We start from the raw sequence: 61,524 nt of genomic DNA on the forward strand, positions 1-61,524 counted from the left end.
GCGGGAATCCCCTTCACAAGGCCAGTGAGGCGATAGCACCAGAAGGGCTTTGTGAGGGAACACGATGACGGGGAAGAACGGGAAGAGCCCAGAGCCTAAGGAAAAGCTCATGTCGAGGCAAAAACACCCGCCTGCGGGGCAAGGCTACACCCAGTCCCCAGCCTCCCGGGCTGCTGAGGCACCCGCTGACTCAAAGCAGGGCGCAGGTGTGCCGTGGCCTGGCTCCTTCTGGAGAGAAACCTCTGGGATCGCTGCTAGCGCACCGAGAAAGCAGCTGGTGTAGCAGCCCTTAGCGGGCACGAAGGCCTGCAGCAGAGCAAAGCCAGCTTTTATTTATTATTTATAAGCAGCACTGAGAGACGCCTGGGCTTTAAGGTCATAGCACCTTCCTCCAGCAAACCCTAACACTTGTGCTTTCAGAGAGCTCACAGACCACAGAAGCCCTCATACCTCCCAGCACGGCAAGAGCAGCAGCTGCGACTCCCATTATTCCTGGAAATATGAGGGGAAATGGCTCAGGCTTTCCAGCCTCGTCTCCCCTTCCCTCCTGCCCTCTGGCTACAAGAGCCACAGTCGGCACCCAGGGCGCTCAACAGGACACTTTGCAGGGGGCCGAGCTCAAAATGGCAGTCAGCAACGAGCAGGGCAGTGAGAAAGTCCAAGAGAAACTGCAAGGTAAAAACAAGCGCCTTGTGTTACACGAAATGACTCCATCGCGTGGTTAGATCCATCACCCCATACGCTGGGTCACGGCGGTGCCGCGCGAGCACGCTGCTATTATCTGTTTGCAATCACATCTCGCTCGGTCTTTCTGCTTAATGCACGAAGAGCAGGGCTAATCAGATTCACTCCTTCTCTCTGCTTAATGTCTTCAGGTCCCAAGCAGGCTCTGCGCTGCTTCAGGTGATGCTCAACTAACACTAGCCAGGAGCATGCAGTGCAAAAGAAGATGGAACTACCTATTAATTTTAGCCCTTCTTTCCACCTATTATGGCTGAAATTCCTTCTACACTTGAAGCTTCGCAAACAAGAGTCAGGAAATTCCCATTTCCCTCTCTACACCACACCCGGCTCATGCATGAACTCCCTCCTCCAAGCTGCTCCTCCAGTGATATCTGGGCAATTAATTACAGCACAGACCTAGCGGGCTTTCCTCTCACCCTCAGGGACAGCTTTTTTTAGGCATTTCCTGGCTGGGAACCACCACAGAAGGATGTCTTCTGCTGGCACCGTAACACCCTCTCTTTGCTATCTACCCGAAGTGGCCACCGCGTGCTCTCCTCCCTCTGTTCCCCCAACACTATTTGATTACTGCAGTCTTGCACGTGAGCTCTAAGACACCCTCAGCATTTCCAAAGTGAGGACACGGCGGCTTCAAACACGGCTGCTCCTCTCCTGCATTTTGCCACCATGTGCAAGGCAACTGGAGCATTGCTGGAGTCAGCTGCGGTGCCTTCACCTGCACCAGAGCGACCACCGCAACCACAGAGGCCCAAAACTGGACAGATATGATGAAAACTCAGCAGAAAGATGCAGGAGAAGGCTGGCGTGCAGAAACACCCGTGATCACGAGCCAGGCTGAGCAGCACCAGAGAGTCACCCATGACAAGTACAATGGAAAGATTTGCCAGAACAGCAACAAAAATCAGCAAGTATTTACAAGAGATGAGAAAGAGATGTAGGTGGAAGGCAAAAGTGTCAGGATACATATCTCTATCCAGAAGGTATAAAAAAAAAAAAAAAAAAAAAAAAAAAAAAAAAAAAAACACAGACTGCAGAGATGAAGGCACAAGCAGCCTCCACACCTGCACACAGCCCCCACCCGATACCCACTGCATCAGCCAGATCAATGGCAGCTCCTAAGACCCCAACTATCCAGCTCCTTTACCAGCATCTTCCCCGAGTCTGCACGCAAGGGGGTGGAAGAAAAACATCCCTCGCAATGAGGTTACTTACAGCGTTTTCTCTGCTGCCCCACTCCTCTAAATGTGGGGTGGGGTTTTTTTGTTTGTTCTTAATTGTGCAGCTGGCTTATGAGCGTGTCAGATTTATAAAAATATATCCTTGAAAACAAAGGCACTCTGTGCTCAGCATATCCAGTGGCACCATTATTTGATATCAATACACTGCTTCTTTCCTTTATTCATTCCATCCCTGGAACAAACCCACTGTAACAGCCACCCAGTGTATAATCTTCCCATGTAAAGCAACGCAACCCCACAATAATCCCTCTCTTCCCATAATGTCTTCAAATTCCAATGAGAAGAATTTTAGGCTTAAATGCTTAAAGAAAAAAAAAGAAAACTGCAGCAGGAAACAAGTCTCTAACAACTCTCAAGTTGGAGCGAATTCCCCCATCCCTCCCTATTTCTGTTAGGAAATGGCCGCACAAACATCTCCAACGTGTGCAACACACCAGTTGCAACCTGTCCCTCCTTCAGTCGGTCCATGCACACATGGGCACCCTGCACCCTGCTGCTTTTGGCAAACAACTCTTTAGTGGCATCATCTTCACCTCCACACTTTATAAAATTCAGTAGACGGACACGTATCTGCTCCTTTAGTCATAAAGCAATCACCAAAGGCCACGAGGCGCCTCCATCTCACCTCCCCAACGCGCGCCCTGACCTGCGCCGTGCCCCTGCTAAGTACACACATGGGCCACACGTGCCTCTTCCCTGCCATCAGTGAGGGATGAGGCAGAAACACCAAAAACAAAAGCAAAGCTGAGGCAGAAATACTGTTCGCATCATTCAGTGGAAGCAAAGTTCTCCTTGGCCCCTTCCCAAGGAGCTCTGCCTACTGCCCTACACATACACGTGCAGCCCAGCTGCATCCCCTGCTGCTACCAAAGCCCCGTGCTGAAGGAACCCCGCCGAGGTCACCCAAGCAGGCTGATGTCTGAGCTTCTGCTCACCCCTGGTTTCATCCCCAGAGCACGACGACACTGTTCTGAGCTGCCTCAGCAGCATCGCGCGAGGCTTTCCCAGTACCTTCTGGCGCCTGAAAATGATTAGAGCCTCTGGGGCAACCATGGTTGATGTTTGAAAGATGGAGGGGTGTTTTTCTGGCAGCGTGGTACCCATCTGCGGACCTGGCTCACCACAGACGTGCAGAAAGCTCTCCAGACATCACCCTGCCCTTGTCATTCATCCCAGACTTCAGGGACTGCCTGGTCCCACCAGCTCTGCCTGAGCAGCACCATCACCACACACGGCGATGCTCTTCCACAGCCCACGGCTGCCCTCTCCTAGGGGAGGGCTACAGCTACTGTTCTCTAAGCTCTTTCATATCCTTAGGCTCTGTCTGTTAGCAAATACCCTAACAGCAGCGGGCTCTTCTCCCGGAGAGGTGGTGAAACTCAACCTTTTCCTGTTCCCTTTGGAAAGCACAGCTTGGAAATGGGATCAGCATCTGGAAGCACACACGAGTTGATCCCAGAGAAAGAATGAGAGGAGCGAGGGGAAGGGAGGGAGCAGAAGGAAGATTGAGGGCGAGGTTTCACGTTACAGCTGAACCAGGCTAACAGTTTACCGCTGCCAAAAGAGGGGGGCCCCACTTCCACCTTTCTTTCATTCCCTACTTTTCACTTCTGGCAACACAAATCTCGCCCCTCCCTCACAGCAGCTCTGGTACTAGCCTGAACCTGGTGAGCAGGTTCAGCTCTTTTTTTTTTTTTTTTTCCTAAATATTTTCAGCCAAGTCAGGTTTCTGAAAGCTGCACAAACTAAACCCGTGCAGCACCAGAGCAGCACAAGGCAAGGCACGACCACCCCTCCTGGACAGAGCCAGCAGCCAGCCTGGTTCAGCCACAGCAACAAAACCCACCCTGCCCTGCACGAAGCTGTGGTGCCACCAGGCAACACCGGCCAGCACAACAGAAGCGGTCGAGTCACAAAGCCTGCAATAGATATGTTTGCTAATAACCCTAAAACATGAAGTTTTACCTGTTACTAGGCTCTACCTACCAGTAGCGTTCCTGAACTGGATGGCGAAGGCAGCCATGAAGGTAAAAGACTGACATTAAAACTGAGCAGACCCAAACCAGATAAAAATATGGGTGGTACTGCAGGATCTCCAATAATAGTTCTGCCTCTTTTTAAATTGGGCTCCTAATATCAAACAAGATGGCTGCCTTCATCACTATGCTCAGAAATGTCTGTTTCCATTACAAATTTAACAATTAGTTTCAGGGTGCTTGTGCTAAAGCATTTTTCTTTCCTTCTACATCAGATCAACAAAATAATGCAGTTCTCTTCGATTTAAAAAAAAATAAAATCAAGCTCATATTACTTCAGTCTTTCTTCCCTTCCACCTCCTCAGCTCAATTACTAAAAGCAATTTACAGACAATAAATGCAACTTCACAGCTGCTTGTATGAAGCATTCCCTTTATTTTGTAGATGAGGAGGATACAGTCTACACAGAAATTAATATCAGCGAGGTCTGCTTCAAAGCTGGGTAAGGAAGAGGAGCGGACAGACCCTTAAAGAACACAGATCATGCCTGCACGCCAGTAAAACCAGCAATGAAGGGTTAGGGATGTCACCAGTGGGATGTCAATTCCTTAACCTATCTGCTGAGATGCAGCAACAAATAAAAGCCTGCTTTGGGGTGCTGCCTTTTGGTTTTATTCAGTTTTTACTAGGTTCATGCACGATGGCCAGGAGCAGAGGATTTGCAGCTAGAAAACTCCGTGTGTATTGCTTTGCCAGCGGAAATACGCCAGCCAGGAGAGAGCCCAGCGCTTCGTCACGGCCTCACGGGCTTCCGCAGGACCTGGGCCTGCTGCTAAAATCGCCACCCGCAACTTGGAAAAAGCACTGGGAGTAGCACCGCCAAAGAGAGGAAAAAAAAAATAAAAAGCAGAGGCACTCTTGTGAGGCTAACTGCTCCTTCAGGTGTAATAACCACACACGGCCAGCTCGCCTCCCTCCACGGCTCCACGCACAAGCCAGCGGCGGCCTCAGTCACCTGCACAGGCCTCAGGGGTCTCAGCGCTGTGACAGAGCAGGGCCAGAGGCAAAAGCAGTGTTAATTTTGGCACTCCTTAATCACGTTTGCTAGCAAACCTAACACCGCCGGGTCAGTTAATCCACCCTCCTCCATCCACCCCAGCAGTCCTGTCTTGACACCTTCCCCTCTTCAGCCAACAGCTACGAGTTTCCATATCCCTGACTGACACGGGCTGGTTTTTGTACAACCACAGCCCTTGGAAAACTGATTTAGGATTAAATTCGTTTCTAGCCTGCATATGAATGCCAAGCATGCTTAAACCAATGGGGCACTGGGGGCTTCTCTACTTGACTAGCTTAAAACCAGAAGCCGTATCGTGCACGCATCAAAGAACAGATAGGTGTCAAGAAGGCCCAAAAACCAACTGAAATAAAGCCGACACAAGAGATTTGGAAGTGTAAGATCTCTCACACAGGGAGAGCTGGTAAATGTCAACCCATTTCTATCACGGCTGCCATTTCCTGCATTTTCACTGCAGCAAGTACAGAAGTTGGTGCCTATTCCACCCGGTCCCACAACGCCATCGCAGCCCAGCACTACCGTGGAAAGCGGCTGCAAAGATGCAGCCGCTGCAGGAGGCACCTGCCCCAGCAAGGACTCCACACGCAGACCTCACAGCCCGTGCGCCCCTTCCAGACACGGCCTGGAGTGCCCACACTACCCCAGCAAGCCCCAAGACCTCCCAGCAGCTGCAGAACAGGAGAGATGGCCTGCTGGAGTACAAACCTCCATGACCAGACCCCCATGTCCAGACCTCCACAACTGGACCTCCACCACCACCACCACCACCACCCCATCCCCTCAACCTCCAGCCAGGCCCCAGCACCCTTCCTTCTCCCAAACTCTTCCAAAGGGGATGGACCGGAGAAGATAGGATGGGCTCAGGCTGAGAATTTCATTTCTGAGCCCGGGAGATCTGCGGCAGAGAATGAGCCGCTGATATTTTTCTAATATAAGGAACATATAAGATGCCTAGAATTTGATAGCTGCTTTTTAATTAAATTGAAATAAGTAAATCACAGCCCGTTGCCATGGAGAATGAACAGACACAGCCTCTTGACTCCAGGGCAGGATCAAGCAGGAGAGGCAGACAAGGCTGTGAAATTAAAAACACCTATTTTAAAGCAAATGGTCTTGATAATTAGCAAAAAATGTGGCATAGGGAAATAATATAACCATATGGCAGGAAGTGGTTTTCAAGGTGAACTACAAAGCTGTTTTAAATAAATGAATAAACTGCTGGAGCTGCTGGGTCACTCGTAGAACCATACACGCAGGATTAGACGTCATTTAGAAAAATATACAAAAAAAAAAAAGTAATTAGCTCTTCTTTTCACTTTCCTGCCTATAGTCTACAACTGTGTTTGTTCTTATTTTTAAGGACTTGTTTCAAGCGATTAACGTTTGCACCTATTTGCAGCTACCAGCGAGCCGTCAAACTCGCGCATTTTCAAAAGCCTTGCAGCTCACCCTGAAGCGAGAACCAAGTTTGTAGGATATAAAACCTTTTATCTCTTCCTCGGTGTCATTACACAATCCCAGCCAGGTCATCCGACACTAATAACCGCTCCCGAAGCCGCGCGTCTCCGCTATGACTTCTGCGACAGAGAGCGATCCCGGGGGGGCCACGCACACCACGCACCGGACCCCGCGATGCCCCGCTGCAGAAGTGGAGCTCGGAGGGATGGGAAGGCTGAGCACAGCATCCCCCCTGCTCCTGCCCACTGCCAGCTCACCCTTCAAGGGCTTGAAGAGAGGGCTGGAGAGTTTGCGCCGCTCCTTTACCACCTCTGCAGGCAGGCTGTCTCCTGGCCATCGTCCCTGCCCTTTCAAGCCCCTTCTGGCCTGCCCAGATATGAAAGGCGCACAGCCAGAGGCTCCCTCATTACCTTTCTGAGCCCAGACAGAGCAAACCTGAGCGAGGCTGTCTTGCAGTTTCCAGCGAGCATATGGCCAAAGTGCATCAAATTCACAATAGCTTAAAAATACTTGAAATAAATTCTACCCGATGACTCAGTTTCAAAAATGTACTGTGCTTTTTTTTTTTTTTTTTTTTTTTTTTAAAGGGAAGGGACAGACAAACTAATCTTCACTTCAAACCTCTCGCCCCGTCTAGGGGAAAAACCAACCTTTCCTCCTTATTTTGTAAGGAGGCAAGCTGGCAGCCACAGCCATTAGTCTTCCACGGCAGCTAATGACCCACACGAAGCAAACTGTCAGGATCCCAGTCCAGGCCCTTGTGGCACAGCTGCTTACATTAAAAACAGTCATATTTTCAGTGCTAATCAGCAGAAGCTGAGCTGGCTATTGACAGATTCTCCCCTGGTCCATCCCTCCCCCCCGACCAAGAAACAGCCTGCAGAGGGAAGGGAGCCAGGATAGGTACTGTAGATAAAGAAGGGCTGGGGGAAAAAAACAAGCCTTCACAATCAGTATTCCCTGCTCACTGTTTTACCCCAAGTTTGGAGCATTTACTGCTATAACTGAAGTCACACTGGGTAAGATTTGTAGCTTCCATTACAAATAAACTCGAGGCCCAAGCCTGCACGAAGAAGTGCATAACCCTGCACATCGGGGCCACCCTGCAGAGTGCTGCTGAGGACCCCAGAGCCACCCCAAGCAAGTCCCAGAGCATGGGCAGCACAAAGGGGCCAGCTCTCAGTCCCCGAGTGCTGGACGCCCTGGCCCTGAACAGGGCAGCATCAGCAGGGCTTGGTCCTGCCCTCGGAGGCACTGGGCACGCAGGGGACAGCGGTGGCTTGCTCCTCCTCGCCCCTTAGCTTCGCTTGTTTTGAATTCTGATTTAAAGAGCGTTAGTTAGCACCAGCACGGCCAGCCCAGCGCCTTCCCCTGGAAGGGAGCCGCGGTTTCTCCCCGGTCCCCACAAGCCAAGATAAGCGCTGGAAGGAAGCCACCGTCCCAGGGGCACTCCCAGCTGGACGGAGCCGGGGCACGCGGCCGCCCCGCGCACGAGGAAGATGCTGGCCGAGCTCAGGCGTGGATTATTTCAGTATCACGGCAGCGAGGGTCACGGGCCGAGGAGGAAATGGAAAAAGGAGAACGACAACACCACCACCACCACCAACAAGCAGCCGGCCTCCGACGCCAGCTCCGGCCGCGCCACCGTCTCCGCTCCCAGCGGGGTCTCCGGCCCCGAGCCTTTGTCGCCGGAGGACGGCGTCACCCGCGTGTCACCCACGGGCACCGTCCACAACTTCCAGTCACGGTCCCGGCGGGCACGTCCGTCCCAGGGAAAAGGCAGCCGGTGCCGGGACGGTGCCTTAGCAGGACGTGGGATCACCCCAACGCTCATCCCAAAAGGTCAGGGTGGGCTGGGGGGCATGCGGGGAGGGGGCAGCGAGGCACGGGGCTGCACGGCGCTCGCCATAAAGCATCCACGGGTGGGGAAGGAAGCAAGCGGCGGAGCAAGGGGGCTGGGACACCCACGGAGCCCGTGGCTGAGGCACCCCACAGCGCGCGTAGGGCCCCCATAGATATGGGGGATATGGGGGGGGGGGAGGATGGTTTCGCGGCTGCCGTCCCCAAACCCACAACAAACCCAGGGAGGGGGGGGTGGAAGGGAAGGGAATAAAAAGTCACCTCCCGCGGGGGGAAGGGGGGAACCCGCCCCCGGCCCCAGACCCGTCCCCGCCGCCCCCGTCCCCGTCCCCGTCCCCCCGCTCACCTGGCGGGGCCGCCCCTCACCGTGCCATGGCGGCACGGCCCGGCCCGGCCCGGCCCGCGGGGCTCCCGGCTCCCGGCTCCCGGCTCTTTGTTGCGCGGCGGGGAGCGGGGCACGGATCCTCTCACGTCATGTGACCCGCCGGGGGTGTCGGGTTTTTTTTTTTTTTTTTCTTTCCCTTTTTTTTTTTTTTTTTAGCTTTATTTATTTATTATTTATTTCTCCCCTCCTTCCCTCCCTCCCTCCCCGCCCGCCCTTCGAGGTGGCTGCCGGCGGTGGAGGAGGAGCGGCGGGCGGGGAGGGTCCCGCGGCGGGGCCGCGGAGCGGAGCGGGGCTCGGGGGCGGGCTCCGGCGGCGGGGCAGGGCCGGGCCCGGCCCCGTGCCTCAGGGCCTGGCGCCGCTCCCCCGGCCGGGCCGGGTGGCAGAGCCCCGAGGGGGTTGCTCGCCCTTGTGCCGGCTCCTTTTTTTTGTGTGTGATTTTTTGAGGGGGAGGTTTGGGGGTCGGTGGGTTTGGGGTTTGGGGCTCCTCTGCGGCTCCCCGCGCCCCAAAAGGCCGGCGTGCCCAAAGCACAGCACGCTGCCAAGCACACGGGGAGCACGCGCTGTGTGTTCAGATAGACATAGCTCAGAAAAATGGGAACCCTTCATCGAGTACAGCCACAGACACAACGAGCAGCTTCCCCTCAGCTCCATCCCCGTGGCTGCAGTTACACCAAGGCCAGCTTTTTAGGCACCACAACACGGCACCCCATGAGCCAGAGCCTCCGCCAGAGCTCTCAGGCCCTAAAACCACCCCAGTAAAGCTGAGGGGCTCAGCGGCCCCCCAAAGCACACCAAGGAGCTGTGAGACTTGGCCAGCCCTGCCAAGACTCCTCCACCTGCTCCGAGGGGAGCGCTGGTTGCTCTGCCAGCAAGGTCACGCTTTGGCACAACGCCTACGTGCCTACTGCGATAAAGGCGCAACAGCAGCCAGAGCACTTTTAGAAAGTCCTTTTTTTCAGGGAATCAAATTTTATGTGGTGTTTGTCCAATGCGACCAGTGTTAAAAAGGTCTGGCAAAGTCTCTGACCACATCAGCTCGCTGCCAATTTGCTTTTCTGCTCTTAATTTTAGAGTCTACTGTAACATTCCCCCCTCCCGCGACCACATTTCCCTGATAGCGATAGTATTACATGTTAAAATCCACACATAAATTAATCTTTTAAATGGCGATCTCCATTTGAAAGATTTTTTCCCCACTGCCTCTCCTCCTAACCTTCAGCCTCTCCCTTTCCCAGCTCATTACAGGAAGCAAATCTGCAGATGAAAACATGAAATAGAACCAGATCCCGCCAGAGCATCAAACATGAAATACGCCAGCGCCGCTCCACAGACGGCATAATCAATGCCCTCCTTCCCACAGCAAAACCACCGAAATTCTTTGTTCCTGCGCATAGCCGTCCCAAATCTCTACAGCTCATCACTTCCTTCAGCAGATGAGATACCCCCCCCCAGAAACCATGTGAGTGAAAACGAGTAATTGCCAGCTTAGAATGAGTGCACACAGGCAGCCAATAAAGGACAGAAACACAAGCTCATCATTAGCAGAATGTTGTGTCGGAAAATAACAACCCTCGCCCCTCAATCCTTATCCCAAAGGAGACCTGCAAAATACTCCCAGAAGATAAATCTCATAATTTAAACTTGTCAGCCCCTGGATACTAAAACTCATGGGTTTAACAGAGGTGTTGCTTTCCTAGCCCACTGCAGCCTCCCTGCTGACCTCTCCCATTGTAACCCACACAAACAACCCTTTCTTTGCTAGTGGTCCAGCAGAGAACTAGCAGCTTGTCAGTCACTGCTGCTCACACCCTTTTGCACTCCATAGGTGCTCCTTTTTTTTTCTCAAGTGGTCAAATTGATTAATATAATTAGATTAAACTAAGAGCAATTGCATCTAGCCTGTAGTTAGCTTGAATTTTGCTGCTTTCTGTCAGGTCTGATAAAGAGACCCTGAGCCCAAAAGCTTGTTTGCTTTTTCCAGTTATATCAGTTGATCTAATAAAAGATATTACCTTTCTCCACAAACCTTGCTTCCCTAGGATCTTCAGACCGTCACAGCTACAACAACAACACTTTTACTGTCTTGCCTGCTCTGATTCTTCCAGATTCTCTTATCTATAAAATAGAATAAGATAAAACATATTCTGTATCGATTCTTATGCTGTTTTCACAACCATAATATTCAAGTACCTTCTAGGACTACATTAACTAATCAACTGTCACGTGTGGGGTTTGTTTTTCTTTGTCTCATTCTCTCTCCCCAGGAAGAAAATGATGCACAGAGCATTGTTTTGGTTTTGTGACTTCCTTTTCTTTCCCTCCTCTATTCTTGTTGCTCTGCATTTGTACCAGAGAAAATGAGGCTGATGGCAATTTCTGTGATAGACCTTATTTCCCAGGGAAGTTAATTTCAGAGTGTTGAGCCACCCGTAGAAAGATGTCTCCTGCACAAAGGAACATTATAATATGTCATTCCCAACCAGAGAAAAGCTAATCTGTATTCTTGACACTTGGGACAGAAACTTCCTAAGAAAAAAAAAAAAAAAAAAAACAGCTTTTCCCCTTCTCCAGAAAAAGAGTTTCAACCTGTGATCCGCAGTATGCGAGGTTCCGACAGATTGCTGCGAATTATTAACATACAGGCCAGCACGCTGCACAGCTATGAACAGGAATATCTGGAAACCACAAAGGGTAACATACCCTTTAATCGCACTGAAACACGCTGCCGTAGGACTGCTGGGAGGGAGGCGGTGGAAATAAATTATTTCATGCTAAAACAGAGAGAGCGTTTACTCCTGTGTAAGGAGTCACGCTGCCGCTCCTCAATGAGGAACCCTAAGCAATCCCACGTGTCTGAAAGGCAGTAGGTACAACATTCGAGCTACTGAAAGGTAGAAGCTGAGGTGAAGGGAGGAATCATCTGTGCTCAAGCACTGAAAGCAGAAATACCAGAAGACCTCAGGGAGACGGTAGACAGCAGATTTAATATGTTTTTGCAATGTGATACGGCAGCAAAAATCATGCAGTTAATTTAATTTGGGGTTGTAAAGGCAGAGACCTCTTCTCAGAGATATAGGCAATAGTCCCATTTTTTAATATAGTGGCGAGACCGCAGTTTGAAGACATGTTTAGTTCTGGACAGCTCAGTGCTAGCTAGATGTCAACAACTTGGAGGGAAATAAAAAAAAAAAAAAAAAAGAGGAACATAAAATGATAAGAAAGCTGGAAGGGATTACAGTGTGTGTAGGTTGGCCAAATAACAACTGTGAAGAGCATCATGGGATTTGTGTGCGAGAACTTCAAGGGTGCAGAAGCACCAGGGAGCGAGGAAGGCTGCTTATATCAATGTAAATGAAACGAAGCAAAGGAAGCATTAATCTGCAAGGCAGCCTCTCAGAGGAGCTCCCATCACCTGAGTCACAGAAGACAATCAAGAAACAGAGACTGCAGGGAGGGATTAGATGAGGACAGTATGCCCCTGGGATGTCCCATCTCTGCCCGTCTAGCTGCTCGCTGACTGGGACATCTGCAGAGCAATAGGTCCCAGCCCTGAGCATCGTGGAAACTTTCCCTTTCTACTCCATTGCCAGAGATAATTGAAGACCAAAATAACCACGCTAAATTCCAGCAGGTGACCATGGAAGGAGTGCTGTATTCACAGGAGTCCAGGGGGTGTTTTTTCCTTTGGAGTTTTTCCCTTTTAGCACTGGGATTTTCTGTAGATGTCACTGGCTCATCATCTGGTAAGGACAGCAGTGCCAGCACTCCTGTGTTTTAATATTGTCATCATGACCTTCTCTTGGATTACGTAGAGCTTTAAATTGTTGTCCTGGGCAGCACTCACCTCTTCCAAAAGTCTGTGTCACCCAGAGATGGCAGTTAATTGAAGTAAAAAAAATAAAAATCAGAGGCTTTATTATTCCTTAATTAGAGTAATGAGATCAAAGCAAGTCCTTTTTCTAACACTGTAGGAAAGCCAACTTGACCTTGCACCCATGCCACCTTTATATCACATTGTGGCATCACAGGAACCCGACAGCACAGTCCGTCGCTCCCAAGGAGGGCTGACACACCGCAATGCCATCCATCCCGAATGTACCATGCACACATTGCTGAAAAAAAAAAATAAGAAAAATAAAAGCCCAGACAATTTTATAAATATTCTGTAATGGGTTTGAATGTTTTCCCTTGCTGGGCCTGTATTTTTTAACAACACCCTTAGGGAGGTATGTGCAGCGGTAATTATCAGTCCAGCCGTACACAAAGCACACAATGGTATAGCCTTCCGTAACTGTTGACATTAAACAGCTTTTCTATACATAGAAATGTCACAATCCCCGTGAAGGAAACCTCTCTACTTATTACTGAAATGAGTAACACGGCCTAGCACACACAAGCATTCAGCAAATACAAGCTCGCTAATATTTGGGCTTGAGATAGCCTCGTAATGAGTTGCTGAAGCATACGCCGAAATGAATTCATCACCCCCCCAGTGTATCGCGGACCTCTGACTGTTTCACTTGCACTCTGCCTAATGGCCCGTCTTCCTCTGGACAACATATGCTACAAGCCTCTCTGTAATTTCATGCACTTACTTGCGGGGTTGGCTTTTGTGTTTTTGTTTTTAATCAAAAGAGGGAAGTGTTTTCTTCTTTAAGCGTAGCTTTTGTCGAGTGTTAGGACTGGCAGTGTCAGCTCTGGAAATTCAAGATTAATCAAGCAATTAAGAATTGATACCCAGTGACTTATCAGGAGAGTTGCTGCATTCATTTTAGCTCCGCGTGAACCCAAAATAGCTAACCTGGTTTTTATGGACAGCAAGATTATTTTAAATCTTCTGGGGAGGAGGAGAAGAGTTACAGCTCCTTTATTAAACCGATTTCTTCAAAACCCACACCTGCGTTCTGCGCATTACTCAGCAGAGCTGGCGAGCACAGAGAGCCATTCCCCAGAGCTGCCATACTCCAGACTCACACCCTGCCTTGACCTGAATGAGCCTGAAAGCGCGCAGAAATCCCAAGGGAGCCGAAGCCGAGCTGAACTTTTACTTTCTCTTCCCCACGTGCTAGCGCAGCGCAGCCCCGTGTGAATAAACAACCCAACCGGGCAGGAATTGCATCACATCGAGCCTGCGGTTTCCTTTGGAGTGTTGAAAAGAATGGCAAGCATTCCCATTCATCACCTAAGGACCGGGGCTGCTTCTCCTCACGCCTCCTGCTCCGGGAGCTCGGCGGTGGGGCGGTGAGGACAGCCCTGCCGTCCCTTCGCCCAAGCGCAGAGCAGCTCTGCGAGCAGCTGCAGCCATTTCTCTTCCTTCCCTAAGCCCTCTCGACAAGCTCAGGAGCTTCTTCAGCAGTCAACAAGACTTTATGGGGTGGACGTGCAGTAATTCATCACATTGCCTCCATAAACATTTATTTGGGGAATTACAGCGTAAGTAATTGGGCTTTCCATGGTGATTTGGCTGTTATGAGCTCCCCTTACTGCCAAAATGGTGGGTGGCTCCCCAAAGAGAGCAGCACCTCGTCCTGCCGCGTGGCGACCTCCACCAGGCAGGGGGGGCCTGATCAATACCTGCGTGAGAAACCACAAGTGAGAAGCAAAGTGCTGCAGAAACTTGTGGTAGAGGCTCAGAAGGAAACTTTTTATTTTTAATCTTTCCCCTATTTTGTAAAATTAAAGGGAGCTCAGCAGCTCCTGTTTACCCAGCTACTGGCTCCCACCTGGACGACCTGATGTAAGAATGTAGGAAGCTGAACCTTGCTCCCAGCTTTACCTCTGACCCTCTGCAATTTCGGAGAAGTCATTTAACCTCCTGAGTCTCCATTTCTTCGTGCATGAAGCTGAAATACCCTAGCAAGGACTCTTGAAATCATTGGTTTTAATGGCACAGGTCAGTATAAAGCGCTGCTGGCCGCGGTACAGGGCTAATCCCCTCACAGCTGCGGTGCAGGTATTTGGGGTACAATTATTACCCCTGGAAGCGCCGAAAATTGTAGGCAGACTGGTCTTCCAGATGGGACAGAACAGAGGCCCACACTGGTTACCAAGAGTCACGGCGTTTTGGAGGAGCCCATATGTTGGCTTTCCCCGTTCACCCCATTCCCATTGGGGTCAGTACGTTCTGGCTGCTTACAGCAGGGCAGCCCATCTGCCTGGCCCTACCAAATCTTCGCGTGGCCGAGCTACAAAACATGAGCCATGTACTTCAGAAGGAAAAGTGGAGCTCCAGGAGAGGTTCGTGGGCTGGTGGGGACAAAGCCTCCCCGCGGGCATGGGGCAGAGCAGGTGTGGGGTTACCCGTAGCAGCCATGCAGCCTGACCAGGCTCAGGAGCCTGCAGCATTTTCTTGACAAAGCAAAGAGAACCAGCATAAGTTGCGATGGATTTATTTTCATTATTTTATTTTTATTTTTTTCTTTTTCCCATGGGCACGCCTTACATTTTCCCAAACCCAGGATCAGACGTCCCTCCCAAAATGGTGAAAAAAGTGGTGGCAACGCGAAGCGGCCCCAACACCTGGCCAACGTTGTGTTTGGACATGTAGATACCCGGTGAAGTCGTTCCTCCAGACTTCATGGATGCAGAGGACGGGAAGGTCCTGTCCCCATGTCCCCACGGGTGCTGGTGGCACCTGGTCCGTGGCGCAGAGCTGCAGGGGTCTGGGGCACCCGCCGCAGAGGCAGGAGGCAGTCGTGGCGGGGGCTGTCCTGCGTGGCTGGAGGTGCCCGCCCTGGGGGGCTGTGGTCTGGGGGCTGCCAGGGGGACGTGGGCAGGCAGGGGACAGCAGAGGGAGCAGAGAGGACCTAGGGCACCATCTGGTGGCTTCACTCACCGCCTTCCCTAAATCCCCGACGCGCAGGGTCACGGTGTTGCGTGGCCAAGGGCTGAAGGTACACCAGGTCCTCCCAGGAGACCACCCAGCAGGACCAAGGGACCCCTGCCCTTGGCCCAGACTCGCACACCCTTTGGGCACTGCTGGGTGGGACTGCAGCCCAAACTAGAGCAGTAATAACCTTTTTTTTTTTGGGTGCTGTTCAGTGAAGTGCCTCCTTTTGTAAGGCTCAGCCCTAGCTAGGTCTTTAGACGCTATTGCCATAGAGATGATTAATGGCAGTGATACCCACGAGAAGGGAAAAGAAGACAATTAGGAGACAGAAGCAAGGAAGGAGAACACAGAGGACTACAGCGTGGTCATGCATTTCATTGTAGCTACCCACCACAATGAGCTCTTTCTTGTCTACAGATAAAAGGCAAAATATAGGCGATGTACTTCACGCTGCAGAGCAGAACCCATGCAAGTTCGTCCTCTACAGAAGAGGATGAAACCACCGACACACTCACACACGCTCAGTTTTTCGCCTCCTCAAAGGCAAAAAGGCAAAGGCTGGAAAACGGAGTGAAGGGATTGTTTTAGGGATGGAATGAGCTCAGTGCCACCAATGTCAGCTAAGGCAACAGGGCGAGACACGGCATCCACCCCTCAGGACTGCGGGCTCGCTCCCGGTGGGGAGGGCAAGGACCTGGCACAGCACCTCCTGTAGCGCAAGGCAGACGGTGCATTCCCACCTCGCACCCCCGTTTATTTTGATAACGTGTCTCCGCTTGCCTGAAATCCTGTCAATACAAGGGAGAATTTCTCCTAGCGTTCCCGGCGCCGGGGAATCACAGATGACAGCACCGTAACCCGACGGCGCGCTCTGCGCCATGCCGGGGGAAGCGAGCAGAGCTGCGGCCCTCGGGGACGCGGTTTTAAAGAGGAATCCGTTCTCAACGTTCAATTTCAGGCAAAATGTGGGGAATAAACACGACTCAGCCCTCGGCTCTGTCCTGTGTGGAGCTGGGGGAGCTGATCGTTAATTTTTCTTCCTATTATTTATTATATATATATTGCTCCACACTTAAAAACGAGCTCCTTTCCTCTTCCTAGTAACATTCATTTTCCACATCTCTTCTCAGGGACCATAGAGCCAGGTGAGACAAAAAGAGCATATGCCCGTTTTTTATTTTATTTCTCCTGAACAAATCTCAGCTATAAATAGCTACGCCAATGTTATATAAATTATATTTACTACTTTCTCCTCCTGGTGCCTGAAGGCATTTCCTCATACCTCCTTGGAAAACTCTTATCGCCTTGAAAAACACCCCTTCTCTCACAATCTTCTCCTTTACACCTTTCTCTCTCACAAACTCAGATGCTGCTGCTGCTGCCCACGGTGCACGATGCCAAAGAAGCGGCTCTAGCTTCTGGCTGCGTAGCTTCCAACCTTCCTCCTCCTCGTGCAGCAGCCTTTTAGCCTTGCAGGGCCAAACCAAAACCCCTTGAAATCAACACAGCAACTCCCCGTGACTTTGACGAGCGCTGGCGCACAGCCCAAATCCCCAGCCTTCCCGGTGCTTCTTGGAAATTTTAACGTTTTCACTTAATTGATCACAACCGCTTGCGATTCGTTCCGTACTTCAGCACTGACTGGTCTAGAACAGCCCCTATATAACAAGGACCATTTTTTCTTCTGTTTCATTTTAAACGGCTTCAGCTACTTAATATATGGAGCTGTTCATCCAGAAATGTAAGAAATGCTACTTAGAAAGGTAACAGAAAGACGAGACAAAACAATTCACTGCAAAGTGAGATCTCTGCCAGGAAATTTTTAGTACTAACCATTGTTTTTAGTATTTACCAAATTAAAAAAGCAAAACACAAAAACCAAGCAGCGTTACTTTGAAAGTTTTAACTCTTCGTCTGATCCACCACCTTCTTCTGAATATTTTATCGCTATACTGCAACATATTTATAATTCATCTCATCATTCTTCAAATTCGGTAAGGAAAGAAAATATTATACCTGTGCAATCCTTGTAATTTTTTGTCCATGAAGACAAATGTTTTCTCCTCGTTTACATTTCTGGTCACATTAGTAAATACTAAAATAGTTGAGTTCAGAAGTATTTATTTATAATTATTACGATCATTTAACAAATGGAAGACAGGTCTAATAAGGCATGCTGTCTATTCATTGCTCTTTCTGAAATGAATTCCTCAACACTGGGAAGAGAAAAAGCATTTTCCTGTGGTTAAAGTCCAAATTGCATGTTTGAAATCTCTTCTAATAAAAAGAGCAAAGCAATAAGCGGATTATCTCTTTAAACATAGTATAGGAAGGTTGGAGGCCCCGGAGACATTTTCCATAGCCTCTATCTCTGATGCATAGCAACATTATCTTCAACTAGAGAGGGTCCTATGACCCTGGAGCTCAGTTTTAATTTGATCTTCTTCTTTAAAGAGGTTTCTCTGATTCCTCTCAAGTTATGCTACGTATTGTTATTTTGGGTTGGTTTTGTTTGGTTGTTACTTTGTTGTTGTTTTTTTAATCTGAGATAAAACAGCCTCAGCTTTTTGATCCACTGGTTTGATCGTGTTTTATGGATATTTAACGTAACTTCTTCCCTATCAGAACTAGGATATCCATCAGCACAAATGGCAGGCAAGTCCCAGCTGACAGGAGAGAGAGGAGCTTGAATAGAAAATTCATCTCTAAGACCTCCCTCCTCACTCCAGTTGTTACAGTTTTCAGAACTGGGGAAACTGGGGAGCTTGGCTTGAACATCTCTGGAACACGGACCCAGATCTATTCAGCCCCAACAAAGCATTCTCCTGGGATTCCCAGCTCCTTGTTCCTTTTCCTTGTTCTGGAACAGGCACTGCTGCTGAGACACAGTGCCAGGCAGGGATATTTTCTCTGGCTTCCTTTTTTTTCCATCTTTATCTCTGTTCATGCATCCATTCCTCACCGTATACTGCTGATATTGCTGAAGGGAAAGCATTTATTCCAAGGCACTGATTTGAGTCGGCTGAGTTCGGTCACAGCAGGCATCTGTGACTACTTGATGGGATTAGCAGATTATGAGAAAGCATGTTTCACTGTGGGGTTCCCGAGAAAGGGAAAAATGGGCAGGTGGACGTTTGGATCTCAGTTAAACTATGCATGAAGGCCTGATGGCTGTGTCAGGGAAGCTGACACAGGATCAGATGGACTGCTGCAAGTCAGGATTGGAAGATCAAGCAGGGAGGGCTCTGGATCACGCTATCACTTACAGAGGATCAAGATTCAAATATTTCAACCAGGCCAGGTGAGAGAAACGTGCACCGATCCCATCTGCACCATGTCTAAGACATGTACGAGTGCTTGACAAAAACCAGCTTTTCTTTTTGCATCAAACAGCTTTGCTGCAAAATATCTTCACCGCATCAGTGCAGACTGAGCCCCAGTGGGAGTTGAACAGCTGTATTCTGTTGTTAATGAAGGGCAGTTTGGAGGGAGCCCGGGGTTCACAAGTCCCCCGTGGCTGTGCCCTGAAGTCACTGTGGGTCTTCGCAGAGAACTGAGGATGCAGAAAGTAGTTCTGTCGTGCAGGAAGATGTCTGGTCCACACAGAGTCAGTTTTTCCCCGTTAGATATTCTCATACAGCGTATCACAGGATTCTTCTAGAGTTTCTTGCTTCTCAGATGTCTGCAGAATGATGAAAAGGAGGAAAAAGAAATGGAGGAAAATTATTCAAAAGAAGATGAATTAATTCTTAATCAGCAGACACTGACGTTTGCTCTGTTGGAAATGGCTATAAGTGATCCACCGCAATGGAAGCCACTACACTGAGCAATGTTGCTCCGACAGAGACGAACGTGACTAATCCAGCCCAAGGGATAAAGATGCCTCCTTTGCTTGTCACTCTTCCCCCAGAAAGCTGTCAGACAGGGAGGGGAGGGAAAATTGGGCTCGGTAAAAAAAAATAAATCACTCTGGATTCTGTGAAGGAGGAATTCCCTGACCTCCTCAATCCTGTTTCTTCAGCAGTCGAGCCTATTCCTCACAGCCGCTCCCGGTGCAGACAAGGCGCTGACAGACTGATATTTGAAGCGCCGCGTGGCACGGGCCCGCTGTAAGCAAGGTTACGCAGCAAGCAGCTGAAGTGCCAGAGGGTGAAGGGAGCCCTACCTACGCTAGCTTTTTCTCTGCTGCCACCACCAAAGGGAAGCGTTTTCCGAGAGCTGAGCAGGGCACCTCCAGGCACGCACAGGCTCTGGAGGATTAACCCCTCGCCACCCGTGCTGGCTGGCAGTGCACCGACAGCTCGCAAACGCTCCCATTTCGGGTGCTCCCCGCAGTGGCTGCTGTTTCAGAAGCCCCTTTCTGCTCCCCCTGAGGTGGGATGCAGCAGTGGGGCCCTGCTTCCTCACACCTCCCTGCCTTCTGAGCAGCACAAGGACTGGGCTCACACTCAGTGCCCGTGAGAGCCCACCCCAGCACCTCTCTTTGCTTTCTTCTCCTCTGTTTCTCCCGCAGAGACCACAAGAGCCAGACCCGCTTGCACACAGCTGCTTCTTTGCCCTTGTTTTGTTGCTTTGTTCCTGCTCTGTTCCTCAGGGCTGCTGACCCCTAAAGCAGCAGCTGAGTGCTGTGGGCCACACACAGGTGATTCAGCACAGCCCAGACAACACCACGACAGGAAAAACAAACACAGACGCTGCATCTCCTCATCCAGACTGAATCATTTAGAAGGGGGCAGCTGATAAAGGCGTACAGAAGAATAAATAGGACAGGGAAGGGGGCTCAGGACTTGCTCTTCTTCCTACCCAACTAATTCAAAATGCAGCAAGAACACAAAAGCAGGGATGCTGTCTTTTCCAGTGCATCTTACACACCGGAGCATAAGGCTGCCTATATATCACAAACCATCCTTCCCCTCAGCAGTCAGCTGCAGCAATCAGGTACCTGCCCCTGCCTCTGCTACCGCTGCTGTGGAGCCGCAGCACTAAGTGCAGGATGCCAGGGGCTCCGGGAGCAGAACACTCTGCAGTTAGCTCTGATGTAGAAAAAGGCACTTGATTTTATTCCACCTTCTCCTAAAGCTGAGAGCTGTGAAAGTGCTTCAGACACTGAAAAATGCTGTCCTTCCCAAAAGGAAGCTGAAGCTGGCTCCATGCTGCACCCTGTGTAGTTAACCAGGGGAACTTTCCCCAGCGGGACATCCCTGGGAGAAGAAGGGGACATTTTTCAGGAACGTTTTCCAATGTTAGAAGAGTAAAGGTATTTTTTAAGTAGATAAGAGGTCTGGAAGGCAAATGAACAACGAAGATCTGAGGGCAGGAAGGAAACGTTCACTGGGGTGCCTGATGCAAGCGTTGTCCCTCTGGAACAGCTGGTGCTTGCCAAGGGCAGGGTGCAGGGCTGCGTGGGACTCTGATCCATGCCATATGGCCCCCCCAATTGATCTGTGCCTGCATATTCCCAGTTGTGGCTACTTTCATTACAGGTGGTTTGGTTCCTCGTCTCTAACTCATAACTCCCAGCCCAGCAAGAAGATCCAAGCCCAAAATAAAGCCACGCTGCCTTTTCCTGCCTCTCTTCACACCAACTTAGCTTCTGTTACCAGGAAATGGCTCTCAGGTGCCAGCGAGAGCAGAGGTGTGCCCAGGGTCTGCCCCCAGCACATGGACTCCTCTACCCTGGGGGACTTCTTAGCTGCTGAAACAACCTGGAAGGGACAATAGTGGGGGACAGCATCTGGCCGACTCTCCATGAACGTCCAACCCATTGACAGGGAGCACCAAACATCTCGGTACCTTCCAGGGAACAGCACAGAGCAAAGCATCTGCCTGCCAGAACCGGTAACGCGGCAGCAGCAGGGGCTGTGCCGGAAGAGGGAAAACAGCACACGTGCAGCACAGCTGGCGAGGGGATGCCACGTCCCCTTCTCCCCTTCCAGTGGGGCTGGGAGTGGGGAAATAGCAGACAGACTTAATGCCAGCTGGGGCTGTGGTGACTCTGGGGTTTCTCTTCCCATGTGCCCAGTGTGTAAGGGAACTCTCCAAGATTTTTTGCCCCAGCCCTTACCTTCCCCGGAGGCTTCCTTCTGGGTTCTGGGTTCTTTGTGTTGCTCTCGAGGACAGAATAGACCTCGACTTGCTGCGAATTCAGGCACTGCAAAGGGAAGAGAGGAGAGAGGAGGGTTAAAAAAATGCTTAGGTTTAAGCACATCTGATGGCCCACTGGGTTGTTCCCCAACTCGTGCCTGACGTTTCTGAGGAACCCCTGATGTCTCCAAAACTCCAAAGGTCCTGCCCTGAACTTGTGCAAAAAGAAAACCCATTTTCCCCTGAAATCTTTATGGTGCAGCTTTATCACGGTCCTATTTCAGGCTGATGGAGACAGCTTTTGATCTTACCTACCCCGTGCAAGGCAGTGAGAGAACAATGGCAATGCCCCTGCCTCCGTCCGCTCCAGACTGACACAGCAATGCAAAGCGAAGGCCCCTCTGCCTCCTGAGTGGGTACTGAGCACCACGTGGAGCACGGGGCACAGGCAGCACCCTGCATCGCCCAGGACTGTCTAGGTGCCTGACACCCCAAAAGCTCTTGCTTTTGGTCGTTCTGGGCACACAAGGGTGAGAGGGGAGGCTAGGCTGGGCTTCTGGGTCACAAGGGCTGTTGAAAACAGGAAACCTTACATCAGGCACCATTTCTATTTATTGTCTGGTTGCCGTTTTGGTTTGGTTTGGTTTTGGTTTGGTTTTGTTTTGATTTTTTTTCATTTTATTTCCAAGCCAGAACTCTCCTTCCTCCGTAGAGTGAGCAAAGCATAATAATAATAAAAAAAAATCAATACACTCGCAGGCCCACAGACACATCCACGGTCCCGCACGGCTACGCAGAGAAACACACACACATCCTACATGTGTCTGCACCCGTTGGTCCCGCAGGTAATCGTGTCACAAGAGATGCATGTCAGTTTGAGTGATGTTCCAGATCTGCCTGAAGGATCAAACATAACAATCAGGAGGACTTTTCCATGTGTGTTTCAGGGATGACAGCAGGTTGCCAAGGTGGCTGTTTCTCTGGCAACGGGAGGATGGGAGGAGCTCCCGCCGCAAGAGGGGCAGATGGTGGGAGCGCAGAGACTGCAGAGGGAGCGAGGCGCCTGCAGCACAGCGAGGGGACCAGCGAAGTGCAGGGGGGTTGAGTCTGGGGCTGGTGGTTGTCTGACCCCAGCCCCCGGTCATTTCATCGGGAGCTCAAAATGTTCAGCATCTTTTCGGGTGGTGGCCAGTGAGAGCGTGGTTTGAAGAGGACGAGGTGATAAAGGAGCAGAAAGGGACAGGCAGCCTTCCACTGCTCCAGTCCCAAACCCACTTGCAAGCCAGAAGCATCCTTTTGGTGCTTATCCCCCAGAAGAGACTCGCTCCCTCTGCAAGCCCTCTCCTCGTGAGGGCTGTTAACATTGCCCGTCCTTTGCTGGCCAGTTGGAAAGCCGCTGTCTCCCACTGCCATTTGCAAATCAACTCCTTCCACTTGGCCACTGACCACCTGCTGCTGGCAGCGCGGCGGCACGCGGGCCTCTCCTCCCTGCTGCCAGATGCCTTCCCGAAAAGCTCCTGTGCTCTGGAACCCGCCTGCGCTGCAGGAGCTCTGTTTGCTGCTGAAAAAAAAAAAAAAAAAAAAAAAAAAAAAGCCTGTTTGAAGTGTAAAACGGATGAAGCGAGGCCCTCGGATTGTTATTTCCAAGCTGCTCATTAACAAGGCAGCCGAGCGGGAAGATGGAGAAAAATACAGATTTTGGTCTGGCCAGCGCAATGAGCTGCTCCGGGGCTGCAGGAGGGCAAAGGGACCTCATAACACACAGCAGCGCAGCTCTCCCCTCTCCCCCACACACCCTGCAGGGTTTTTTACTGCCCTGAGCTGTTTTTCTCAGCTGACACCCAACCCCGAGGACCCCACGGTGACCCGTGGTGCCTGGAAGAGGCGGTGGGGAGGGCATTTGCTCCTGGTGATGTGCAGCAGAAGGGCTTTGTAGGAACTGTGCTAGGAGCCTTTCTGTGCCAGGGGAGAGCCCTGCTGCCAGGGAAGACAGCACAGAGCATTTAATGAGCTGCACCAGCCCGTTCGAAGCCCTTGTTTTGATGCCCAGTCCTGCCTCCTGCTGCTCCTGGATCCAGGCCTGCAGGAACACTGCAGCTCCCTGACTTTTTTTCTGGACTCTGATCTGCTTTCCCCCACGGATAGCACATCTGGCAGGTGCTGGCCTCCCGTCCCTTTACCTAATCCTCTTTATCTCACCGCTCAAAGTCTCTTCTCACCCATCCATCCCATTCCCTTGCCTTATCTTACCCCTGTGCCAACCACAGATTTCCGCCTTCCCCACAACCACAAAACCAGCACCAAATTTAACACCCAGTTTAACACCAAGGGGACCTCACAAAGCCTGGTCTCCACCCCGGGGTCTCCCCCTCTCTCCCCCATTCCCCTCTACGCCCCACCTTGCAGCTCCCACCTCCTCTCCCCATGCCATCTCTGCTGCCCCACGCCCCAGCGAGTCCCAGCAGCCGCTCCACGGGGCAGGCTTGACCCTATAACACGCACCAGACGATCTGAGGCTGCTTGCAGCTCTGCCAAAGGGGGCTGCGCCGCCTGCCCTGCACGCCGGGCTGGCCAGGAGCCCTGAGCAGCTGGCGGGCAGCTAACAGGCTGCGGGACAAGGCTGCATGGGCCAGGTCTGGAGGGCTCCTGCACGCACAGGAGCTCAGCCAGCTACCAGGACTGCCTGCGCCTAAGGCTGGCTCTGCTGGCTTGCTGTATGAGCGCTAGCGGGGCCTCCTGAACAGCACAACATGATGAAACATGTAATTAAGATGGAGCTAAGGATGCATGACGAGGCCGACTGAGCGAGAAATAGATTTGATTTTTTCTTTTTTTTTTTTTTTTGTCTCCTTGCAGAAATCATCCACTTCAGCAGGAAACTTCCCATTCGGATTTTTAAAAGCCTGAATTAAAAAGAAATTACTTGATACAAATGAACAGGTTTATAACCTGCAACATCCTTTACCCAAAGCACTGCTTTCTACCCAGAATAAACATATCACATGCAATACACAGGGCTTTCTTCTAAACCTCTATTCCAAAAACTGAAGAGCCACAAAATAGTGCCCCCCACCTGCGAGGTGAGAGTGAGAAGGGGGCAGGACTGCCTTTGTTTCCATATCTGCCCCCTATCAGATTTCCCTGCCTCCTTGGCAGGGCTTTGCTCCTCTCTGTAGTACATTCTCCAGAGCTCCACTTTGTTTAGCTTAAATGATTCATGCAGCAGAGCTTACAGGTTTTCCTTGGAGAGGCTTTTCCAGTCCTTACAGACCTCACAGTCAGAAAGGTTTCCTAATATTCAGGCAACATCCTCCTCTGCTCACTTTCATTTCATTCCTCCTCGTTTGTCCCACAGACCACGTGAAAAAAAAAAAAAATCATTCCCTTCTTAGCTGAGTGGTCCTCCCATGGGAGTAAGAGGAAAAAGAAGGAATACATTTTAAATGGAGCTGGATGGGCTGCAAATGTGATTAGGGATCACGGTTACTTGAGGTAGCCAAGGTCCGGGCTTGACATTTGAGGAGAGCCGCTCCAATCCTATTACCTCTGACACCGCTGCTACGGGGCGAAGGGAGAGGCAGTGCTTGGTGTTCTCCAGCCTGGGGAATGGCAAAAGGAGTCGAGTGGCTGGATGCTAAGCGATGAAAAGGGATTCTAAGTGATGAAAAGGGATTCTAAGTGCTGCCCACCACTGCTGGAGCGGGGCTGCTGGGCATGGCGCAAGGCGTTGCCACTGGGATCGGGATGGAGATGTGCAACAAGCACAGTCCCCAGAGGAGCAGAGCACAGAAGCAGGATCACCAGCACCGGGCCGACTGCTTGCTTCACATCACAATATTGATATTTTATCAGCTTGCCTGTGCCACGGCAGGTATGGAGGGTGATTCTGGTACTCACGTCATAAACAGGAGAAGGTGGTGGCGGGCTGGCTGAAGGGGGCCGAGTTTCTATCTTCTGCCTCAGTATATTTAGCTGGTTCCTCTTAGGACACAATGCCTGCTCAGGACAAGACACCAAATCACACATTTGGAGAGAAGACCAGCTCCCCCAAAATGAAATGAACACAGAGTCATGTCAAAGCCAGCTGCTCACACACCCCGAGTGTTTCCAAAGCAAAGAATGCTGACTCTACACACAACACAAGCCCTCCACTTTCCTCACCACAGGGTAAAAGGCAGAGATATTGAACAGCACACAACAGTACTGTAGGACAGGGAGAAAAGCATGGCCACATTCAAAGTGCGAGGGGGATTTTACAGAGGCACAATGCAGTGACTTTTGTCAGGATTTGGCTGGGAAGATGCTAATAGACAGAATCTAGAGAAAAGCACCAGGCAGACATTAATGATGACGCACAGTCAGTGAAACACTAACGTGCAAGTCCAGCACAGAGCTGAAGGAAGAAGGCCTCTTCCTCTGAAATGTTTCTTGCATCAGATGACTTCTCCTTGAACATGCTCCATTCATGCTCAGATAAGGGTTAGCCTGCTCAGCAAGCAAGAGAAGGAGGCAGAAAAGGCAGCAGGCTTTGCTAAGTATCTCTGTTCTAATTCGGAAAGAAGTGGGCTGATTATATTCACATCACATGAAAACGATGAACTGCTTTCCAGTCCATTAGTAACTAAGGAGGATGCTAAATAGCTTCTCTTAAAGATAAACATTTTTAAACCAGCAGGTCTGAGCAAGCTGTGGTGAGAAATATGGGCTGTGTTCTGCGGGAGGGCAACTCTAATGACTGCCTGATCTCCCCCGGCCCCCAGGAGAGCCCGTAGGTCTGAGACTTGCTGGCCCACCTCAGAACCTAGGGATGCCAAGCAGCAAGTCGTGGCTCCTTCCCCCTCCATCTGCCAAGGTAAGTCTCACGAGATTTGCAGGCCTGCCAGCTGCTGCCTCCCTGTTTCCCATCTCACGAGCTCTGACCGTGTGTGCTGAAGCCTGATGCTCCTTGGGGCCAGAGGTCTGCAGCAGCAGCACAGCCTCCACACGCAAAGCTCGCTGTTGTGGTGGCAGAGGGCAGCTGGTACGAGGAAATACGGCGGGATACACTGCCTATAAAGCATCAATCCCCAAACTCCGTTCTGAAAGACATCAGGACTACTTAAGCCAGCCTTGAGAAGACGGGAGGAGTGTAGAGGAGAGTGTTTTGAATGCCTGGAGGAGGCACTACAAGGAACAGCACATTTTGCTTGGTCTACAGAGATTCCAGTATCACAACTTCAAAGTTTTTTCCCCTGTCTCATTCAGACCTTTTGCCCCTGCTTTTGTCTCTTCTTCTCCTGCTCTGTATACCCTTTCTTCTCCACTTCTGGTTTCCCCTTTGCCCTCAGCTTTTCCTTACCCAACCAGTCCCAGCCTGTGCCTCTAGTCTTCTCACCCAAGTCCCTGTCAATCCAGTCTTAACACTCTCCTCATGCTCTAGGACTTCCTCACTCTGGCTCCCAGTCCATTTCCCTCCCAAGGCTCCTCTCTTCCATCCTCACAGGATTGCTGAAGGTGGAAGGTGCCTCTGGAGATTGTCTAGACTGATCCACAGCCAACTAGCCACATAGTCAACTAAAACAGGTTGCTCCTCAAATCCTTATCTCACTCTTTTTTTCCAGTCACTTGGGACCTCTACAAAGGCTTCCTTGGGATCCTCACCCTGTCCTTCCCCCCCAGCCCTGTCTCTTAATGTTTTATCTACCGAGCACATGCCCAAAGGTTTGGTTCCCATGCCCTCCACGCTGCAGACCGCTGTCTTCTAGGGTGCCCATGGCTCAGGAAAGCAGTTGCACAGTTTCCTCGCACTCAGGTCATGCCTTTGCAGGAGAGTAGCTCCCATTTTGAAAGAGGATTAGACATGGGGAAAGCCCTGCTCTTCCCCTGCCACCAGGGCTGCAAGAGACTTGCTTTGGTGCCCAGGCCTGTCAGACTGGCACCGTGTGGAAAGGCAGCCTCGCGTGGGCTCCTTTAGAAAACCGAGCTGATAAACTGACACGAGCCACAGCCGGCCACACACAAGCTGCAAATTTCCAGAGACCCATCACGAGGCTACCTCTGCTTGAATATTCTCAGGGCCAGCACGCTGCCGGTGTGACTTCTTGCCCTGTGTCAGACCCTTGCTCTAAAGCAGAGCACGCCAGAGTCAAAATGGTTATCAGAATGCCTTTAATGGACAAATCAATAGCTCGCTTTGTCTCTTCTGTAACCTTTTTTTCTCGGAATGACTGAACTTAAAAAAAAAGAAAATAAACCTGAGACAGACACCCAGCATGGAAAATTTCAGCATGGGGAGTTCCAATCCAGCCAAGTTAGAAGCAAGAGAAATAAATTCCTAGAATGGGTCACGTCAGGTATTGGTTTTTATTTGCTAATAACTTGCCTTTCTTTTCCACACGAGCAGAGCTGTTGCAGTGATGCTCAGTGCAGCCAGAAGAGCGGTAAAGGTAATGAGGATGTCCCACCCATAGGAGGTCTCGGTGTACCCTGTCTCTGTGGGAAAGAAGGCAAAAGATTCACAGTGTGAGTGGAAGCCACAATTCTGTTGTGTTTTTAACTCTGGCCAAAAACCCTAGGAGAGTTAAACTACAGAAGCAGTAAAGGTTATGCAGATGCACACATGCTTCAAAACACAGCCTGACTGAACAGAGAGCAGGGTGCAGCTGGAGAACCACGCAAAGGAGACGGGATACAAGCAGCTGCACTTCGTGGTGATTAGAGGGAGATGATAGAAATATGAGAGCCAAAAAGGGTGCTAGGTAGGCAGAGGCCGGCAAAGGTCTTTAGTGATAGGGGTAGGAAGGCAGATGGTGGAAAGCACGCAGGCTACACAAACTAGCAGGGTACTACAGGCACCCCTGAGCAGTGTAGCAAAGCTCTTTCATCACAGCTCTTCCCATTTACCCTAAGAAGTTTTCCATATCCAGCACTCAGCAATGCAAATCCTGCCACTCAGCAGCATGCACGGCCTTGTAGCGTTCCTCTTATCTTGGCCAGAAGCTCTCCCTCGTTTTCCAGGCTGTGCATCAATAGAATAACCGACCCCTTGTAGCCACACGGAAAAGGGGGAGGCATTACGGTGAGCCCTGTGTAAAGCACATTCAACCCTGATGGCTTTAAGCATTGGGCATCAAGTATTATTCCCACCTGACTTCATAGCTTGTTTGGGTAGAGGAAAAGAAAAGCAAAGATCATCTTTCCACAGCAAAGGCCAGCTGCTTTTTAACTGTTTGCCTTCCTTTCTGGATGTTCACTTACCTCTCACAAGGATATACACTCCATTTCCCATTTTCTGGATGTCACTCCACCGGACCTCACAATAGTAGGTGCCAGAAGAGTGGCTTGCAAGTGGCATGGTTTTGTGATTGTAGGATATGGTTATGGTGGTATTCTCTTTTCCAGGGGGGATTTGTACATTTTCTTCCCGATTATAGATGGGTGTCCTCTGACCCGATGAATTAAACCAGTAATAGAGGATTGAAAATTTGGTGTATTTCAGGGTGTAAAGGAAGGTGACTTCACAGGGGATGGACACTTCTTCCTTGAGCAGTGCAACTCGGATTAGAGGTTTCTGCTGTACGTTGACATCTCCCCCTGCAAGGGTGATAATTGTTAGCAGGCACCTAACATCACCATAAGTCAGGAGAAAATTGCTGCCCCAATCACGTGGTGAAAATAAACATATTTCGGGAAGCACGTCTGGAGCGAGCACTGTTGGCCCTTGTCAGAAACTGAGTGATGCAGAGCACATGCCCCGTGTGATCTGCCACAACTCTTAGGTCATTGCTGCGTGATTGGAGATAGCTTGTTGCAATCACAGACTTTCCCTTTTCCCTCGTGAGCGCCTTGGCACAATGCTGGCATACAGAAAGAGCAGAAATGAAGCAGGAAGTGTACTGATTTTGTGCTGGCGTGACACTGTTTACAGAGGATGACTGGAAAGCAGTTTTCTAAGGTAAACACTTGCTGGGCATCCTCTGTAACTCCTGAGTTACAACCCTCTGCTTGGACATGATCACAGTGCACCAGTGAAGGTGCTGTGTGCAAGCAGGTGTGTCAGTGGAATTGTGCATCTCTGAGACAAGAATAAGGAAGGAAATTGCATATTGTACGCTGGGCATGAGAAATAAGACACAGCTTAATCACTCCTAACTTCTGCTGCTGTAAACGGGCAGCAAAGCACAAGAGTGGATGCTAGATGCAGTAACTATCTGCAGAGGACTGCAGATCTTAAATCCCTATATGTGACAGTATTTCAGGTAGGGAGATGGGAGAACATGCCCTTCACGTGCTTCCTCCTTACTCGGGTCTGTTGAAAGCAACCTGTCACTGTAATTCTGTAGACAATCATGTCAGGTATTACGAGAGAGGATGAGTAAGCACAGACGGGAATCCACACCATAGTTCACTCCCCGTTTTGCAAAATAAAAGAAAAAAAAATGAGTAAGCCACAGGCTAGTAAGGAGCCTGGGGTACAGGACCTCCTGGCAGCACAGCCAAGTCTGGGTTTAACATCAGTCATTCTCTGGTGGCCGATACATTCGGTAGCTGATATCACACCACACAGAAACCACCTTAAGAGGAAGCCTGTGCAAAGTAGTGTTGCCTTTAAAAAAGGGAACTGGAAACTTGCATCAAATCTTGTTACAAAATGAAAGACTCGGGATTCTTTCCGGGACGTGAAAATAGAAGGGGAAAATACAGAGAGGGAAAGTAGAGGATGGGCAGGCTTTTTGTTCACGGGGTTGATGGGACTCTCTGGGGCTCGGCATCTATGAACAGGCTGGTCACCAGGCGTTAGTAAGGCAGTCCCAGAGCACAGCCAGGCTTGCTCTCCTGTCACCACGCAGTAACACCGCATCGCAACAGCAGCATCACCTCTGCGTGGTGGGGCTCGGCATCAGAGGAGGCAACTCTTGACTTAATGCTACTGAATGCAGGCCACTAAGGAGAACAGAGGGGTGCAGTAACAGAAGGAGGGCACAATCACTGTCCAGAACAGACTTCAGGGGAGTAACAGCACTTAAGAAAAATCCCCTACAGATGACACAGGCAGGCACAATACCCTAAGAGTAAAGAAGAGATTAGGTTACATCATTAGGAAGAGGTTCTTAGCTGTAAAAGCAAGTGAGATACAATACAGTCCTACGGGACACGGTCTTTGTGAGAGCTCAGCCCTGTGTGCACTAGATACAGCGTTATGGAAAGAAGGCAACAGAAAATCCCGCAGCCAACATGGGAGTGATAACCTGCACAGTCCCTTCTGTGCCTTATTTTCAAAAATAATTCATCAGCCTTATCCTCATCTGTACCCAGCAGAACACACATGAATGTCGTTTCTATACAAGACATTGCAAAGCATTGCCCTAACAAAACAGAGGAGAGATCCATCTTTTTGCAGCATCCCAGGAGCCATTAGCTTGAGAAGAACATGCCAGGGATAAAGCCCAACCATTTTATTTAGGTTATATAACCCTTCTCCCATGTTCCCCCTTTCTTAAGGATTCTCTCTCTGAGCTTCGAAATGCTTAAAAGACAGAAATAGCAGCAGTGTGCAAATTCCTAGAGGGGAGCTCTGGAAATTAGAAAAAGATAGCAGCTGGAAATGCTCTAATATGAACAAACGTTGAGAGTAAACAAAAGGAAAAAAATATATATTTTTTTTTTTACCTTCACAGAGAAGCGACCAAAGAAACAGGAAGATGACTTTTAGATTAGAGGCCATGGTAGGGTCAAAAGGCTGTAAGAAAGCAATCAGATATGAAGATCCAAAAGGCAAAAGAGATTGGATTTTGTCAGGTATTTCCACGCCTGAGGAGCTGTTTGATCCCCTCCCGTTTGTGCAGGGACAGGCAGGACAGACTCGCACTGCTTTTGGCAAGCTCTTTCCGGCAGATGCAGGCTCTTCTGCTTTTCTGTCAGACTCCTCCCTGCACTGTGGGTCATTTCTCTGTACTATTACAATGGTGTTACACCTATCAGCAAGTGTCCAAAGATTAAACCGTAAGCTCTTTAACGCAGAGAGTTTTGTCTTCCAATGACTGTAAAATATCACACCATTTAAAGCAAACTTGGTCACCTTCTGCAGTGACCGAAGCCCCAAGTTGGAACATAGAAGAAGTGTGCTTCAACTGATACCATTTGAGGTCACTTGAGGTAAATGTGGGCCAATTCAGTGAATGATTCAACTGATTCTGGAGCAATGGACAAGCTTAAAAATAGTACATTGGGATTTTTACCATAATTTTGCAAGGATTTGTTTATGCAGTTCTTTTGGAACAGCTGTTCCTGATTATCACACTGCACTGACCACCAATATTTCGGAATAAAGGCATCTTACTTCAAATTATCTTACTCTGGTCGTTCATTTACATGGAGGAACCGCTAAGAGTGCGACAGCGCATGGGTTCACGGCAGAGCAGCGCAATCAAACTAATTCTTCATGTGAACACCCAAGCATGAGATGACCCATTTTGCCTTCAGAAGGGAAAACAAGTACCTGCGGCAGCGGTCAGCAGAAAGAAACAGCCCTACTGCACTCCTTACAGCCCAGCACAGCCAACTTCGTGGCTAGGTTACTGTGGAGGAAGGCACTCGAATTGCAGAAGTGAGAACAACCAGGCAGTGAATTCATCCATAACAGCTGTGATGTTTCAGATTCACATGATGCTGGCTCCAAATCAGCTTCACAATGCAGGCAAGCCTTAAGAAATCTATTGTAGGGAAATCTGAGGAGAACCCTTTGAAGAAGAAAGCCCTCTCTTTGTGGGAGGATCCTACCACTTAAACTCATGAAGAGTCTTTGATTTCAGTGAAAGCTTGTTTGTAGCTAAGACATCTGCAATGCAACAGCTGAGCAGTGTCTGACTCAAAAAATCTTTGTGCCTGAGAGGTCTTCACTTCTCTCCAGACAGCTTCCTCCTTTCAGACAGCTTGAGAGACATTTGCACTGTCCACAAGAAAACGCTTTGCTGCAACTTCAAGGGTGCCTGCTCGCACTGCCTGCTGGACTGCGGAGACCGGTGGATAGCTGCGCAGTCTGTGCTGAGAAAGACCTGAGAAGGTAGATGAGATTGTAAATCGTGCATAGTCAAAATCACTCCGTTGAGTTTGTATCAGCAAGGTTTGCTCCAAAACTATCGTTAGTTTATAGCATTTTTCCTTCTGTTCAGCCTGGGACAGGTCCTCAGGAGGAAGGGGTCTTGACACAGGGGTGCAGTGCACAGCTGCGGCTGCTGCGTTCCCCTGAGCTCCGGTACCTTGCAGAGAGCCCCGACAGATGGGGAGAGGAGCAAGTGGCTTTGTGTGGCTCTGCAAGGCTGGCGCAGCAGCTGCACTCCTCCAGGGAAGGTTTAGCTCAGATTAGCCAAAACGAACTCCTCTCCCCAAGACATGCTGACGTGAGCTGCACGGGGCTGGTCTCAGCTGGAAATCGCTCCTCGCAGGTCTTAACGCTGAGCAGCAAGGACAATCAAGAGCGGTAACAAGACACTGGGGGCCCACTTGGTATTTCAGATATGTAGGCACAGATCAGGCAGCTGTGGCTCTGGGGGGCTGTGGGGTCACAGTGATGCTCGGCAGTGTTTCTCAGGCCTGAATTGCATCTCAAGATAGCTGGGGGAGGGAGGGAAAAGCTACCCTCCTGTGGAAGAACTCCTCTGAACGGTGAGGGCCTCCTCAGCTCTTATATCACGCTCATCCCCATGGTAGCACACAGCTTTGCAATTTCCAGCGTTGATGTATTTCTAGAGGACAGAACATGCTGCTCCTGTCAGTGATGTGTTTTAACTGTTATCAGCATTTATCTGCTTCAGGAATTCAGAGCGATAAGTGGATTAAGTGCGGTAGGTTTGTAGGGCTGCTAGGTCAACATCCTCCTTCCATCCTTTCCCTTCTCTTCCTATAAACAATCCTGTTGCCGCTCTAAATGCCAACACCTAGAAATATCTCTGTCTGGAATTTTAAGAAATATATAGTTCGAGCATTTCAAAAGAGATCACGTGTAAAACTCAGCTGTGGGATTAGAGGCACACCAGGCCAGAAATACAATCGCTGCTGGAATTTGCTATGGTAGAGCCTGCTGAAAAGAAATGGTTTTGAAACGACTACCCAGCAGCTATTAACAGGATGGCATTCTGTTCCTTAGAGCCTAAAGGCAGCCTGAATCTTTGAATGTTCAATTTTAATTCAGTTGGGTTTGGGGATTCTGGACTGCAGACATAAATGGGAGGAAGATGAGAAAAAGCAGGGGAGTTGTGTGTTTTTATGACCAGCCTGGAGCAGGGCTGTTACTGATCCCCCTGAAACTATAGCGCAAATGGGTCACTGTGTGACCTTCACCTGTACATTACAAAGTGTGCTACTGCATGTGAGCTGGTCCCTGCAGCATAAGTAGGGCACGGCTTGTCCAGCCCTAGCCCTGCCACAGCACATTGAGAAGCTGCACCTTTGGTGCAGCAAATGCTGATTACTTCCCGAGCCTAAATCCAGCATCGGGCCAGGTGCTAGCAACAGTTTCTGCCCGTGGCTGGAAAGCATCCATTAATTTCACTCAAGCACTGTTAAAAGCCCGTGACAGTGGCCAGCATTCCCAACTGCGAGGGAAAGCACATTGTTCTGGCGCTCAGAAACAACAAGTTTGGGCAAGTGCTGAACCTACCCGAATTGCCTGTTTGCAGCTGTGTCCAATGTACACCCACAAGCAGAGGCGCACACACACACGTGCCCACACATGCCCCCACAGCCAACTCCAGGGAAAGTATTTATTCAAACAAAAAGACTGCTGCTAGCCAAGGCAAAAGCAGCGCTGCAGAGACCACAACAAAGCCTCTTTATTGCTGAAGCGTTTAACACCACAACCATCCAAAAGAGAAACACCGCTTGGCGCAGAGAAGAGCTGCAGCAACTCAACAAGCCTGACTGCAGAGCCTGCCTGGGAGTGTTTCGGAGCACTCCCCGGCACAGCAGCTCTGGATTTGCTGCCTCGTCAGAGACCGGCTCAGTCCCCCATCACTGGAAACCCAGCCAGCGGCAACACACGCACACCTCCGAGGATTTGCAATCTCTTTGACTCCTCTAACCCCAGACTCTGTGGCTTACGGTTTCCCTCTGGCTGGCGGTGCGAGCGACAGGAGAGCCAGAACAAGCAGGGCCGTACCTCTGCCAGCATTTTAGCACTGTTCTGCGTCGAGTGCCTCTCAGTAGGGCTGGATGATGCTGAGGTAAAAGCTGCCAATGCCCTTGCTACGCTTCTACCCGTTGAACTGCTCCAGGGAAGAGAACAATCAGCAACTAGAAGGGAAACCAGAAAAAGAAAGGTGTTGACACTACCGTAGGGAAGGGAGGGGGGTGCTTTTATAATTCCCTTTCACCAACAAAATGAGTCTGCCTCAGAAATCACCCTGCTCCTGCTCTTTTATTTCTGTTGCTCAGCTGGAAAGCTTCCTGGGGACTAAATTATCATCACACGCCTGCTATGCTCCCAAGGGCTCACGCTCTGTGCCTGTGCCCCGACCTCGCAGCGTTCCCCTCCAGCTCCCCTTCGCAGCTTTCCTTTTAGAGCCTCGTCACAAGCGGGATTTCGCCTCCAAGGACTTCCTTGACTTCTTGGGCTGACATCTTCCAGGAAAAAAAAATAAAATAAATTAAATTAATAAAATACATTAGAAAATCCACCTGGCTCAGCCCCAGAGCCCACAGGGCAGTGGGAACACGGGGAGGAGGTGGCGGCCGAGGGGCGGCGGCCGCGCCCTCCCCCACAAGATGGCGCCGTCGCCCCGGCCGCGGGCAGCCCCGAGCCCTGCCCCGACCCCGGCCCGGCATGGCGGGGCCGAGCTCCCTCAGCTTCCCGACCCCTCACCACAGCTCCCCAGGGGGGTCTCTGGAAGCAGCGTTGCCCCCCAGCCCTGCCTCCACCCCTCGCAGGTGCCCCTCTGCCAGCCACGAGGCACCTTCCCCCTTTCATTTTGACCCGCTGGTGCACAGGGTATTGGTGGTTTTGTCTGTTTTTTAAATTATTAAAAAGCTCTGAAAAACTACTACTCCTGCAATAAGCAAGAATGACTTCTTGGGGCAGGTGAATCCTTGTCTCCCAGTTTTACACGCTCTGTCAGCAAGGCGGAACGCTTTGTCATCTGTTCATGTGAAACGTGGGTGCTGGGCTGAGCTGGTACAGGTCACTGAGAAGATGAAGTGTGTGAAAAGTGAATGCCATGCTGGTCCCATCCCATCCCATCCCATCCCATCCCATCCCATCCCATCCCATCCCTCTCACACTGTCACTGCCCCCATCGCAGGGAGACCTCCATGCTTCCTGCTCCAAGCCCCCCGCAGCCGGGCATCTCCTCGGTGCAGCAGCACTGCAACTGTAGCCCCTAGAAAACGAGCACAACTAGGATTCATTTAAGGCAAAATTAATGCTAATTAACTGTAATCAACAACTCGCAGAACAATGTTTACTCAGCAAGCTGCAGCTATTGCCATAGCGGTTCGCCCGTTAGGCGAAGGTAAGCAGAAGGCGGGATACAGGAAAGGAAAATAAACCTTACCACAGGCTCCAGCACAGCCCGCTGCTATGGTGCGAAGCCAGCCCTGATGCCTGCTGTCCTCCCTTCTCACCCTTCCTCCCTCACCGCAGCAGCCCGTGGAGAGGAGCAGGAGCCTGCGGTTCCCCGCATGCACCGCAGACCCAGCTCGCAGCCAGCCCCGGGCTCTGGCAGTGGAGCAAGACCAGAGGGACTGAGTCATTTTGGCAAGCCTCAAGGGGCAGCAGCCCCCCGTGAGGGTAGAGGTACAGGGAGCAAGGGTGGCCTCACCTCGGGACGCCCGGGCACAGTTTGCCACTCAGTCTCAGAAGCCCCTCCTACGCAGCCGGCGCAGTGGAAACTCTTGCCAGTGCTGGTGGGGAGTGAAGTTTTATTATGAATGAGACTTCTCAACCTGCAGAGGCCTCCTGACAGTGAGTGTGGGCCCCTGGCAGGGCGCTAGGCGAGAAAGCGGAGATGATGTGTACGTTGATTTTTCCTGGGAAAGCTTCTTACGTATTTTCCACCCGAAGCAAAGCACTACCAGCACTAAATGGTGATGCTGCACCTTTCTCCCTCAGCAGGTCGGGGCCTTGCAATGCCATTGCCCTGGCCTTGACAGAGGGAGGCTCAAATCAGTGCAAACTTCAGCAGCTGCGGGCTCACCCCACCAGCCCTGTGGGAGTAGGAGAGCGGGAACCCTGAGAGCAGGAGCCACGTGCACAGCCCTCCCACAGCCACTGTGGGATGTGTCACCAGCCCCGAGGGCCACAGATGAGCAGAGAGGCCAGGGGCAGGATGCTGGCATCTGCAGGCCATGCTGTGTTAAAAGAGGAGCCCTCTAATCGCCAGCAGCGTTGGGTGTTTGCATCAGTCCTTGAAAAGCTTGAGGGGATGGCTGCGCAAGCGCCCTGCCAAGAGAGTGGAGGGTGGGCAGGCAGGCAGGGCTGGCGGGGGGCCGGCTCCTGCAGCGGGCAGACGCAGGGAGGATTGTGTAGAACAAGGAGACGGGGCAGCCAGGCAGCCACAGGACCCGTGCCTGCCAGCCACCGCCTCGCCAGATGGCCTGCCGGGCGAGCCAGTTGGCTGTGCCAGGCCCGGCTGCCCAAGCCCTGGCAAGTCGCAGCTTCTGCTTGCCTTCAGGTGCCCCACGGCGTGCCCCGCAGCTGCACCACACTTCCAACTCGTTCTCGTCCAAGTCCCTGCATTCCCTCGCACCTTGCCTACATCATTCCCTCCCCAGTTCTTCCCCTCACTTCCTCCTGTTGCTTTGTTTGTTTTCTTTTAATGTCTTTCCTATTATTTTTTTTGCCTAGCTGAGACTCCTTGCTTGCCCACACAGCTGCTGGCAGCTTTCCAGCTGAGGGACCTGCAGCAAGCAACAGCAACCTCTGAGCCAGCAGGGCCCCCCTGCAGTGGGGCACGCATGCAGTCGCAGCCAGCATTAAATCAGCGCCACTCTCCTCGCGTGCACCAGGCCTCTGCCAATTCCTGGGAGGAAGGTTGGGAAGGGATTAAGTAGCTAAGTATCTTGCTGGCAAAAAAAAGATGGCTTTCTTTTCTATTAATTCCTCAGCTTTCCTTTTATCGTGAACTGTGGAGAATACGCAGGCTGATACAGCTGTTATAGCAAACTCTCCTAGGGTGGAAAAACATCTCTAAGCCACCAGGCCCTATTCTGGCGATCCAAACTAAATAAACCACCCTGGCAAGAGCGTTTGCTGAAAGAACCATCTCTTTGCTAGGATCTTTGTCAATATAGAATTGTTTTTCATTCTCTCTTCCTTCTCTCCCTCCCTCTGCCCCTTCAATTTCCCACCCAAAATCCACATCCCAAGCTGACAGGCCTACAGGACACAGGTCTGTTGTTTTGGCCTATTGCAAGAGGATCGTTACCAAGTTTTTTTAAACCCTTGTCAAAATTCCTGCATGCAGTTTAAGATGGTTGATGAGAATACAGCTTAAAAGTATGAAAAGATCATTGCTGACAAAGCTTTTCCCTCGTAGGCACAGCAAGCACAAAGGGGAGAGCCTGTGCATCCTACCAAGCGTCCAGCTGAGGAGGAAAGAACAGAGCAGGGGGACCAGGCAGAGCACGGAGCATGTCCCCAGTGGGCAGGGGGAGGCCTGGGAGGGATGTTCTGAGCCTCTCTGTGGGGCTGGAGGCTGGGTCAAACCCTTCTAGTGGAAGGAGTATCCCCTGCATGGCAAACCCTACCACGGCAGGTGTAGACCAGCAGTGATGAGGAATGGAAAATGTGAAAGCCCCGGAGTGCAAGAGGAAGCGTGTCCCATCCGTGTGGAGGAAAAACCTCAGCAAGAATATGTGCATGGAGTTGGGACTACATGGATACCATAGCAGGGTTCAGGCTCCCTCTCCTGTGGCTAAACACAGTTCCACTTGCTCTTACACATACATATGCATATACATGTATGCACACATTTTATGCACAGCCCAGCTACCAGCACTTGTGGCTTTGGTTTCCCCGAGCCACCCCCCTCAGACCCTGTGGCCCCAGCAGCCATGTGGAGACCCTTCCACCGCAACCGGGCCCACCACTTCTCCCACAGGCCCCCCTCCCTGCTCTGCTTGTGCTGGGGAGATCCTTCCCCACCCTGCCACTGCTTCCTTTATTATCTCTGCCCAGCTGTGGTTTATAAGTTGTTTAAATCTTTTCTAGGAACAGATAAGAGATCACAATTACCCAGAATCCAAAAACGCAGACAGCTTGAAATGTGGTTAGGCTCTGCCCTACTTTCATTGAGCTCAGAGCAAGGCTCTGCTGAGGTGTTTGGGGAGAGGAGGAGAAAAGAGAAAGACCCACCTCAGCAAACCGCCCCTTCCCTCCCTCCCTTCTGAAACAAACCTCCCCCGCCAAAAAAAAAAAAAAAAAAGAAAGAAAAAAAAGAAAACCTACTGCATCTCTTCAAATCACCCTGCCTCACCCTCACCCTGCCTGCTCCTCCTGGCTGGCCTGGGACCTCCAGGCAGCAGAGCAGAGCAGAGCAGAGAGCTTCTCGAGGACGTGGTGGCTGGGAAGGAGGCTCTTGTGCATCACCACAGCATTTGGCACAGGCGTGTGCATCTCTCCAAGCTGAGCTCAGCAAATGGACGGGTTTTGCCAATTCAGGGGCAGGACGAAGACGGCGGTGCAAGGAGTGCTGCAGGCTAAGTGAGATGTGTCACCGGAGGTTTTAGCAACCGCACGCTCACTGGCAGCTTTCCCTTGCTTAGCTGCTGTCGGGGTAGCCACAGAGGTGGAAGAGCGGCCTTGGACTTCCCTCGGGTGAGAAATCCCCTCCCTGGGAAGTCCAGACTCCATTACACAGCACAGCTCCACCACCTCGTCAGCCCCATCTGAGGGCAATTCTTTCAGGAACTTGCAATGACCCAGAAGGGATACTGCTGAAAAAATGATGGGGTCTTTTTCCTTCACCACCCTGTGGACCCAAGTACTTGCAGACAGACACCCCCAGCTGTCTGACCATGTCTGAAGTAGATAAAATCTTCTAGGTGATTCCACCTATATTACTCCAGCTTTGGAGCAGGACACAGACCAACAAACCTCTAGCAACCACTAATATTTTAAGGACATTTCTCCATCCTGCTTGGAAGCGTGTGTATCAAAGCAGCAGGGATTTTTGGTGGTGTTTCCACTGGTAGTAACAACAGTGAGACATTTCAGGGGAAGGGTCTGCTGTAGGCGAAGAGGGCATCGTCTGAAAGATGATGTAGTCCAAGATCATTATGGCATGTATTAATACCATTTACAAGGACTGACTCGATCAGCCTTGGAAAGAAGAATGAAAAAATGCCAGCAAACACATTACATTCTCCTGCAAGAAGTTGTTTCATCCTATTGAAAATCTTTGTTAGAAAGAATGATGAGAATGGTAATAATAAGGCACTATAATTATACCTGATCCTTCTATAATCTCTCTCTCCACAGAGTTCAGGAGCACTTTACTGCTATTATTGGATTTGAACAGCCCCATCTGGATAACATACGATTGATTTGTTTGCATGGCTTATTTTAGGTATTTCAGCACATACATTAGAGCTGCCTCCATATCTGGCCCATCCCCTGCACAGTCTCTGAGAGCAGCGAGCAGTCTTTGGTTCCTGCTTTCCACCTCCCCTTTCTGCCCTCCTGATGCCTTGGAGAGCTCTTTGCAGAAATCCAAGGATCAGGAGCCACCAGTCCTTCTCCACCCAACCCAAAACTGCAGAACAGGGGATATGACCTTTCCCGTGGTGTCCAAATGTGCGAGAAGCTACATCAAAGCCAAGAACTTTGTGGGCCCCTTGTAGAAAGCTCTTGGGTGAGAAGCTGGGCACTTGCTACTTCACTGGGCCAGGGCCAGGAGCAAACAGATGAAATTCTAAATAATTCAGTTCACGTTTAAAAATGTTATTATAAAAAATGAGGTTTTTAAAAACGAATAAAAGTGCAATACAAACAATATGGTTTACATAAACTGAACTGTTCTCAGCCTGAAATTTACAGCTTACAGTGCGGGGAATGTCCCTTGCAGATTGGGCTCCCATAAAACTTAATAAATACAAGTTGCCTCATTCTGTCATTGCTCTTAGTGCTTTTAAAGGGATTTTTTTTTTCCTCCCGTGAATTGGAGCAAGGACTTCTCCCTGATGGCCAACTAGAGGCAGGCTGGGTAGCAGCCCCTGCATCCCCTCCACCTCCCAGCCAGCCCCTGCCTGCCCAGACAGCTGGCATTGCCGCTGCCTGCCTGTTCTGTGGGCACATTTCCTTGAGCATCTTAAAAGGAACAGCTAGTCCTGCCTGAAGTCTTTTTCCCCAACTTCATTTTACCGTTTTGAAGTACTACATCCTCGCTTTCATTCTCTTAAGATTCTTCAGAGATGTCTTTGCCAATTTGTTTACTTCTGTTTTATTTTTAAAAGACAAACCCCCGGTGGCCATAAGCTCTCAAGTCACTTTTGAAAAAACATTGTCTTGTCTGTAAGTGCTTTGTTTGTGATCCTCTCCAGTCCTTTAGGCTATTGTTTACGAGCTGGAAGGCATCTACGCTCGGGCTAATCATGCTGAATGCCAGCAATTCCCCCAGCATGATTTGTTGCACAAGCCAGTGGGAGCGTGGTTTGTTGTGATTTAAGTTTATTATGGAAAACCCACGTTTGCTCACACCAGCCTTACAAAATGGGAGACCTCGTCCAAAACCTTCCGAGGGGAACAACAATCTGGCCGCTGATTTCGATGGCATCTGGGACTGGCTCAAAGGTCTAGAGCTCTGCAAGCAGGAGTGGCACCGTGGAAAAGCAGGTAGCCCAGGAGCCAGCCAAATCTTCCTTTAGAAGTTGTTGTTTGCTCGGGGTTGGATGCAGATCTAGGAGGCTGCCAGTGCTGTGTGATGTTTTCTTCTTCCTCACCACGTCTTTTTTCAAGCTCCTCTCTGACCCGAGTGGTGCCTGGGGCACAGCTCTGCTGGATGTCACCTGGGGCTGAGGCTGGCCTGCACCGATGCCCTCCCTATACATCACAGGAGAAACAGCTCCTTCTGTGTGTTTTGAGTCTCACACTTAAGTATCTGATCAGTTGCCCTGTTTTTTTTTTTGTTTGTTTGTTTGTTTTTGTTTGTTTTTTTATAAGAAAATGCACTCAGCCACCTCCTCCATGGCTCTTAGGCTTTGCAGACCTCTGGCACTCAGAGGTCTGCAAAACCTCAGTCATCTTTTTTGTTCTGGGATGAGAAGACCCAGCATATAGAGCCAGCCTGTCCAGGGGGAGTGTGTGGAAGTGCTCGGCTCCAGCTGCATCAAAAGGGCAGCTCTGCCACCCCGACTGAGATCACAGGGGAGCAGGGAGCGCGCGGAGACCCCGGCGGCTCTGCAGGGAGGCAGCAGGGGAGGCAGGGCGGCTGTGCCGCGTCTCCCTCTGACACCTGCTCTCTCTTTGAAGGCTGTCCTTCACAGCCAGGCACAGAGCTCCAACTGCTGCAGCTCCGTGCATACCAAACGCCTGAGGAATTGCTGCAAAGTGAGCTCAGCTGGACAAAACCGTCACGCTCCCCCAACCAAGGTAAAAATTAAGATTTTTAGCACATTGAAAGGACGATGATGCGAATACGTATTTTGGGAAGGACGTCAGGGCAGGAGCCCAAACCCAAGCCATCACTTGGGTGCGCAGGAGGTCTTGTTCTGAAGCTTGCCTACATAGGAGGAGCTCATTTCCAAATGGTGAGAGTGCCCAAACATCAATAAACTCTGTGATACGTGTTTGCACAAAACTTATGGCTTTGGGTGAATTTTGATGCACCGAGGCAGAGCCGTAATGCAATACAGACCCTCATGTCAGAGGTAATCAAGTGTTATTACAAGAGCTGCTGGCTGTGGGGCCCCTCCTGCGCGCACACATGGGTACATATGGAAGTTATTAACAAGTTTCAGCGGAGGATTTCGGGAAATTAACCCCTGCGACCCCGCTGCACTGCTGGAGGGCAGCTGGTCGGCAGCAGATGAAGAGCAGCTTCCTGCTGCATGCCTGCGGCGGGCCGGGACCCAAAGCCAGCCCCCAGCAGCCTGGTAAGAGGCAGCCTCTCGCAGAAGGACCAAACATTTCAACTTTGGATGTGAGGACGAGCGGTTGAAAAAAACCATCTGCGAGGCTGTATAAATTTCCTCGACAAACTGAAATGAGTCAGCTGGAGAAATGTGTAACATAACGTATAAAAATGCAAACAATTTTCTTCTATTCCCCCAACGGTGCTGGAGAGCTTGTGAGGAAGTTTGTAATTTCTTTACAAGTCCCTTCAGGAGCCACCAAGCAAAGCGTTTGGATGCTGGCCACAAGGAGCTGCTCCTGCACGGAGGGACCCGCTCCGGGGCAGGGTGGCTGCAGGGAACATCTCCCACCCACTGACACTGTTTGCAGTCACCCCTTGGAATTAACCTCTTCTGATTTTACTTCGCACATCTCTGTCTCAAAAGTTTCAGGAAAAAGGCTTCTCTCCCAAGATCCAAGCAGAAAATGGAGGAGGTCTCTGTAAAGACAGCCACATCCAAATGCACTTCTCCCATTCTTGTTCTTCCCAAATTGGTTTGTTTTCTTGCTCCGGTTCTGATCTGAGAAGTGCCCTCTCCTCCGGAACAATGAGGATAGGCACCATAATGTGCTTTAAACTTTTACAATATAACAATACTTGGCAGTCATTCACTGCTTTCTCATCCTCAGATCTCAAATCAATTTGCTACAGCCCTGCATGGAATTGACTTACTTGTAAGTCAGAGACGAGTACTTGCTGTGCAATTACAAAAATAAAATAAAATAAAATAAAATTAACAAAATACAGTGGATTTTATTAAAATCCAAACTATTTCCTCCTCCCTTGGTGTGATTTTCCTCAGGCACAGCCCCGGCCACAGACACAGCTCTTGCGCAGCCCTCAGCCGTGCAGCCCAAGATGCTCATTTCAGGCCAAATGAGAACGGTTCATCGCCAGGTCAGCGCAATCCAGCTCGAAAGCTCTTCCCTCGGCGAGCTATAACCACTGCCATAAAACAGAAGCATTCCTGTACTCGGTTATAAACGTGAAAGAAACGAGCCCGCTCCTTCCCTGCCACCCCTGGTTTCTAAAGGGAAGGCAGGAAGGCAGCCGGAGAAGAAAGGGGCGATGAGGTGGGCAGGAGACACGGTCCCAGCCCCACTCCTCCTAGTGAGGGAGGGCAGCACGCAGAGCTGACCCCACCTGGGCTTCCCCCGAGGACCAAGGCAGGTGCCCAAAGGCACCTGAGGTACCACAGGGTGGGCACAGGAGCTACAATGTACTCATCCATAGCGGAACCTTGGGTTGAGCAACAGGATGGTGCCCAAGGCCCAGCCAAACATATGGCAGGGAGCAGCACCAAGAGCATACATGTGGCCCCCAAATGGACCCCAGGAGGTCTCCATCCATGGCATGGCCAGCTCTGAGGTGACACCACGCTGCTCAAGGCTTCACCCAGTTGGGTCTTGAAAACTTCCAAGTGTGGAGACTGCACAACCTCTCTGAGCAACCAGCTGGACCCCCCAGGGGTCTCCTCCTATCCAGTCTGGACTTGTTCCCACCACCCCCCATTTCCCACCACGCTGTGGTGAGCTTGGCTCCTTGCTGACCTCCTTGTAGGCACAGGCAGGTTGCTGTTAGGTCCCCCCGAAGGCATCTCCTCTCCAGGTTCAACAAGCCCAGCTCGCACAGCCTCTCCTCATGGAACAATGCTCCAATCCCTGGAGCACCCTGGGGTTGTACCCCTGATCTCACCCCATTTTTTTGGTTGCATCACAGAGCCCCCAAACTGGATGCAATATTCTAAATGGGGCCTAAAGAGTAGCCAGTACAGGGAGATGATCACTCCCCTCACCTACTGGCCATGCTCCTGTTGGAACAGCCCAGGCTGCTGCTTGCCTTTGCTGCCAGGCACCCTGTAGGCTCAGCCTGCTGCCTGGGTTGCAGTGCTCAGACAGGGCTGCTCCAGGAGGTGGACACAGCGGTGACCCTGGGCAAGGGGGTTTATCCGAGCAGGGCTCCAGGTGGGTCAAACCCCAGCCCCCGGCTGCTGCTGCCTGGAGCAGCACAGGGCACCCTTGCCCTGGTGCAGGGCACTGCAGCCCAATCTGCTCTCAAACAGACCCAGCAATGATAACAGGCTACACACAGTGGTTCCTCAGACAAGATATCTGAAGCTAAGAGAGCAAATTCAGAGCCCCAGCTCTCCACATTTGGCTTTTTCACTCCGTGCAGGTCTGAAGGGGAAAGCCAGCATGAGCTGAGCAGCCTGCGTGTACAATGCACTGCTGGCTGCTCTCTGATCTGACTCAGGTGTCACATTTTATAGTATCCAGGCACACCAACCTCCTTTCACAAAGCTGGTTTTAGTCACTTATTTTGAGGACATCATACCCACCTGCACCCTTGAAAAGAACCACAACACTGATTTTTCTTAGGCCTATTTAAGCCCTTTTCTATCCCTCTCATTTGTAGCCACCCTCATCAGTCACAGCTCATCAATGCTGTGCTTCCTTCAAACACTCAGTAGAATTTTTAAATAATACAAATAATACTTCTGAAAGCCTTATCTCCGTCTATTCAGGAAGTGAGTTATGTTTATAAAATTCTTTATTTATTGCACTGTAAGGTGAACTAAGTTTATTGTTCCCACCTAAGACCATTCATTTATGTACTGCTTTTGGTCTTGGTAAGAAACTCACTCGTTCAGTTTGTTTGATTACCATGTATCTCTGCACTAAACTACCCGTGTCTCCAATGCTGCAAGGGAATGAAAATACTGTTATGTATTCATTAGCTTTTAAAAAGAAGTACAAAAACATGTTTATTAACATTTAAAAAGTTGTATAAAAATTCTTTGCCATTTTTTTTTGAGACAAAACCAAAACATCTTTGTACAGTCCATAGATGGCAGCAGCATACTATCAGATGAGCGTAAGGAAGGGCACAGGATTGATCTGTTCTCACCCTCGCAGAGCAGCCCAGGCTCTCTGGACTGGGACCGCCTCCGCTGGAACGCACTGCCCGTAGTATAAACCCATCTGCACTCCCAAAAACCTGTTCAAATAAAGCGAGGCAAAAGGCAGAGAAGCTGCACGTACTGTAAAGAGCTGCAGCAGTTCTCCCCAGGTGCAAGTGCTGACATCTGTTTGTGCGGCGAGGAGCAGGGCGCGCTCCTGCCCTTGTGGCTCTCCGGGCAGCACGGGGCCATGCCCAGGCTGCAGCGCTGTGGGACCAGTCCCAGCCATATCGCTGCACGAGGGCACATGCTTAGCACAGACTAGCTCAGGCACTTTGGGGCAGCGGGGCTGACCTGGGGGGACAGGCAGCTTGCCCCACTCTCAAGCTTATAAGGCACGACTGGAGCAAAGAGCAGGACCCGGGGGGTGGAAACCGCTGCTCTCCTGCTCTGGCTTTACCCCAGCCATTGCAGGGAAGGCCACATGTGCTGTGCACCTTCGAGGACACAGCTCTTATGGCCAATGGCTTGGGGCACCTGCCCTCCCCTGCCTCTCCGAGCAGCTACCCCGGCCCCGCTGGCACGGCCAGGCGGCAGGCGCGTCCCTTCGCCTCCCACACGCCCGCCATCATCTCCCAGCCCCGGCTGTGGAGGGACTGGAGCCAACACTTTGCTCTGACCCCCGTCTCCTGCCCGGGGGTGACGCCACCACCTCCTGCAGGCACGTCCCTGTGGTGTCCCCCGTGGCAGCAGCGCCAGCAGGCAGGCGCCGGCGGCACAGTTCTCGAAGCGTGGGCACCGCTCGGCGGCTCCGGCACAGGGGCTCCGAGAAGACCAGGGGGGTTCCCCCCATCTCATCAAAGTGCAAGGGGTTGTTGCGGGTCCCCGCCACCACCAGCTCCAGCAGCCGGACCACGCAGTCCGAAAACCAGTTCTTCAGGCGGAAATAGCCCTCCTGGAAAGAGATGCGGAGGCTGACGGGCCCCGTGGGCATCCGCACGCTCAGGCTGAACAAGCAGTTGCCCTGCGAGCTGTCCCGCACCAAGTAGGTGCCGACGGGCTCCCGCTGGAGCTTGGCGTGGGCCTCCCCCACGGACAGGGGGCCCCAGTAGAAGTCGCTGGCCTGGAGGATGTTGAGGGACCGCTCCAGGACCTCCCACTCGCAGCTGCGAAACATCCGGAAGCGATCGGGCAAGCCGGGCGGCGCGGGGCTGGGGAGGACGCTCCGATGCTGCCTTTGCGGACGAGAAACAGTGGCGTGCGTGTTGTGCAGATCATCTGGCCTCCCTCTGATCATCTCTCAAAGAGCCCATGGATCCTGGGAAGACGCTGCCGTTACCATCCTTACTCCTTCGTGTCCAGCCTGCGGGAGAGAAGCAGAGTGAGGCGAACCCTCCACACCCTCTCGCTGGGCAAGTGGAGACAGGGACTTCACGGGGAGGAAAGACAGCAGCGAGAGCACCAAGGAGCACCGCAGGGAGCCACGGTGTGCCACTAACCTGCAGCTGGAGGGACAACCAAGGAAATAAGAGCAGGAGGAGCTCCAGCAGGATCCCCAGCCAGAGCAAGGCCCCACCTTGCTGCACTGGGTTTATAGGATTCACAGCTAGGGGCTCCCCGGTACATCCTTTAACAGGTTGGCTCAAATCTAGCAGATCTCGGAGATTTCCCTCTGCTGGATGTTTAGGGGCTTTTCAGAGTGGCAAGAGGAAATGAGACCCCAAATGACAATGGAATAAATTCCCGAGGCAGGAGGGTATCTTTCACTTTGGCACTCAGAGAGAAGTGGGAAGGTGTCTTTCCTGCCTGCCCAACGCCTCCTCTGACAGAAGGACAGACAGACCACAGGACCCAGACACAGCAGCAGATGGGAACGAGCCCTTCCCACCAAACCCCAGGAACTTCTCCCTTGTCCCAGGACACTCCCATCCAGCATGCCAGGAAGAAGCAAAGCCCTCGGATCAAGCGCCCTGCACGAAATGCTTCGCCATCAGCTTCGGGGCTGCCACGAGTGAGACCACTTACGCTGACACCAGGCCCTGCTGATTTCCGAGGAACGATTCTGCTCGGGGCCTTCCAGCCCGTGACTTCTGCCTGTGCCGGAGGGACATCTCCCAGAGCCCGCAGATGCCGCTGCCCTCTCGCAGCCACCACCCTCTGCTCCTGTGCTGCCTTCAGCCAAGTGCCCTCCCTCCCTCGCTGTCACGGCCCTGCTCGTCTCCCACTCCATCTGCACCTCGTGTTGTCACCAGGCTGTCTGGCTTTAGAAAAGCAGATCCCTGCTCCCACTGTTGCCATCAGCCATCCATCCAAGTCATTTCAATTATTAAAAAAATATATGTGTGTGTGTGTGTGTGCGCATATAAATATATATATATATATATATATATGCATAAACATAAAAACCACAGCCCCGAGCCAGAGGCTCATTCTGTGTGAGAAGCTGAGCTGTTACATACCACTTCCCCAGGCCTGACAAGTCAGTAGCTCACCGCCAAGCCCTGCCCTCAGCCCCCTGACACACTCCATTAACCCAGGCACACTCGCTGACAGCGCTGCCGTGCCGGGAGCAGGACCGATGCCGACACGCAGCCTGCGGCCCTGTCTCCTGAGCCCCCTGCCACAGACCCAGGGGAGCACCAAGGGAAAGATCGCGAGGGAAAGCTCTGGGCTAGGCTCAGCTCCCCTTATCTCACACCTTTCAGCCGCTATTTAAAAGCCTTGTGCCATCCGGATGGGGTGCCTTCTCCTCACGCTGTTCTGGCACGGTATTTTTGGAGAGGAGGCACCTCCCCTCACATCTCTTGCAATACTCGGCGGTGGTATCAATGATGTCACCGTCAGGACAGGGAGCCATAAACACCGGGAAGCCTCTCTGGTGGCACATACACACAGTTTCTGGTCCTGTGAGGTGCAGGCCACGACATCCCTGGCGCTGCTCTGAATGCTGCCCTTTAGCGACGTGTCGCTGTGGGAGGGAAATTCCACTCTGAGGAAGGTGGGAGGGGTAGGAAGGAGTTAATCAAGCTGGGTTTTTTCTTTTCCATTAAAAAAAAAAAAAAAAGCAGCGGTTGAAAGCTGCTCAGACGGTTCAGCAAGTCAGGATAAATCTTGGGGGAAGCTGATTTAGTGAGCTGCACACAAGTAAACACAGGCGACACGTGCAGCGTTCAGGGCAATCTATCACCAGCGAAAACTCAACACCACAAGAAGCTGCAGCAACTTGGTCCCTTTCCTTTTCCTCCCCCTGGGTAAGGAAGCTGTAGAGCCCTTCAACATTAGTTATTACAGGGGAAAAAAGGTCATACTCCCACTAAGGGCCTTCAGGGCTTCAGCTACAGCTGCGATGGGACCCGGGAGACTCGCTCCCACCAGCAACCACTCCTCCTGAACTGCGAGCTCTCTTGGGTCCAACCTAAAGTTTTGCCAATCTCCTGGGCCTAGGTTGGAAACCAAATCCAAACAGGAAAACAGAAGCAAGCAGCTGTCTTGCATTTCCAGGCTAGCTTTAAAAACAACAAATAAATAGATAATTTGTTTAAGGCTGCAGATGCTGTTTGACAAAACAAAACAACAAAAAAAACACCCAACAACAACAACTGTTTGTCCCAGTTTTCAACCTTGAGTCACTCTCCCAAGTCCTTTAAGAAAAATCCACTGCTACTAGAAGTCTGGCTGACTAAGAACCGAGACTGTGTCATCGTTTCGAATTCAAAGTAAATGCAAAAATAGCACCCTCACAGCTTGCTCACTTGGTCTGAGATCTACATGTGGGTCAGGTCCTCAGCGTGAATTTGTTTAGCTTCAGTGACCCATTTCCAACAGATGGCTGGGTGGCCGGCAGCGTGGCATTAGATAGCCCTCTGGCAGTACTTCCTGGTGTCACCTTAAAGGTTCACTTCTAATGGGTTAACGTGCACGGTGTGTATGTGGCCTCCCAGGTGAAGGAGGCTAGGTGGACTCTTTGGAGTAGAGATAAGCCAACCCTGGGGCATAATGAAACACACGTGCATAATTAGTTCTGCTTCTGATTTGCCAAGCCCAGATTTGCTTTTTCCCCCCGCTGCTAAAAAGCCCCCAAAAAAACCCCACACCCAAACATTACAGCCTCCCTACCGCAAGAACAGCGCTTACAGCCAACACAACATCCCCCAAAAGCCGGCGTCCCGCTGATTGAAAGCCCGGCTAAGTTTCCCCAGACCTTCTGCTTTAATGCAAGCTCAAGAGCTTTTCAAAACAAGTGCTCTTGACACGGAGCACCGCGATCTCCTCCGCGCTCCCTACCCAGGCGAGGCAGCGGGTGTCGTGCAGGGAGAGAGCGCCCTGGGGCTGGGTACAGCTGGCACGCTCAGCAGCGGCTTCACACACGTTAGGATCCGTGCTGGCACTCTGCCTTCAGGGCGCTCGAAGGGCTTACCTCTCTCAATTTGCCATCCATAGGGGTGAGCAGCTGGAGGTCAGGCCTGGAAGCGGTCCAACGTCGGGAGCGCCGACGCAGCGCTTCGCTGCTTTTGCGGAGCTTTCCTCCAGCGCGGATCCATCCTTCGGGAAGAAAGAGATGTCCAAAGTGGTGACTGAGCCCGTTAGCTGGCCGTAACGTGGGTCTGAAACGTGACAAATCTGGAGGCGATTGGTCTGCCTCAGCCTCCTCAGCCCGTGAGGCTGTGGAAGCCTGCACTCAGATAGCAAGGGATCGCTGTTGTTATTGCTGCTCCCAAAGCCATGACCTGAATAGCTTCCACACAGCTCACAGATGCCCTAAGGACAAATGCAAAGACCTTAACGTTGCCATCATCTGCAGGAAGCAGGAACCATAAAAACCAGATGTTAAGGGATGGTGGCAACAGGAATACGCTTCAGGATTTGGAACAGCAAACTCAGGCTTGCGCTCAGCACAAGGCACAACATTTAGACTGCCTTATCTGAAAGCATGCACGTGGCCGTTTGCTGGGGAGTTATCTGAACAGCAACCAGCCCAATCTGGCTCCTGCTCTTCTGCTCGGCTTCCCCAGCAATCCAGGCTTTTTCTTCTCACCCCGTGGATAGAAACCCAAACCTGCTGACCTGGTGGAGCAGCAGCGCACCCCTTGTGCAACCACCTGCCTGGCAGCGGATCTGTCAGCAAGTGGCAAAAACAAACCCAGCCTTCTGCATGCCTTTCAGAGGCAGTCCCTTCAAGGCCCCACTTTTACCCAAGCTCCATCAGTTAACATCACTTCTCCGCATCGCCCCAGCCAAGCCCAGGCTGGGCACGCACCCCACGAGCACGCTGACTCGCAGCTAGCAGAACTGCAGCTCTGCCCCGTGACTACATTACCCTCTCTGTCTGGCCTCGGCACCTCCCTGTTATCAATCCTGCAGCCTGCAGGCAGCGGGGATAATTCAGAAAAGCTTTCACAGGGACACCCAGCGGGTCCTCGCAGCAGCATCCCTGCTTCGGGCAGCAGAGCCCAAGCAGAGACCTCCTGCTTGCAGGCCCCCACCCCATCTATTGACGGAGGGGAAGGGGCAGGTGGGAGAAGCACGGGGACAAGCACATGCCCACGAGCACAGAGGACCAGCACGGAGGACCACATTTCAGCGAGGAACGTGGCACAGCCCCGTGAATAGGGCTGGCGTTGATCACAGGCAGCTCCTCCAGCACACAGCGGGCTGAGGAGACGCCGCAGATCCCGCTGTCTTTTCTGCCACGGCTATAAATAGAGCTTGGTGTGAGGCTGATACCACGTCTGGCGCGAGGGAATATGTGGAAAAAAACAAACGTGACACACGCGTGCACGTACCAAACCCAAACCGTGTTTCCCTACATGACCAGCATTGAACAAGGATGCAATATAAAAAAAAAAAAAAAACAACCCTGTCAGCTTGCTGTCCTGCACGAGGCAGCAGCACACGCTGTGACATTTCCTGTTTCCACGCAGAAGAGGTGTAGGGGAGAGCTCTGCATGCGGGTTTTGGGAACCGGCTTCGAGAGCTCTTGCGAAAGGACCGTCCTTATCAACCCCCCTTCTTAATTCTGGTGCTGGAGAGCACACTTCAGAACCCACAAGTAATTCCACCTTCTCATGGCTCTCACCTTTAGTTGCTGCATTTCTTACTGCACTTTTCTGTGACGTGCTTTCTGCTTTAACGTGATCATTTTGCTGATACAGGCTACAAGGTTTTTTTTTTACCCAGAAGAAAACCCACAGGATAGTTTGATGTGCTCCCAGTATTCTTCAAAGCAAGGAAGTCTGCGAGCACGTTTGGTTTCCACATAACATGCTTCAAAAAATATGAAGGTGGCAGTTTATAGGGAAAGCTTATTGCTTCTGTTAGCCTGACCAAAAAAGCTGGAAGAGAAAACCTGCTTCAGGGTCCTTTCCTCTCACCTTTGAGCCACTCTGCAAATCCAGAACAACTACTTCCAAATGAAACAGCCCTTTCCACGCAGGCCTGGCGCTGCATGAAGCTGCAATCCTGCCATTTCGGAGCAACAGCACGACTTCCCTGAGCTGTAAGGCTGCTGCTGTGTAGCAAGTAACACAACCACCCCTACCAGCTGGCTTACATGGGACTACCGACTTCAGGTTCAGGAGCCTGAGGCATTTTTCCCCCCTGAAACTTGCAGAAAAGAGTTTAAAAATATAAATTGTTAGAAACAGGAAATCGTTACGGGTTACTGCCTAGCTTCATCGCTGCTGCTCAGGCTCTCCTGCTGAGGCTGAAGGACAGGGAGCTGTCGCTGCTCACCTCTGGTCAGCCCGGCAGTGCTGTTTGGTGCCCGGGTGGCAAAATGAGGAGATGGGGAGCAGCCGGGAGAGGAGAGATGAGGAGGGGGAGCAGGGAGAGCAGGAGGCACGAGGGCTCTGGAAGAGCACTGAAGGTGACAGGGACAGTGAAAGAGGGGCTGGGAGGGAGGCCAGGAGTCCAGCATCCACCAGTGGCAGCTCCTCTCTCCGTACCTGGGTCAATGGCATGGGTTTGCATCCCCCATTCTGACCTTCCTCGGCTGAATGGACTGGTTTGGGTTGTTCCAGTGCCCTGCCTGAACACGTACATCCAAAAACACAGCAGCTGTTGGTGGTTCCCACAATGACCGCAGCCCCATCGCATTCAGCAGGAAAGGAATTCATGGAAGAGGCTAACTCCAGGAAATGAGCAGCATCTGCAGGGAAAACTGGCTCGGTATCATGGATTTGAGAGAAAAGTCGTAGGTGCTTAACCTGTACACACCAGGACACACAGGTACAGCGAAGGGATGCTCCCTTTGCCTTAAAACCTCCTGGCTCTAGCTGATGTGACAGACCAGGAATCAGTGATTATGCTTTCAGAAGAAGGGGCGAGGGTCACGGAGCACAAACACACCACAACACCAAGTTTTATAATGGGGAATTTCCAATACACAAAATAAAGAAATGAGTCCTGAGAGTCAAACGTGGAAAAAAAAGAAAAATACTTCAGTCATTTGAGAGGTTATTTAGGAAGGCTTAAAGTGTCAGAGCGTGCTGACCTGCAGGGGCAACAGGGGCTGCCTGGCTGTGAGGACAGCCTGGGGAGGACACCTCAGAGAGGTAGAAGCCTCACAAGGGCCATTGCCATGGGCCAGACACCATCCAAAAACCCAGTGAAGCCTCGGTGCCTGCCCAAACCTCCCTACAACCTCCACAGTCCTTCAGAAGGCGAGAAGCTAACCCTGGCAGAGCCGACATAAAGGAACATACGTTACTGATGGTGGGGAGTGAATTTACGTTGGGATGGCTGTCATGAAAGTGGGACAGCAGGTAGACAAGAAAAACAAAAGGAAAACCCAGAAAACAAATGGCATTTTCAGTTGATCAAAACCTGAAAGCCTCTGGGGGAATCGCTCATCTCACTGGGGTACTGGCACGTGGGGATGAGGACACTGCAGAGAAGCTAAGCAAGCAAGCAGATGCCTTTTTTTGTTGTTTTCCTTGCACAGATTGCTGAGGAGATTCTCCAGCATTTAATACTATTTAACCTGTACAGGTGGAGGGTGGTAATTAGAAGAGATGGGTAACACTAAAATTAAAGGGCAGAAAAATTAAAATTAAAGGGATGCAGTGTGCTGTACGCAGGGCTTTGGCAGGAGCTCGAGCATCCCCAGGACTCGCAAGTGAATAAACTGGGTCTGTATTTCCAGGAGCAACGCATTAACTGGGGCAGCTCACAAAAAACAGCACCTAGTGCTCACTGAGGGAAGCTCCAGCTCAGCATGCAGAGGCAGAAATTAGTAAATAAGAAGTAGACACAAGCATGAGGCTGAAAAACAGGCAGGTGGGAATGCGACAGCAATGCCACCACCTGAGATGGCACAATCAGCTCCAGTCACCTTAAATAAAAACAGGTAGAGCTGAAACAAAAGGAATGGGCCTAAGGATGGGTGATGAGAAGTCACGGGCAAGTTTTCAGATGGAGACCGGAGAAATGTGATGCTGAGTTTAGGGAGCGGGTAGGTACAGAGGGTGCAAAAGGAACACGCCATACAACCAGGCCGCTCTTTTTGTGCTCTTTCATAAAACTAAAAGAGAGGAAGTTCAAAGGTAACCGAGATTGAAAAGTAAGTAATTTTAAAACTCATAAAAGGGAAAAACTCCAATCACACACACATTAAAATGCTGCTGGGGAAAGTGAGAGAGCTGATCTGAGGACTCTCATTTCTCTTCTTTCTCAAACTTCTCTGCCTTGCCTCTGTAAAGCACCCACCACTCCAGGCTTCAGCAGAGGAATCCAGCAGCAAAGGGCTTTATTTTTTTCAGCATCACCTTTTTAAGCCCCCCCTTCACTGATCAGACTTGACGTAAAAATCAGGGGAGCCCAGCAAAAGGCGCAAACTTCCCTTAGTCATGCAAAACTGAAGTGAAAAGGGTTTATAAAGTCACTGCAAGGACTTAATCGTGGGGCTGCTGCAGTTTGTGAACTGCAGGATCACAGCGACTGTAAGCCAAGTCAGCATCTGAAGTCAAAATTTTTCTTCAGTGTTTGCAGGGGGTGGGGATGGGGGAGACAAAACCTCCCTGCTCAGACAAAAGCGGCTGAAGGCTGCCAGCTTAGCACAACTTCGCCAGCAACCGCTCCGAGGGAGCCAACGTGAAGCTGGAGCAGCCTGCGTGCAGGCTTGGGATCGGCAGGGGCTGGCCGTCTCCCTCATACTTCACATGTGTTAGCGAACAAGCAGCAGCACAGAAAGTGCACGGGGAGCAGGAAGGGAGAAGGCCGAGAGAATGTGCATTATCAAAATACCTTGAGAGCAGTTCTTGGAAATGTGCAGTCTGCAAGCTTGTATCAGACATTCATTTCCTGTGAAGTGCACACAGGCCTTTTCATTTCTCCACTGAAGAGGACGAAACTAAGGGGGCAGCTCAAAAGGCTCCAAAGACAACACAGAGACCAGTATTTAGCAGTTTTACTAAAACTGAATTGATATTGATATACTATTAAATAAGTACTGCACACAGATTCCCAGAGGTTAAAAAAAATAAAATAAAAAAAAGGACTTTCTAACACCTCTCACTTCTAAATCTTACCTTGAAATCTTGCACTTGGTCGGGGGGGAAATTAATTTTACTCGAGTCATTTTGACCACTCACTAGCGCAAAGCCACCAAATCCTGTTGCACCACACACCGCTGAACTTTTTTTTTTTTAAAGGGTGTGAGACCAGTTTCAGCAAAACGCTCAGCTAATGAATACCTCGATGAGGCAGCAGGCTGTAGGGCATGCACAGATGATGCAAAACAGAGGGCTGAGCACTAGTGAAGGGCACTGGCAGGAAAGAAGAGGGTAAAGTTGATACCGTGACTGTCTTCAGCTTCTGCCTCTACTTACAAGTAGTCAGGGGTGTAATTAGCCAAACATTTAGTTGTCTTCTTTTAAACAAATCTATGATGCCTCCTAACAGCATAGGCACTTAATATCTTGCCCTACACAAAGACACCACCCCAGGATGGCAGCCTCAGCTCTCGCAGCACCCACACGTTCATTTAAGATACACCTCTCCCGGCTCACGAGCACAACCAGATAATGGCCCGGGAACACACAGCCTCCCCAGAGCTTTTATTAACGTGACCACAGTGTCAGCCTGACCCAAACGACGTCCTGTTTGAGCACCAGCACTAGCTATTTCTCGCCAACCAGAGGAAGGTAGGAACAGGGTAGGAGAAGCCAGGAAAGCAAAACCCACATGTGGCAGGGCCAGGGAGAAGGAAGGAATGAAATCCCAGCAGGGACGGAAAAAAAGAGAAACCAGGGAAGAAACCCAGCTCGAAAGGCACATTCTCCCCCTTTTTTTCCTCAGCAGTGCAACCACAGCATCGGTGACAGCAGCGAGGAATTGGCACCACACAGCTCCAGCTCTGCCCTTGCGCAAACCGGCCACCAACTTCAGAGACATTCCAGCTGGATTAGGGACAGAGGCACCAGCCGACGTCTGAAGCTGTCATCTGGAAACCCAACTTGGCCCTCTCCGAACAGGGGCAGGGACACAAACCCAGCAGCTCCTCTGCACCTGTTTTTTGGGACCCCAACAGTGTTTACCTGTGGCCGCCGGTGCAACCTGGAAGGAGAGCCTCGTGCTGCCTCTCGCCACAACCACCACACAGCAGCGAGCGAGCCAGGGTGTGCAACAGACAACAAGCAGCGCAGAAATAACAAAGGCCCAGCTCCAAGTCTGGCTGGGGAGAAGATGGGAACCAGTGTGGGAGGCTGGCATCCGAGTAATCCCACGGATTTGCGCCCAAGAGCTTTCTGCTCCAGAGGGGACAAGACCCCGTCCTTCAGCATCTGAGCTGCGAGTCAGACCCAGCAGAACCCCTCAGGAACACAGAAACAAAGCTTGGCTTCATCTGCAGCAACCGGTCACATCTCGTCCTAACTTGATTCAACCAAGACCAACATTATGTGATAATAGAGCCTCAGTCCCACAAACTTCTGTGCATGTGCATAATTTTAAGCACATGACTATAACCCCACTGCGACTCAATGGGCTATTTGACGTCCGCAGCATCTGAACTGCAGTCCCGATTGTTTGGAGAAGGAAGGCAGAGCCTCCGGAGGGCCCAGCCATTAGAGGACGATACGCTGGGAAACTGCAGCTATTTCTGATCCCACCCCATTTAACAGAATTAAGCATGGCCAACATGTGACCGCAGTTTTCATTTACACTCTCTGAGTGCTGCAAAGAGCAAACTCTGCCGTCTGGACCACGTACTTCTAAATAGCAGCTCGCTACCCTAAACTTTCCTCTTTACCCCAAACTTTCCAAAACAATGGTCAAGCCACATCCCCATCCTTCTCATGTACGTTTAAGGAGGGGGGGGCAGGAACTCAGGGATGTTAAACTCATCTTTCTGTTACCCCCCGGGCTCATTCAGATCTCGTTTCCATGCTTCTACAGAGCAGGACAGCACGCACGCTTGCACTAAACTCAATTAAAACTAAAGCGAGGAGGGAAATAAATAAATAAACCTCAGAGCTCGCTTTTTCCAGCGAAGATGAAGCACTCCTCCGGGGCTGCACGGAGGAGGAGAAGCGGCACCGGGACGCAGCTCCTCACCGCCCCGTGCCGAGAGCCGACAGGGGCGGCAGGCTCGAGCCGAGCCCAGCCACATGGCTCCCTGTGGGGCTGCCGCCGGCACCCCAAACCCGGAGCGGGGCAGCCCCAGCCCAGCTCAGCCCTTTTCTCCCGCAGCCAGACCCCCAGCTCCTGCCCTCCCGAGGCGTACCAAAACCCAAATAAAGCGTGAAACCCCCCAAAAACACTCACACGCGCTCCCCGACGAGCCGGCTCGGAGGCAGCGGAGCCCGATTTGCCCTCGGCTCCTCCTGAGCTCCGCTCGGGGCTGCCGGAGGGGCCGCGGGTGCGAGCGAGCGCTCAGTGCCGGGGCGACAGCGGCGCTGCCCGGCCCGGCCCCGGCCCCTGCCCCTGCCCCCGCTCCCCCGCCCCGAAGCGAAACCGAGGCGGCCTCGCTCCCCGCCGCGCCGCGCATCCCTCCCCCGGCCCCCCCTCGCCTCCCCGGCCCCCGAGATGGGCGAGGGGCCGCTGTCCGCCCTCTTACCGGGGCTTGCCGGGGCTGGCCCGGGCCGGCGGCAGCCCGCCGGGCCCTCCTCGGCCGCGGGGAGCGGCGCGGAGGGGAAGGGGAGGAAACCCCCCAAGTGCTGCTTTTCCGAGGAAGGAGCCACGGGGGAGGGGAAGGGGAGGGGTTTCTCCCTCCTCCACCACCACCGCCACCCCGGCTTTCCACGGCGTGGCTTTTGCGAGGGGGAAAAAAAAAAAAAAAAAAAAAAAAGTACAGAAGAAGAAAAAAAAAAAAGTTAAGTTAAAAAAAAAAAAAAAAGTTGGCCAGGTTGGGAGAAAGAAGGGGAAGGAAAAAGCAACGACAAAAAAAAATAAAATAAAATAAAACACCTCCGAAAGCCCCTCGGCTCCGCAGCATCCCTCGGGGAGCGCGCAGCGGGCGGGGGCTCCTTGTCCCCGGGGAGCTCGGGGTGGCCCCGGCCGTGCCCCGGGCTGGGCCGGCAGCGCTGGAGCCCTCCGAGGGCAGGGGGCAGCTGGGGCTGGGCAGGAATGCACGGCCCGGGGAGCCGAAGGAAAATCGTGGAAATGGGGGAAAAAAACGGGGGAACGAGCAAAAGTTTTCGGAGGTGGGATATAAATAGCCGGCGGCGTGGTGCGTGCCGTAAGCGTATCGCTGCTCGAAAAGAACGGGGGAGAAGAATTGAGAAGAATTTATTGGAGTTCTGTACAAAACACACCATCGTTAAAGGCCTAGCCTGCAATTAGGCAATGGCTTGATTGCACCATCAGGGCTCTAATTCACCTCCACCAGATCCCCCCGAGACCGCTGCAGGCGTCCCCTGGTGCGTGCATGCTAGGTGGATTGCCCTGTTGAAAAAGCCACACACAAAAGCAGAACACGGACATGCTCTGGCTGCTTTGCACCAGTCTAGTGATGCAAAGCAGCTGTAACTCTGGGTGAAGCAGCTGACTACAAGAGCTTTACAGCTGCTTCACATTGCTGGGGAGCACGAAACAGTCAGAGACACACTGAATCCGACCTGCAGCCTTGCCAGAAGTTCCACCAAGTATTGAGACATCACTCCTTGTTTTTCCTTTCAACCAGGCATGAAGATGCTGCAGACCACAGAAGAATTTCTGAGCTTCCCCGAGAGTCTGGGCAAAGTGGTAATTCTTTTTTAGGGAGGCTTCAGTGGGAGGAGGATCTGCCACTGGAGCGCTAAATCACGGCAGGGACGAAGTGCTCTTCTGTTCCATTTTTGGTTTATGAGGAAGCTTGTCACACTTTTCTTTGTATTTTTGGATGGCAGCTTCAAAAATATCCTGTGGTTTGCTTTAGAGTTGCCTAGTAGGGAGCCAGTTTCCCTCTGTGTGTATTTATAGCATTTATTGGGTGACTTCATAGACTCTACCGGCCACCTTGCCTTAACATGTATCGTACCAGTCTAATTCTCCCTTTTATTCTCCCTCTCTGTCTTTGCTTTAGAAAAGTAACACCCAGCCTCGCTGCTCTGAGCCTGCCCACGGGTCTTGCTCTTCCCTCCCTCCTCCACTTGAAACCGTGGCCTCGCAGCAGTCGCGGCTGAGGCGTATTGCGGCGATCCTCTTTGGCAATACAAGCCATGAGATGTGGCATGGTGGCACCGTTGACTGCGGTTTTCCAAAGCTCAGACTTGACTCACGAAGACCAGGATCGAGGTGCCTCTCAAGTGGCTTCATGATATGTGGAAAACACAAGGACGCTGAACTAGCGTTGTGTCTTCCGACACAAAGGAGGCAGCGAACAAAGCACGCTCAAGCTTCACTAGTGCTGCTTTTCTCTCCTGCTAGCCTGGATGTGATTAAGCTGACAAACAGCCTGCCTTTAGCTGAGTTTTCTTAAGAAAAAAAAAAAAAAAAAGAATACCAGCAAATTCCCTGGAACCAAGAGGCAGGGAGGACACAGGCAAGCGAATGGTCCCGCTGTGTGCATCCTGCTTTGAACCCTGCCCAGGGGTCCATTGCTGGAGGAAGCTGGATCTGCCCTAAAGACAGGGGCTCTGAGGGGCCCAGGATGCTGATGACAGTGAGGAGAAGAATAGCTCCCTAGGGGAGGCCGGGATTTGTTCTTATTTTTACATCTAGTATCAACGCCCTTATTTTTTAGCTCTGCCTAAGGATGTGTACACTCACCCTATCCCTGATACTAAAACTTTGAAAAACATTAAACACGAAAGCATGACGTGACAGAGCTGTTGACAAAATGAAACATTTCCACAGTGTTTTTGTCTCAAGTCCAGCTGGTCTGAGTGCCTGACGATACCTTTGGATCACAGTTCTGCTTTGTGGCATTTCTTTGCTCGTTGTTCAGCAACCCCCAAAGCCCTTGGTAAATTTGGAGATGATGATATCCAACAGCTGGATGCGGATGGCTTTCTGGGAAAGTGAAGGCTTGCATTGTTCCACAGTGAAGGGAGAAAGTAATACGGTGAGGAAAAGAACGGAGGTGGGGAGAATGAAGCACTGAAAATCTGGAGGAGAGGTGCAAAAAAGCAAAATGAGAAAAATGTAGAGGGTAGGAGGTGTGCTGGGGGTGGGAAGGTGGGTGGCTGCGTTAGGTGCATGGGAACTCAGCTGGGACGGGAGCATATCTCTGGCTGATGAAGGGATGACCTAGAGGCTCGGTGCTTTAGTAGGTCCCCAGCCAGACCCAAACCTGCTGTCGTCCAAAGGTGAGCAGGCTGGCTTTGCACGTGGGACCTGGGTGGGAGATGAACCACGCTGCATGTAGCCTGCCCTGGTGGTGGTCAATCAGAGTGGCCCAGACACAGCCTGGGGGGTGCCTGCCAGCTGGTGAAATGGCAAAGGAAGGGAGAGAGAAGCAAGCATGGGGCAGGCCTGGATACCCCAGCACGAGCAATGACACGGTGCACAAGATGTTGTGCAGAGGAGGACAAAGGATGCTTGGGGCGTGGGTAGGAAATGATTGCCACAGCCTCCTGATGTGCTCTGTGTCCAGCCTGCAGACAGCAAAAAATGTACAGCTGTTTACTGCATACAGGCTTAGATGATTTTTCCTTTTCACTCTCCTGCCCTTTCTAGGTAGTCCCATAGCTTTCTAAAAGCCTCCTTTGGGGGGATACAAACAGCAAAGTATTAAGAAGAAAAGGGAAAAAAAAAAAAAAAAAAAAAAAAAACACAGAAAGAGAAAGCTGGGAGGACAAAACCAACATGCAAAAATCCCCCAGTCCCTTGCTTCCCCTCCCCCCTGAAAAGAAAAAAATCAACACCAAACAAAAACACCTTTCTGTGGTTTCAAGTGAGCGGAGGCTGCATTAGTTCAACTCTGATGAGAAAAATTAGCACGAGTAGTGGCCCCTTTGCGTGAAGCCGTGGCCAGGCCCCTCCTCCCCCTCCAAGAGCAAGGCTCTTCTCAGTATTGACGAGAAGCTGCTTTCCAGGAAAGCGAAGGTACGCGCTGCCCGGCGTGCGCTGACCCAGCGGGGCTGCAGCGAGGCTGCTTGCAGGCTGCCAGCCTCCTGCACCCAGCGGCGTCGGGGCTGGAGGCCGGGGATCCAAACCCGGTGCCATGGGCAGCGGGAGAAAGCGGCGCTGGCGTTCGGGCTGGCCCGCGACACCCTCTGCTGTTCTGGCAGAGGAGGGAGAGGAAAGGGAGGGCACTTCTTGCTGGTTGCCGGTGTAGCTGGGGCTCCTCGCACGCCCCTGGGTCGCCTGAGGAAGGAAGGCCCAGCACCTGGTGACCTTCTAGGTTTTCGAAGAAAGCGCCAGGCTGCACAGCCCGAAAGGTATTTAGGTCAGCTTTAAGCAGCTGCAGACAACACAAACAGCCTCGTATAACTCCACAGCCAGCTGCTCCCTCGCTCCGAATGTGGCCC

General features: G+C 51.4%; 2 protein-coding genes across 3 annotated transcripts; both read right to left on the minus strand.

The window, feature by feature from the left end:
* Positions 1 to 17,492: 17,492 nt before the first annotated feature.
* On the minus strand, positions 17,493 to 31,355 carry NFAM1 (NFAT activating protein with ITAM motif 1). The gene is made up of 6 exons (XM_032198588.1): positions 31,301 to 31,355; positions 28,889 to 29,224; positions 28,014 to 28,123; positions 25,550 to 25,648; positions 21,633 to 21,719; positions 17,493 to 19,250 (listed from the first exon to the last, which is right to left on the minus strand). The coding sequence occupies exons 1-6, from the start codon at positions 31,353 to 31,355 to the stop codon at positions 19,191 to 19,193; spliced, it is 747 nt and encodes a 248-aa protein (XP_032054479.1). The 3' UTR covers positions 17,493 to 19,190.
* Positions 31,356 to 45,545: 14,190 nt separating this feature from the next.
* Positions 45,546 to 57,742, minus strand: LOC116496252 (suppressor of cytokine signaling 1-like). Of its 2 annotated transcripts, none has more exons than XM_032199201.1 (3): positions 57,690 to 57,742; positions 50,052 to 50,176; positions 45,546 to 46,997 (listed from the first exon to the last, which is right to left on the minus strand). In XM_032199201.1, the coding sequence occupies exon 3, from the start codon at positions 46,929 to 46,931 to the stop codon at positions 46,263 to 46,265; it is 669 nt and encodes a 222-aa protein (XP_032055092.1). In that variant the 5' UTR covers positions 46,932 to 46,997; positions 50,052 to 50,176; positions 57,690 to 57,742; the 3' UTR covers positions 45,546 to 46,262. The 2 variants fall into 2 exon arrangements, with proteins under 2 accessions (XP_032055092.1, XP_032055101.1); XM_032199210.1 differs by lacking the exon at positions 57,690 to 57,742 and adding an exon at positions 57,398 to 57,456.
* Between the last annotated feature and the right edge of the window lie 3,782 nt (positions 57,743 to 61,524).

Source organism: Aythya fuligula, chromosome 1, assembly GCF_009819795.1.
Source record: "Aythya fuligula isolate bAytFul2 chromosome 1, bAytFul2.pri, whole genome shotgun sequence".
Classification (NCBI taxonomy): Eukaryota; Metazoa; Chordata; class Aves; order Anseriformes; family Anatidae; genus Aythya; species Aythya fuligula.

Bases quoted from the DNA above. Each gene is read 5' to 3' on its own strand.
- NFAM1 (XM_032198588.1), bottom strand. From the start codon at position 31,355: ATGGCCTCTAATCTAAAAGTCATCTTCCTGTTTCTTTGGTCGCTTCTC. The intron at 25,649-28,013 runs GCAAGTTATTAG...TGTCCTGAGCAG, and splicing joins TGCTCGTGTGGAAAAGAAAG to GCATTGTGTCCTAAGAGGAA. The intron at 21,720-25,549 runs GTGAGTACCAGA...TTCCCTTTGCAG, and splicing joins CACCTTCTCCTGTTTATGAC to TGCCTGAATTCGCAGCAAGT.
- LOC116496252 (XM_032199201.1), bottom strand. From the start codon at position 46,931: ATGATCAGAGGGAGGCCAGATGATCTGCACAACACGCACGCCACTGTT.